General features: G+C 37.5%; 1 protein-coding gene across 1 annotated transcript; it reads left to right on the top strand.

The window, feature by feature from the left end:
• Positions 1 to 7,500: 7,500 nt before the first annotated feature.
• On the top strand, positions 7,501 to 55,733 carry PIK3CG (phosphatidylinositol-4,5-bisphosphate 3-kinase catalytic subunit gamma). Its single transcript, XM_007504110.3, has 11 exons — positions 7,501 to 7,651; positions 9,984 to 11,982; positions 17,449 to 17,514; positions 17,892 to 18,117; positions 19,920 to 20,023; positions 25,682 to 25,828; positions 27,650 to 27,740; positions 31,253 to 31,383; positions 32,805 to 32,916; positions 37,148 to 37,305; positions 52,650 to 55,733. Exons 2-11 carry the CDS (start codon positions 9,997 to 9,999, stop codon positions 52,926 to 52,928), a joined length of 3,300 nt encoding a protein of 1,099 aa, XP_007504172.1. The 5' UTR covers positions 7,501 to 7,651; positions 9,984 to 9,996; the 3' UTR covers positions 52,929 to 55,733.
• The last annotated feature ends 16,356 nt before the right edge of the window (positions 55,734 to 72,089 follow it).

Genomic DNA, 72,089 nt, shown 5'->3' on the forward strand with positions numbered 1-72,089 from the left:
AGGCATGAAGACCAAGGATGGAGTGTCTGACAGATGACTAGTACCTTAACTGTTACCTACAGCAAGTAAGCCAGTGAATCTGGATTGTAGAGTTTATGGACTAGAATAAGGTTTAAAAAAATAGAAAGGTACCAAGGGGGTGGGTAAGTTATGCAGAGCTGTAAATTATGAAAGTAATAGGTCACCATTGGAGTTTACATTGGAGTAGAGGGAAAGCTTCAGACCTAACCTTTGGGAAAATCACTTTAGCAGCTGAGAAGAGGGTAGTTTGGAGAGGGAAATGACTTCAGGCAAGGACTAATATAGGAGGCTACTGTCATAGTCCAGTACAAGGTAATAAGAGCCTAAACTAGGGTGATGGCTGCGTGAGGGGAGGAAAGGGGACATATACATGAAATAAGACAGAATCCTCCATGAAGACTTGATATATCTTGCTTTTCTTATAGACGTCCATGGAAACAATGTACAGAGCATGGGGTGGCACCTTGTTTTACAAGATCACTACATTCCAACCCTTTGAGTAAATTGGAAATTGGACATAATAACAAACCCCATTATTTCTTATTTCTCATATGAACATAGCAAGGCACTTTAACTTTTCTTAGGCTTATCAGAGCTACCAGCATCATACTCTTATACTTTGTACCCATTATTAAGAACTAAATATCATTAATGAAACAAAGAGAAGTGACAAACATGATTTCTTAAAAGTAAGAACTCGGGACAAAGACTGATGCAAGAGTTAATGTTTGACTCAAAACATTATAATGACTTACACCAACACTTCTCAGAATGAGAATGAGTGTGATTGGGCCAATTGCTGCAAGACTTTCTGCCTCTTGTGAAAATGGGAAAGATTTAACACACAATTAAAAATTTTATTTTATGTATTTTTCTACATTTATTTTTTTATTGCCAATTGCATATACCTGAATTTGCATATGTTGAGTTCACCTAAAACAAGGTCCTACTGAATAATAATAATAATTACAATTAAAAAATGATAGCTAACATTTATAAAGTACCTACTATGTGGCAGGCATTATGCTAAAGCCTTTACAATTACTGGCTCATTTGATCCTCACAATCCTCTGAGGTAGATGCTATTATTAACCCCATTTCACAGAAGAGGAAACCAGCTTCACTAAAATAATTATTACAAGAATTGCTTTGTCTTAGAAACATCCTCTTTCTCTTTCTGGAACCCATTCGTTGCTTTTAATAGATAGCTTTTATATAGTGCTTGAAGACTTTCAAGAGACTTTGCAAGTTCTCTCACTTGCCTTTGCAGATTGCAGCCTATTTTTAATTTAGCCCATATGTCTAGGAAGCACAGTCATATAAGGCTCAGAGGGGTTAAGGGGCTTTCCTGTGGTTACAAAAGGTCAGAGAGCAAAGACTTGAGCCTAAGTCTTGCTAAGTCCAAATCCAAAACTATATATATATATATATATATATATATATATATATATATCATCATTCTTTTCAACTTTTAATGCAGCCACATTAATAATATAGTTATTAATAATTAGTAACATTAATTATTATTATTAATAATATAGTGGGAAGGACCTCAGAATTCATCTAGTCCTATCCCTCCCCAAATCATGTTTCCCTTTAATAAGTAGTCATCCAGTTTCTGCTTGAAATTGAGGAACTCAATTCTCAATAACACTCTTCTACTCCCCGACTCCCAGGAATCCTATTCCATTTTTATAGATTCTTAAAATCAGTAGGGAATTCAACAAACCATACCCGAAAGGATTCCTTACGACAACAAACATGACAAATGATGGTTCCACCTTTGCTGGAAGACCTCCAATTAAAAGGAACCAACCCATCACCTTGGGAGGCATTCTGTTGTAACTGTGAGAATCTTTCTTGACTTTGAGCTGTGTAATTAGAAAAAAATCTTGTACCTTTGGACTCCATCTCCCAGAATTCTTTTTCATCTCCCAGCATCCCTTTCCCTTCTCCACCACATTGTGTGTTCACGTTTGTATATAAGTTTTTGGTAACTCCTCTCTTTCTCTCTCTTTTTTTGTCATGTGCAAGGCTGGGTGAGCTAGATCCTAGTCTTTTAGTTTCCTTTTGCTTCAAGTTTATTATTAATAAATCTTATAGATATAATACTTGGAATATTGGATAGTAAAACCTACATGACACCTTGTTTTTGTGCTCCTTGAGGACTACCCATAGATCATGGTTGTCTGTATCTATAATAGCATCTAGTTGGCATTCAACAAATATGTATTGATTATCGATTTTTCCTTGGCACTATCTGCACCACCTGCTTTATACCTTATTATAGTTCCTTTGAATTGTCACCTACTCTTGTAATAGTTTGAAAGGAACATCTTTTCAAAGGAATAGGGTGATCCTTGTGTTGGTGTCTTCTAGCCACCTGTCAAGATGGTAACATATTTGTATGATACTTCAACTTTTACAAAGCATTTTTTACACACAAATTTCATGTGGAATGGGTGCTGGCTTGGGAGGCAGAGAGCTAGGGTTTAAAAGTGTAACCTTGGGTGAGCTCCTTAGCCTTTCTCAATTCTTCATCTTAAAAATGAGGGCACTAGACTAGATGGTCTCTAATGTCTGTTCCAGTTCTGAATCCAGTGGCCTATTCACCTTAAGAAGTAAGTGGCAAAAGCACAGCCAAAGAAACTCCCAGGGGTTAAGGGACTTGTCTGTGATCACACAGTTTATAAGTATCAGAGCACTAAGGTAGATCTGGGTCTCCAAATTTAGTGCTTGTCTTGATGTACTCTGTTGATTCCAGGAAGAAAAAGCACCTCACAGGTGGCATACCTCTGAAAGAAGGATATCTAAGGCAGAAGTGTACCTATTTTATTCTTTTGCTTAGGGGAACTCTTACTGTTTAAGAGTCTTCTTTTAGAGTTTAGAGAAAAGAGCAGCATTTTTCATCCCAAACAACAAATGATGGTTGAAAACTGGGTAACAAAACTGTCAGAAATCTACAGATTCTGGTAAGTTTTGTTCCTATCACTCAGTATCATCAGGCATTAAAGTAGCAGCCTTTAGAGCTGGAAGAGTCACACACTCTCATTTTACTGATGAGGAAAATCAGGCATGGGGAGATGAAGTAACTTGCCCAATATCACACTGATAATAAATGACAGAGGAAGAATTTGAACCCAAATCTGCTGGCTCCAGGATACTTAGGTGGCATAATGGATAGAGTTCCAGACTTGGTGTCAGGAAGACTCATCTTCCTGAGTTCAAATCTGGCCTCCAACGCTTATACAGCTGTGTCACCCTGGGCAAATCACTTAATCCTGTTGGCCTCAGTTTCCTCACCTGTAAAATGAAGTAGAGAAGAAAATGATAAACCACTCTAGTATCTTTACCAAGAATACCTCGAATAGAGTCATATAGAGTTGGACTCAACTGAAAAATGAGTGAATGACAACTGCCGACTCCAAAACCAGTCCTCTTTCTTTTTAGCATTTTTCTAGATTATATGTGTGTTTACACACATATGTGTGTGAATGTATGTATATATATATATGTTTATATAAATACATATTCAACCCATCAATCCCTTCTCCCATTGGATTATATGGTCATTAAGGTTAGGGACTATCTTTTGCCTCTTTTTGTATCTCTAGCAATTAGCACAGTGCCTGACACATAGTAGCACTTGGTAAATGTTTATTTATTCATGTTTTTTGACTGACTGAATTTCCTCTGCCACTCTATCCACCTCCTTTCAATTGTTAATATGTGCCTCTCAGAGGGCATATGACAGCTCTTCCTCTTCCTTACCATTACCCTTTTAGAATAAGTATACTAAGGAAGATAAGGGAGCTTTCCAACAACCTAAAGAATGGTATATAGTAGACACTTGATAAATGGTTATTGACTGATGGATTCATCTAGAGAAGCAAAGTTTGTTAGGTTCGCAACTCCTCCTTGTTCACACATCCCTCTACACACTCGCCCTAGCTCTCCCCCAAGTACTTTTGTTCCTAGCAGGAGTGCTGGCTGGTGTGGGCAAACTCTTATGGCTCTTTGCCTTTCTGCCCAAGCTTTGCAGACTTACATTCACATAAATTCAAATGCTAGCCTTGGATTTGGCTGAAGGGAGACATTCTTCTAAGACAGGCAATCATGAACACTGATAAACTTCCTCTGAATGACTGATAGTCAGATGATTTCTGTACTGGTGGAGAGAGGTTGTCTTAATACTGGGTTATGCTTCATACTGGTACCACTGAGGAAGTCCATGACCCAAGAGAGAGAAGAGAAATGGAAAGGATGGACTCCAAACAGTGATTTACACAGAGAACAGGCACAGGACCTCTCTAATGCTACAAGTTGAAGACTGGCCAAAGAAAGGCAGATAAATACTTCATACTCCTTAGTCCCTGGAATTCAGTTTGATTTCTGAATTATATTCAATTCTAAGAACATCTAAGTGTCTATTGTGTGGAGAATATTGTCCTAGGTCCTAGAAGAAATACAAAGTTTAATTGAGACACAATCCCTGTGTTCATCTAGCAGATATATTACTGGATGGATTTTTGCCAAGAGGAGGAATCCTGAGAAACACCACCTGTTCTTGGATCTAAAAAGTGTTTTATGCATTGGAAAAAGCAATACATTATAGAGTGAAAAGACTTAGATTCAGACACAGGCTCAGTTATTTACCAGTCATGTGGCTATAAGTAAGCCTCACTTTCCCTTCATACAAAATGGGAATAATAATACTTAGAGTAGCTTTTCCCACTTGAGTTTTGGGGAATGCCAAATGAGATAATGTTTATGAAAGCAATAAGTAAACATATAAATATATAATCATAGTAGATAATATATTAAAAATAATAATTTAAATATTCAAATAAATAATGTAAATGTAAGCACTTATAAGACATTGTGGAAGAGTAGAAGGAACAATGAACTGAATTTGAATCATAGCCTCAGTGAGAAACTATGAACAAATAGCTCCCTCTGGCTCAGTTTCCTCATCTGTACAATGGTTACAATAATACTTGAATTCCTGCTCTCATGAGGATATGTGGAAAGCACTTTTACATTGGAAAGCACTCTATAAATATGACCTATGATAATAGGATAGAGTTAGCCTATGAGTCCTAAGACTTGTGTAAGGTACTGTCTTCTTTGAGTGTGCGTCGTGAGACCCAGAGCCCTCAGGGTTCCAGACTTATGCCCCATGAGTCATTCTGACTTGGAATTATAAATGACCTGCTTACTGTTTACCAAGGTATTTGCCAGTTGCTGTTCAGCTTCTAAAGGGCTACCCATGCTGATTTGTCACCTCCTTTTAAAATTGCTGCCACTCACCACTTTTTGCCACAGCCTGGGTCGCTTTTACTTTGAACCAATGACATTTCAGAAGCTTACCTCTCAAAACAATGAGGGAGATCTTTGCTCTGCTAAGTAACTGAGAACTTGAACTTTTTCATCAATAAATGCATGCCGTAATTGTCCTTGTTTGCTTAGGTTAGTACTCTCAGCGAGGGAATAGATGAAAACATTATAAAAGAAAGGTAGATTCATGTTTACAGGCAAGTGCGAAACCAGCACAGGATACCAGGATACGGGTACTGTGCTCCAGAGGCTGATATTTGGGGCGATGAGGTATCATTCTTCCCTCGTGGGGGGTATTTCTTGTTTCTTTCTTCCAGCCTGCCACCATGGTCCTCTCAGTGGCTCACAAGATCACACCTTCCCCCGTCAGTGCCTTCTAACCAGGGTAGAGGCAGTCCATATAGACTCCCTGGTCTGGAAACTTACCACAAATTCCCCCAGCATCAGTGCAAAACCACAGGGAACCTCCACAGATCAGCCAAAAATACTATTCGTTGGTACCTACGCAGGTTGTTGTTGCCCAGTTCCTTCACACGCTCACTCATTGTTCCTGTTGTCCACTACATCCTCTGTTTTGTGTAATCGAAAGGTCACTGAATTTGGAGTTAGGGGTCTTGAGTGCAAATCCTTCAGCTGCCACTTGGGTGATAATTGGGTGAAATAGCTCATTTATCAGCTTCAATTTCCTCATTTACAAAGGAAGGTCTGACTGGATGACCTCCAAGGTTTTGTCCGTGTTCCTATGGACTTTGATCATTTCCTCTCATATTCCTTTCATTGTGTATTGCTTGCTGAAACCTAGCTTTCACAACATGGTATTTTGGAAAAATTAATAGATTTGTCATCAAAGGACCTGAATTTAAATTTCAGCTCTGCCACCAAACTACCCAACTGACCTTGAGCAAGTCATTTAACTTACCTGGGTGTCAGTTTCTTCATCTGTAAAATGAGAGAGTTGGGCTATATGTGCCTAGAATCTATGAGTCTATGATCCTTAAGAAAATCTATCTTTTAGCACCTTCTCCAAGGCTAACAACTCCTCTCATATATCCTAATAAATAGAGGCAGGAGGAAGAATTGACTTATTCCTTACTCTTGATTGTTATTTTCAGAATCCACCTCTACCACCATCATTCAGTAACCAATTCTCCCCCTTGAAAGTTCACTTCATCTCATCCATATCCTTGTTGTTGTCATCTGTGAGTATCTGAATCATGGGTGAGACTAATCCAATAAGTTGCAAGTCTGGTCTTCCCTACCCCAATCAATGCCTCCTTCAAATATCCTGGCATCCTAATCCCTCAACATTAGCCCCCATGCCCCCTATCTACAGTACACTTCAGCCATGCCTAGTAGGAGTCATACCTTAGAACCACACCATCCACAGTGAATTTTTGCCTCAGGTGCTTGAATTTCTACTTATGGCTATGATTAAGGGTAGGAATTACAAACTCACAGTTCTAATAATTCAGTGCTGAACTTCAGGTCTAAAAGTTTTAATAATAGTAGGCTATCACCTTTACAAAGATGATTATTGTACTTTTCTAGTTTGGGAAATTTACACATTAGTTCTATTTAGGTATAAATAATTCTAATTACAATATAAATAATTACAATACATCTTTCACTATTAAAAATTAAATAGAGGGGCAGCTTGATGCTTCAGTGGTTAGAGCCAGGCCTAGAAATAAGACCAAATCTGGATTCATATATTTCCTACCTGTGTGGTCCTGGAAAAGTCACTTAACTTCAATTGCCTAGCCCTTACTGCTCTTCTGCCTTGGAAACAATGCTTAGTATTGATTCTAAGATGGAAGGAATGGTTTTTAAAAAGAAAAAAATAAAGCAGTTTCAAACACCTCCCTCCTCCTTCACCACCACCTCCTTCTCTCTCTCTCTCTCTCTCTCTCTCTCTCTCTCTCTCTCTCTCTCTCTCTCTCTCTCTCTCTCTCTCTCTCTCTCTCCCCCCCCACCCTCCTCTCTCCACCTCTTTTTGCTTTTTTCTTGCTCCTTCCTTCCTCCCTCTCTCATCCTCTCTTTCTCTACCTCTTAATTTGCCATGACAGGAAATGCATTTCTGACACTTTTAAAATGAGCAATCATATGTATAATCAACTTGGTCAAAACTTCCTTCCTGGTAACTGCAGCACTTCCTCTGCATCTGGATTTGAAAAGAGACCTACAAAAACAGAAGAGAGAGACACCAAAATTGTTACTGAAGGAAAAAATGCCCTGGCTTTAAAAAACAAACAAGGGGACTCTTCAGTATCGTAGCCACAGCCCTTTTAGTCAGGTAACATTTCCTTCAGTTTCTTGTCTTTTGTGTGTCTAGTTTAATTTTCATAGTCCTCATCTAAAGTATTTTTAGAAAGAAATATTGCCAGCATGTGAGATAAATGTTTCTTTTGAGTTTCATTCTGTGTTTCACTATATATTTTGTCCTCTCTTTTTTGAACATCTGTAAGGTTCTGACAGTAGTTTAGCAGGTGCATTAAGATGGTCCTAGTGGGGAGAGAGAGAGAAATGTTTCAATGGGACCAGAGCTGCTGAGACATAGGTAGCGTAAGCTTTCATTCACAAAACATTAATGACTTCGTCCCCTCAAAATTGACAGCAATGCATGAGCTCATTTTTAAGAATGACTAAAGGAAGGCTTGTGAGTATGTAGACCTGTTTTCTTTGGAAGCTAATTTCTTATTTAAATTGATGCATTGAAATCAAAGAGAATTTGTTATTCTTTTTTCCCCTTGCTTAAAGTTAGGAGAATTTTTTTGGTGTGCTTTTTTTTCCCTCTGAATTGTCTTCCACTTTTATTATGCCAGCAGCAGGTTACATAGAAAAAAAAGTAACAAACTTGTTTGGCTTTGTACATTTGAAGTTGGTGTGTGTGCTTTTTAAAAAAAAAATTCTCTATCAATGTGAGTATTAGTTTAGTACTGTTTTGCTTGCTTTGATATGCCAAAGGGCTGCATGATTTAAGATGCATGTATTTTTATGGGGCTATTTATCCCAACACAATTGTGAAGAAGAACAACTTGGGTTTGTTGCAGTGAAGTGCCCCTTGATAATACTTAAAGGGGACATGTCAAAACTATCAGTCAAATATTTGAAAATTATCATGTTACAATGGGATATGGTGTCATGATATTCAAGATTTACTTTCTGATTAATGATGAAATACTTTATTATATCTACAGGGAAGAATAAGTCGTGCTTACTTCTTTTGGTGGAATTGGCAATATCAATCCTTTAAGGATAGTAACAAATCATTCTTCAATTTTTATTTCAACAACTAAAATGTGTAATTGCCCAGAATTATACTGTCAGTCAGTTAATGACAGTATTAGTCATATTGCATTATTAATACAAAGTGGTTTGCAATTTCTAATTAAATAATTGAATTCAATGAACATTTATTAAGCACCTACTATGTTCTAGTGACTAGAGATAGAAAGATAAAAAAAATACTGTCCCTACCTTCAAAATACTTTCCTGCTCGATGAGGTGGGAGAGAGAGGTAAGACCTATGCATTCAATAATTCTGATATGATTAGAAAGTAAATACAAAGGAGAAATTAGAGGAAATGTTATAAGAAATGACAAGTATTTAATTTGTAGTATTATCTCTTTCAACTAGAGGAAGCAGGAAAAGCTTAACAAAGGAGTTTTAGTACCTGAGTTTGTCTTTCCTAGAACATGTTTACTGTTACAGAGATTGATTAGATGAATTAGCTCCCAAATTAAGGTATTTTTGTTTAATTTTAATGTTGTGCAAAGAGGAATCACATAACAAATATTGGCAGATTGAAAGAAAGGATGAAATATTTTATAAATTATTTTCATATTAACATTCTTATTGGAGTGACATTTCAGTTAAATATAACTGGAGTATTTAGAAATAGCAAGGTTATAGGTTAATAGGCATGGAGATGGAAGGAATCACAGAGAACATCTAGTTTAAACTCTTCATTTTAAAGACAAGGAAAATGAAGCTTAAAGAGGTTAAGTGATTCACCCAAGGTCATACAAGTATGAACTATTGAGAAAAGTGGGTTTTGAACCCAGGTCTTCCAACTCCAGAGCCAAGGCTCTTTCCACTATGACATAAATATTTAATTTGTTTATCTGCTAAATCTAGGATTTGTTTTTCTTAACCAGTTCATTTATCTCTTGGATTTATAGTGATTTTTTTTACTGGTTTTATTAACCAGAACAGAAGGGCAGAAAGATCATGCCCAAAATATAAAAGAAACTTCAGCAATAAGTGAATTAAGCTGCATGGCTAAGTTGAGGTGTGGAAGGTTTGGAAGCAGAGAACATACTAACACGATTACATAGGGGGTCTAAGTCCCAAGGAGAAGTACAACAATGAGAAAGGGGAAATAAGTTGATAGCCTTACCTCAAAGCAGAGAATTTTAACTTCTTCTATTTTGGAGAATTATAGGACATAATCCTTGAATTGGACATTTTGCTAATCTTGAAATATGTCTGTTGCCTTTCAGTGGGCATTTTTTTTCCTTCCAAGCACAAGATTTTCTGGATTTTGGTTGCTTCCAATTCATAGATATTTGGCAAGGGGAAAAGTACTCTTTTTGATTAAAATCTCTGCTTTCTTCTGCTTAAGATTCACCTAGGGCATGGATTTGGAGGACCATGAGCCCGTGGTTCTGAGAGAAGACCACAGGGGAAGGAGGCGGAGAATGAAGCCACAAAGTGCTGGCATCAGCTCATCTTCAATGGAGCGCATTCCCATAGAATTTATCCTGCCCACCAGCCACCAGAACACCAAAGCCACCGAAACAGTGATCCTAGAAGCAGCTGGAAATTGTAATGTGGAACAGGTGAAAGCACAGGTGTGGATGCAGGCCATGGAGACTAGCACAACCATGCAGTTCTATCACCAGTCCTCCCCAGAGCAATTTCTCCTGCTGTACCAGAAAAAGGGACAGTGGTATGAGATCTATGACAAGTACCAATTGATACAGACATTGGACTGTGTGAAGTACTGGAAAGCTCTCCAGAAGAACATGGGCCAGATCCATGTAGTCCAGAGGCAGCCACCCACAGAGGAAACTCGGGAGTTCCAACAGCAGCTAAATGACCTGATTGGCTATGACGTTACTAACATGAGCAACGTCCATGACGATGAGCTAGAATTCACCCGGCGCCGGCTTGTCACTCCACGGATGATGGAGGTCGCAAGACGAGACCCCAAACTCTATGCCATGCATCCTTGGGTGACTTCCAAACCACTCCCCACATACCTACTGAAAAAGATTGTCAACAATTGCATTTTCATCGTCATCCACCGAAGTACCACAAGCCAGACCATCAAGGTCTCTGCAGATGATACCCCAGGCACGATCTTACAGAGCTTCTTCACCAAGATGGCTAAGAAGAAGTCACTAATGGACATCCCTGAGAGTCAGAGTGAGCTGGACTTTGTGCTTCGGGTCTGTGGCCGGGATGAGTATATCGTGGGTGAGACACCGATCAAGAATTTCCAGTGGATTAGGCACTGTCTCAAGAATGGCGAAGAGATTCACCTTGTGCTAGATGCTCCTCCTGACCCAGGACAGGATGAGGTGAGGAAGGAGGAGTGGCCACTCGTAGATGACTGCACAGGAGTCACAGGCTACCATGAGCAGCTGACAATAAATGGGAAGAATCATGAGAGAGTGTTCACTCTTTCCCTGTGGGACTGTGACCAAAGGTTCAGGGTGAAGATCAGGGGCATTGACATCCCTGTGCTCCCACGGAACACTGAGCTCACAGTCTTTGTGGAAGCAAACATCCAGCATGGACAGCAGGTCCTTTGTCAAAGACGAACCACCTCTAAACCTTTCACAGAGGAGGTGCTCTGGAATGTGTGGCTTGAGTTTGGTATCAAAATCAAGGACTTGCCCAAAGGGGCTATACTGAACCTTCAGATTTACTGTGGGAAAGCAACAGCTCAGTCTTCCAAAGCTGAGATTTCTAGCTTCGAGACCAAAGGCAAAACTCAGCTCCTCTATTATGTGAACCTACTGCTGATTGACCACCGATTTCTCCTGAGGCACGGAGAATATGTCCTGCACATGTGGAAGATATCAGGGAAAGGAGAGGACCAAGGGAGCATCAATGCAGACAAGCTTACATCAGCAACCAACCCAGATACGGAGAATTCCATGTCAATCTCCATCCTTCTGGACAATTATTGTCACCCAATAGCCTTGCCCAAGCACAGGCCCACGCCTGACCCTGAAGGGGACAGGGTTAGGGGAGAAATGCCCAATCAGCTACGTAAACAGCTGGAAGAGATCATAGCCACTGACCCACTTAACCCACTCACAGCAAAGGACAAGGAATTACTATGGCATTTTAGGTATGAAAGCCTGAAGCACCCCAAAGCATATCCTAAACTGTTTAGCTCAGTGAAATGGGGACAGCAAGAAATTGTGGCCAAAACATACCAGTTGTTAGCCAGAAGAGAAGCTTGGGACCAAAGCGATTTGGATGTTGGGTTAACAATGCAACTCTTAGACTGCAACTTTTCAGATGAAAATGTAAGAGCTATTGCAGTGCAAAAGCTAGAAAGCTTGGAGGATGATGATGTCTTGCATTACCTGCTGCAACTAGTTCAGGTAAAATATGTTTGATTTACAAAAGGAAACAGTCTCAAGAACTGTATTTGCATAAACACAAGCACCTCATTCATTGGTTATGAAAATACCTGTTGTTCAGTGCTTCAGAATTAGGAGGGAGGCAGTGTGGTGTTATGGAAAGGAGAGATTCAAATTCTGGTTCTGCAAAGAACTTGTTGTATCACCTAGATCCAGACTCTTTACTTCTCTGGACCCTAATTTATTCATTTGCAAAATGAGGAGGTTGCACTAGATCAGGAATTCTTAACCTGGATCCTTTTGACAGCCCAGGGAGCCTATGGACACCCTCTCTGAGAATAATGCTTTAAAATTTATTAAATAAATTTATTAAATAAAATAAAATTATTAAATAAAATAAATAACATTAAAAAGACAGCCAATCAGATTGAAATACAATTGTCAATATTAAAAAGAAAACTTGGATCCCTTGAAATCTAAATATGGATGCCCAAAAGACCCATGGGTCCCAGGTTAAGGAATTCCTGGATGAGACGATCCTCAAGTTTCTGTCTTGTTCTAATAATCTAAGAACCTAGTAATCAAAGTAATTCTAGATAGACAATGTGGTTCAATGGAAAGGGAAATTGCCTTAGAGTCAGAGGACTTTGGTTCAATCGTATCTCTGATACTTAGCTACCTATATAACCTTAAGTAAGTCACTCTGTGAGCCTCAGGTAACTCATGTATAAAATGAAGAGTTGGACTGGATGACTTCTGCAGTCCCATCTAATTCTGTGTCATAGGATCACAGATTTAGAACTAAAAGTGACCTCAGAGTCCATCTAGTTCACTCCCTTACCCCTCCACCATTCTGTAGATGAAGAACCAAGTCCTAAAGAGGTTAAATTATTTTTCCATTGTGACACAGACCAGAATTCCAACCCAAATCTTTGGCTCCACATCTATTATTTTTTGTCCATGGTATAGACTGTGATCATAATTAAGCTGACTCACCAAATAATAAATTATTCTATTTGTTTCTTGTTACCCAAGACAATATGGAGTGAATTTATGTGAGGATTAAGAGATGATGAGTTTATAAACTGTAAATTGCTATATAAATGTGAGTTATTATTATAGTCTATTTGAAGTCATTACCTTCTAGGAGAATTAGATTGATAGTATTCTTAGTCTTTAATTCATTCAGAATATCAGTGTAACGTAGAGAAAGAATACAGGAGCAGCTCTCCTCCTGGTAGTCCACCCTAGCTATTTCATTTGATCTCTGTTTTCTTATCTGCAAAATCCACAGTAAATGTTTGTCCATTATGTAACATCAATGATGTCTTAAACTTTAAGAGGGAATGAGATCCTTCCCAGGTGTTTTAGGTACCTGTTACGATCTGGGGGATTTTGCAGGCTAGTGGAAAAGACTATTAGGCTGAGAACCAGAATGCTTGCATTCAAGCCCCAACTCTAGCATTTGCCCACTGCTAGATGGTGGGCAAGTCCCATGGCCTCTTGGTTCCTCAGTTTCCTTATATATAAAATGAAGAAGTGATTTCTAAAGTCCCCTTCAATTCCGACAGTTCATGTCTATAAGTAAATGAATACTGTATTTGGGTCAGTGGTGATAAGTATTCAGGGCTAGAGAAGTAAGCGGAAGGCATGTTACTTAGAAAGTAAGAACAAGAGGTTTTGTTTGTTTGTTTGTTTTTTAAATTTGCCATTTGATGGCATTTATCACAAGTATAAATTGCCTCACCCAGTGTTTGAGGTTCATCATATCATATTTTAGAACTAGAAGGGATTCATAAGCATACAAAATTTTAAAGGTGAGGCAGTTCTTTAGAGACCCTCTAGTCCAGATCCCTTACTTTACAGAGGAGATAACTAAGACCTGGAGAGGTGAAGTTGAATTTCCCAAGCTCAGGCTTCTGGAGTTTGTCTGAGCTAGCCCTCTGGTCACCTGCAAGTATGCTGTTGTCATCCCCATTTCAAAGATGCAGCTGAGGCCCAGAGAGGTAAAGAGAGCTTCCCTAGTTGATCATACCTTGGTCAGTGGTAGAGGCAAAAAACTTGAACTCGGCTCTTTCCCCTTCCTAATGCATTAATCTTTGTGCTATGCTATACTAATTAGACAAAGTACTTATTAGGGAAGAAATGGAGAGGCTACTGAAGCAATTATGTTCTATATTGTATAGATGTGTTAGGCAATGAGTTACCAAGTCAGCCATTTGTGTAAATTGTCCCTAAAGTTTACAGACAAGCATGATAAGAACTCACATTTGTATTGTACATTAGGATTTACAAAGCTTTCCTTCTTCGACAGCACTGTGCTTCTTGTTGTTCAATTGGATCTAACCCTTTATGGCCCCATTTGTTTTGTTTTAGCAAAGATTATAGAGTGGGGAGGGGGCAGCTAGGTAGCACAGTGGGTAGAGTTCCAGACCTGGAGTTGGGAGGAACTGAGTTTAAATCTGGCCTCAGACAATGCCTCACTATGTGATCCTGGGCAAGTCACTTAACCCCAATTGCTTAGCCCTTGCCTCTCTTCTGTCTTAGAACTGATACTAAGATAGAAGGTAAGGCTTAAAAAAGAGATAATGCAATGGCTTTCCAGGTAGGTAGTATCAGTATTGTTATTTCAAATTAACAGGTAAGAGATTAAGTGGCTTGCCAAGGATCACACCTGTAGTAAGTGTCAGAGGCAAGTCTTCTAACTCTAAGTTAATTTTTTTCCCCATCATATCACCCTACCAATAATCAAGGCATTCTCATCCTTAACTGTTAAGTTTCTACCTTTGCCATTTGACTCTCAAAACCTATTTCTATAGAGCTTCTTTACATGTCATCTAAAAGCGTCCAATGTTATTTTTTTGTTTCCTTCCATCCAAATGTTTATTTAATTGCCAGAGTATTAAAGAAGTTAGAGAAGAAAAAAAACATAAAGTATCTCCTTATTTTGTTGTCCATACAGAATTGTCTGGGACTCTAAATTTGTATCAATTCTGATCTTCATCAAGGACCCATCTACATTGCTTTCCTTGTCTCTTCTGTGGATAAACTCTGCAGAATGAGGCATTTTTCTGTTATTTCAATTTTGCCTGCTTAGAACAGAAGAAGTCAAGAAATTAGCAGACATAACTTAAACACCACTTTGACCATTTGTTAAAGTTTCTGTGCTATTTTTTCAGAGGTTTTAAAATTCCTGCTGCCTGAATAAAACCCTGTCTGAGTTGAGGTTAAATTTTGACTTTACAAAATTAGTGTACCGACTCTCAAATTCAACAAAGATTTTTTTAAAGTACTGGAATGAATATACTCATTTACCATTGGATGAGTAGTTTTATAGATACGTTCCCAAAGCCAGAAACTTCATTGCAGTTTAAATTTGAATGCTCTTGATCACACCCATGAAAAGGTTGAGTTTTTGTTGTTCTGTTTCGTTTTGAAGCAGCTTTAAGGTAATAGAAACACAATTAATAAACCACTCGTAATCATTTACAATGTGGGAGGGAAAAATTGCAGCAGAATCCAAACCAAAATTTTGGTGCCTTCTTATGGATTCCCTCTGCCCACAAAAGATGGACAGAGGATGGAGATTTGGCTTGATGTAGATGTTTTCTATTCTCTCCTTTGAAAAGAAAGATTGAATAATCTAAGAATATTTATAGGGAAACAGTTCAGGAGATAACAAATTAGGAACATATTGATGCAACAAAGTTGCATTGGATATGGAGTCATGGATTGAATGATATCAGGTCCCCCTTGCCTCTAAAGTTCTTTGATTCTATTCTCTCTAGAGAATCTGTGAAACAAAATATAATTTCTCCATTTTTTCTATTGCTTTCTTCTTTGGAATATATACCTAGTTTAAACTTAAATAGTCTTTTAAGAGGTACAGAATTCTTTCTCACAATAACCATATGAAATGGTTGTGCCAAGACATCTGAAACTTAAAGGAGTTAAATGACTCCACTCTCTTCCTCTCCTCCTCTCCTTTTTTGTTTCATAATCTTCTACAGGATAACCTTGATTCTTTCCAGAGAACATGCTAAGGACTCAGAGAAGCCCAGGAACAATGAACAAAACATAGAATACTCATAATAGTCCATAAGTAATCAATATATTTCTCCTTTAACTCTGGTGAGCTGAAGTCATAACACCAATGTCTGGAATTTGGACTCCCTTTGAAAGGGGAGACATCTTTAACCATCTTCTCTCCCACATGCCTCCCTCTTATCCAATCTGTTGCCAAATCCTCGTAATTCTAGTATCCTTTCCATTACATTAAAAACTCCATGAGGGCAGCTTTCTGAGGCCCCTGTCCCCATGGAGCTGCCATGTTAGTAAGATTATGCAATCTATATATAAAAGAGAGAGAGAGAGAGAGAGAGAGAGAGAGAGAGAGAGAGAGAGAGAGAGAGAGAGAGAGAGAGAGAGAGAGAGAGAGAGATGTACAAAATTCTAAACGAGATCTAAGGAGCAAAAGGTCATTATTGACTGAGAATCTGTGAAGGTTTTATGGGAGAAGTAGAATTTGACCTGACTTTTAAAGGATGAATAGAATTCTGGGTATATAGATTGGAATGAGCAAAGACGTAGAAGGTCAAGAAAGCAATAAACTTTGGTCTCTTCTCATATCTTTATTAATCTATCAACACACATTTATTGAAGCCTTTCTCTGTCCCTGTGGATATGGTAGATACTAAGGATGAAAGTACAAAAGTGAAAAAGTCCTTGCCCTCAGTAAATCCAGACTCAGTCTCTATTAGGGCCTGAGATAGAAGAGAAATGATCAAAAAAAAATTAGCTCCTTGCCTATCCTCCCTGAACCAGCCTGTGGCTATGTACTGTTCACAGGCATACCCCACATCCCCAAAAAGGAAGTGTACTTTGAAGACTAGATGGAGAATGGACTGAGATAACAGTTAAAAGTAGAGGAACAGTTTAGCTTTCCTCCTGCCTGAAGTCCATGAACTTAGCTAAATGGTAGTCCTTGATTCCTTACCCACCTGCAATGGAGAGTAAGATCAGATAGATTTGGTAAAGGGCAGAGAAAGACCTGAGGGGTACAGTCCCCTTTTCCCCCAGGTTTATAATTCCCATATTTGTGTAATACCACTAACAGGCAGTATCTTCCCAGTTCCAACCCCCACTCTTCTCACCTTTCCATTCCTCTTGCAAAGTAGAGGCTTATGGTGAAGCCAACAATCATCCAAGTTCTGCCTCCATCATTCAGCCACCTAGAATCCTACTTGAGCAAAGTGAAGTGATCCTAGAAGAAAAAGAAAAATGACCACTTTTTCTGTTGCTGGGGACACTAACACATAGCAGAGATCCATGATAAAGCCTTTACTGCTGGTCCTGGCTTATAGAAGTCCAGGCCTCCCTTTGGTTTAGTTATTCCTTATCAAGAGATGAAATGAATCTGTATAGTTGGACACATTGATATATATCTTTATATTTGTGCATAAATACATAAATATGTTTTATCTTTAGGCTGTGAAATTTGAACCTTACCATGACAGTGCTCTTGCCAGATTTCTGCTGAAACGTGGTTTGAGAGTAAGTATTCTCATTCTGATGACATCAGGGACTTTTTAAAAACTGGGTTTAATCAAGGCAGCATGGGATAGTAATACTGCTACTCTAGTAGTACCTACTAAAGCTTTCCTTGAAGTCAGAGGGACCTAGATTCAGGTCACAGAGACTAATTTTTGACCTTGGACAAGTCATTTCTCCTCACTTCTCCTAGGTAATTAATACTCTAAGATTATAAATTGCTGAGAACATGATAACCTATGGAGCTTGAGGGAATTTCCTCACCCAAGAGCCCCCTATACCAATGAGATCCCACATCTAACCCTTCTCTTTCATTTACTGACAGACCCTAAATGTCATTCATATTAATCGTCTTCAACCTTTTTTTTTTTCATTCTCAGAACAAGAGAATTGGTCACTTCTTGTTCTGGTTTCTGAGAAGTGAGATTGCTCAGTCCAGACACTACCAACAACGGTTTGCAGTGATCCTTGAAGCCTATCTGAGGGGCTGTGGCATGGCTATGTTAGAGGATTTCACAAAACAGGTTCAAGTCATCAGGATGCTACAAAAAGTCACTATTGATATTAAGTCACTTTCTGCAGAAAAGTATGATGTCACCTCCCAAGGTACAGTTTCCATACTTTTGAGTCACTTCTTAAGTATCCCAAGATGTGTCGTGTCCTCTGTCATCTCCCCCTTTTCTGGAAAGTATAGTTCTTCTCAAAAAAGCCCAAAACATAAAAAAGGTTTTCCTAGCTTCTTTCTGCATAGTGGGGGAAGGGAGGGAAAAAAACAAAATTATTTCAGATTTTTGAGTAAATTAATATCTATGAAATGGCTTTCAAAAATGTTCTACATAGATAATTAAAACATCCTTTAAAAAGCAACCGGATGCAAAGGGGTCTCATATTTTTTCTTAGCTTTTCACATTTGTTTTCCTATACTGAATTAAATATTCATTCTACCCTACCCTAGACAATTTTCAGTCTTTTTTTTTTAAATAAAGGCGGCTTAAGAAGTTTTATTAGCTCCATGGGCTAGTTCTTTGTATTCAGAATTTCTAGATTTGTTTTTTGATTCTTACTGGATACATATAAAATACTCTCTCCTCCCTAAAAGAACATTCTCCTTATTTTTGTCAAAAATTGCTTATGATGGAATCAGTCCAATTTTCAATGACTTCTCAACTATCGGATATGCAGACAATGACCTTGGATTAATTTCCTTAAGTACTAAAACCAAACAAAAACAACTTGAACAGTTTGAAACTATCTCAAGTTCTCTAACCCCTGCCCCCACCTACCACAAGTTCCTCTTTTTTAAGTGTTTATAGCACCCAAACAAGTTTGCATTTGATGTAGCCCTATCTGTTTTCCTATCAGTTCTTACTCCTGCCCACTACCTTACCCCCTCCCTCCCTCCTACCCCTACCTCTCAGCCACAAAGCATCACTAGATGGAAGAAAAGCTACAGTAATCACCTTTTAGCCTTTGACAAAAATCTTCCTTTACTGTGATTTAATCTGTATGTAAACCAATGTGGCTAGGAGCAGGGAGGTGGAGCAGAGAGCTGGCTTTGGAGCCATGAAGACTTGGTTCAAACATACCATCTGGGCAACCCTGGGCAATTCTGACTCTGGCATTCAACCTCTCAATGCCTTAGAAAAGAATTCTCAGAAAGTAAGCATTGCAGAGAAAGAACAGCCTGAATGGGTAAAGGGAATTCCCTTTTCATCTGGAAGTTCCTTCTGCCAATGAAATGTGGTAGAGACTCATTAGAATGTGACTTCCTTGAGGGTAGAGACCATATTTTTGTCTTTCTTGCATGCAGTGTTTACACTGTCTGGCACAGATTAAGTCCTCAACAGATACTTGTCACTTGACTTGTTGAAATGGCAGATTCAGTCCTTTATCCCAACAGATCTATAAACATGCTTACCTGGAAGTGGGCTCTAACTGTTAAATTATTTGGAGCTTTTCCCTCAGGCCCATCTAAAGCATAAATTCCTTCAGTGCTCTTTCTCTTCTTCCTGTGCCCTTCAAGATTAGAAGAGATCTTTTTTTTTCTGTTTTTCAACCAAGTGTCCACCACCTTGTATTTTTGAAGTTGACTTTTTTTTAACTAAAGGAACTAACTTTTAAACTAATTTTTCACTTATCCCTATTGAATTTCATATGAATGGATTTCTCTCAATGCTGGCTCTGGCCTGTCAAGATCTTTGTGAATCCCTTCCTTTCTAAGTGTGTTAGATGTCCACCTTCCAGTCTTCCCAACTTTGAGTCATCTGCAAATTTGATAATCACATGTTCTATGCCTTTACCCAGATCATTGATGAAAGTGCACAAATTAAGCTTAGTAAATGTGTGTGTGATATTGTGCAATGGTAATCTTAATGAATTCCTGTTGATTTCTAATGTGTCAACTGCAGTTATCGCACAACTTAAGCAAAAGCTTGAAAACCTTCAGAATTCTAATCTTCCAAAAAATTTTAGAGTTCCCTATGATCCCGGCCTGAGAGCAGGAACACTCGTGGTAAGTGTTATGGCAATCTTTCATTCTGAATCCTTGTTATGTCCTGATAAGGTTCAACAGTTGAGATAACTGATAAGTATCAGGGGAGAGGGATGTTTGAGAATTGCCTTCCTTTAATCTATACTTTAATCACTGGCCCAAGAAGGATTGTTCTCAGGGTAGCTAGGTAGCGAAGTGGATAGAGAGCTAAGCCTACAGTCAGAAAGACCTGAGTTCAAATTTGTTCTCAGATATTTCCTTGCTATGTGACCCTGGACAAGTCACTTAGCCCCAATTGCCTAGCCTTTGCCACTCTTCTATCTTAGAACTGATACTAAGACAGAAGTTAAGGGTTTAAAAAAAAAAAGAAGTGGCATTGGTCTCCATGCCTACTATAGATGGAGCACCATATAATAGCTTTTTACACACCATTTTAAATTGTATGCAAGATGAAAGTCCTTCCCTGAAATCTTACTCTAAAATCTCATCCTGGTATACAGGTGACTCTGAAAGACCCAGCAAGTGGAATGTAAGGGCTCTAACCAGTCTAGTGTATAAATGGAGATTTTGAGCCTTTGAACTTCATCTCCCAGAAGTCCCTTAGAATTTCCCAAAATTCCACTTTTCCTGCATCCCCACATTTCTTGTGATTGTATTTAAGTGGCTGTAACCCGTCCTTCGTCTTCTTTTGAACCTGCAACAGGGTTGAAGTCAGGCAGTTCTTTTGTTTTAGTTATTATTAATAAAACTTTATACAATATAATACTTGGTTATTGATTATTAATTTAAAAACCCACACTAGGAAGGCTTGAAAAAATGTTCTAAATTGTCTGTCACCTAAGGACCAGCCTAACTAAAGAGGTAGAGCCTTGCCCCTAGAAAGTTGGCCATTGGGCGCTAAATTCTTTGAGCCACAGAAACTCATGAAGACCTCCTGAGAGGGTAGAAACACAGAGATAAGTATTGGAAGGGGAAGTATCTACACAGATGAAATCACAAATCTTTGAAATACTGTTTACATTAATAGGGCACAACTGTTTCTATAACAAAAGCTATACCCTTAATTTTCATTTTGAGAGAATGATGATTCTGATAATAGGTCCCTTCTTCTTCAAGAAGCATAGGTAGTGTGCAGATAAGTATGGTCACTTTAAGGGTCTAAGTTTTAGCTTTTCTACTTAATATGTGTGATAACAGAAGTCCCTTAATTCCTTTTGGAATAATAATTATTGCATAAACTACCTTCTGTGGTTTTCATGGAGTTCACAGGTATGAGTGCTTCAAGACTCTGTACAAATTATCTAGCCTACTGCCTTCCCTTTAAGGATAAGACTATCAAAGCTCAAGAAGGTGAAGTCACTGGCCACGATTCACTGTTATGTTTCTTTAAATGAAACCCAAGATCGATATTGTCCCATGGCTGACTCATGTTGAACTTTGGGGCCACTAAAGTTCCCAGATCTTTTTTCAGTCAAAATGTTGTCTAAACATACCTCTCTCATCGTGTACTAATGAAATTGGCTTTTTGAATGCCACAGGACTTTTGAAACTTGATTGCAAAAGATGAATAAGAGAGTAAACAAAAGAAGCAAAGAAATGAATGTAAATTATCTCCTCAAGGACTTTAGCCATGAAAGGAGAGTGAGAAATGATAGAAAGGACAATTGGCTGGAGAATGTGAGATTGAATGAGATAACTTGTGTAGGGGTTTATCTTGGCAAGAAGGGCCACCTCTTCGTGTGAGACAAAGGTAAAAGAGAAGGTAGATGGTGAGGGAAAAGCATCTGAGTAATGTTAGATGAAGAGAGGAGAAGAAAGAGTTCTTGGCAAATGGCCTCGGTTTATTTCAGTATTCATCAAAGTTCTCAGCTGAGAGGATGGAATAATGGGGAGCCATGGGAGATTTGAGGAGGGAGAGAAATGTTCAAAAAAGCTAGTGTGTTTAGTGAGATAATGAATTAATTAGAGATGTCTAAAAGGATTGCTTGGCTACAATGACGGGCCAGTCAAGGTTGCATAACATTAAATTTTTACTGGGCCCAATCAGAACAATTCTATCATTTTCTCCACTTCCATTTTGTAGTACATAAAGAATGAGGATAGAGGTGGGGAATACTTTCATTATTCCCTCCCAGTTTTGTTGTCATAAAAAATGTTGTAAATCTTAACATATAGAACCCAGAAATATCTGACTTGAAATTCTGATTGACATATAGATGGTGTAACAAGTCACTTGACCTCTCAGCACCCCAGACAACATTCTAAGACTATAAATTGCTAAACAGGTGTTGAGCTGCATTGACAGAGGGTGTTTCCTCACTGGGAGTTCCCTAAAAACCAATGAAATCACATATCTGATTTCTCCCTCCTTCCCCCACCAAAGAAAAATATTTTTCACAAACTGCTGCTGATATGGGTCCCTTCTGTGAAAAAATTGGAGCATGTTTTCCCCTTTCCCACATCAAACACAGTAAAAGTTCATTTAAAATTTCCTATCTCAGTCCTATCAGTGGTTAGGGTGGCAGCTGAATGTGGTACAGCATGAACATGAAAAATAGATTAAAAACAAAAATGTTAAATTTCCTTTGAAATTATTATCTCTCCCTCTGCTCAGACCCAATCTTTTGAAGATCACAAGAATTGTAGAGTCAGAAGGTATCTCGATGGCCATCTGGTCCAATCCATATTCCATAAGAAATCTCTACAGTAAAGTGGCTGGCAAATAACCATTCAAGTTTTGCCTAAAGTCTTTCAAGGAGAAGGAACTCATCACCTCTCAGAGCAACCATTTCAATTTCAGATAGCTCTAATTATTATCAGAATTTTCCTAACATCAAACCCATATTTATTTCTATAACTTTCACCTATTGATCCTAGTACTGGCCATGTAGGGCCAAGTGAAGAGTTATCATGTGTCCCCCACCTACCCAGTCTGCCCTTCTCCAGACTAAACATTCCATTTCCTTCTACCAATCTGCAGACATGCCATATAAATATGGCACAGACCCTTCTCCTGACACTCGCATCCTCTTAAACTGGCACGACAAGAGCTGAAAATAATACACCAAATATGACCATGGTGGACTTCCTCCTTATTCCTGGAAACTATGCTTGTCTTAATGAAGCCAAGATCATATTGACTTCTTTGTATGCCAAAACATACTGCCGACGTATTGAACTTAGAGTTCATTAAAACCCCCAGGTTATTTCCAGACAAATGACTATGTAACACTGTCTCATCTATCTTGGACTTAAGATATTAATTTTCAAACTTATATAAGAAGTGCATCTTAATAGATTCACCCCTGTGATGTAGCCTGTCAAAATCTTTTTTGGATCTTGACTCTGCTATGCAGAAATTTAGCTATCATTCGATAACCATTCCACCTATGCCTTCATCCAAGTTGTCCATAGACAGGCTAAATAGTATCAAGCCCCATACAAGAATATTTATTATTTTGTTATCATTACCATGTTTATTGGTAGGAATGATCATTTAATAATAGATCTTTATTAAGGATGAGTCAAGACCAATCAACATTGAGTAGCAATTTGAATGCCAGAAGGAAGAGATAAGAAATCATAGCTAACTGAGGAACTCTTGCATAGGAGGCAGGAAATATGTGTAGGATATCTAACAGTAAAAGCTGTGTGGCAAGGAGTTGGTCAAGAATAAGGAACTGCTTTTTTGATGGATAAATGTAGCGTCTTTGGGAGTCATTTTCATGGTGAAGTAGATTCCCCAAAAATATGAAATGTCTTTATGTTCTGTCTGAGCCCTAGTCTTGCAAAGTGAAGAACTCTGCACTCACACCCATGGAACTAGGGTGCCTAGAGACTCTCCATGGAATCTACAAGAATCCCAGTCATCCCTACCAGCTTTAAGCAGAAGGATAATTTTCACTATCATTAGAATCCCTTAGAAAAGCACAGCCATATATTTAGACAAAACATCTGTGGAAAATTCAATGGTAGGAATCATCAGATAAAGATGCAGAAAAAGAATGCAATAACAGCCTGTGACATCCTTCAGCAAAAGTATGTGAATGAAGAACAAAAAGCAATTGGGCTAATCTAAAGCCCTAAAGAAAGTCCATGGTCCTTTGGAGGGAGGAGGAAGAGAGGATATATTAGGAAACGTATAAAAGAGAATGGAGGAATTATTAGAGAAATTGGAAATAAGCATCCTGTTTTTAAAATTCCATCACATTATTTCACAAACAATCAAATTGTTTTCCACTCTGTGCTAATATACCAAGCTAATTGAGGCACAATAAAAATCATATAGTCAATTCAGTGTATGATTAGTTGTATCAGTAGAGATAAATGATTTGAAGGAGGTAAAAATGGAAATTAGATGTGTGCATTCTTTTTCCTCTTATGCAAGAAATAGGAAATTAAGAGCCTACCAAAGTGGTTTTGTTTGGCACTTGAAAACAATTTCATTGTTGAAGTGGACCTAATTATTCATTTGCCTAGTAAGTCCCCCTTTATTTCAATTGCTAATGAAAAAAGAAAATCTCAGGTCAGAGGCTCTACTAATTATCACAGATTCTGAATGCTTAAAGAGTCCAAATTAGTACAATTTAATGTAAAATTTCAATGTTAAGAAGGTCAAGTTTCTCTTGACTTATCTATTTGCTGTCCTTATTAATCTGTTAATAAGACAGTGCGGTGCACTCTCAGGAATCCACTAGAGTCCAGAGAGACTCACCTCTGAATCCTACCCCTGGCACTTGTTGGCTATAGAAGCAAGGGCAAATAGAGTAATCAAGCAAGTAACAGGCATTTATTAAGGACTCACTATATGCCAGGGATGGAGTTGACTACTAAAAATACAAAGAAAAATCAAAAATAGTCCTTACCCTCAAGGAGCTTACATTCAAAATATAGGAGACACCAGGTGCATAAATAGCTACATCCACAATATATACAAAACAGATGAAAGGTAAGCTTAGAGAGGAAGGCAATATTAACAAGGGGCAATAGGAAAAGAAATCTGGTGTTTGAACTGAGTCTTACTGAAAGCTAAGAATACCAAACTATAAGCCTCAGTTTCTTCATCATTAGATCTCAGGGTTGTTGTTAGGATCTAATGACCCTAACTAGTTAGATGGCACAGTGGATGGAGTAATGTGTTTGGAATCAGAAAGACATGAGTTCAAATCTGTCCTCAGACACTGATTAACTTGCGTGACCTTGGGTGACTCATTTAACCCCCATTTGCCTCAGTTTCTTCACTTGTAAAATGGGTATCATAATAGCACCTATTATGTAGTTTTTAGTATTTAGTATTTAGTAGTTTAGTTTTGAGGATCAAAGGAGATAATAGTTATAAAGTGTTTAACACAATGCTTGACATATAGTAAGTGCTTCAGATAATAGTTATAAAGTGTTTAACACAATGCTTGACATATAGTAAGTGCTTCATAAGTGTTTCCTTTTTTCTTACCTACATTCAACTTAAAAGTACTATTTAGCTGTCAGTTATCATTGGTTATCTTTTCAAATGGGTCTTTACTGCAGGGGTTCTATTTGAAAGTGCAAATATAGCATAGATATTTCTAGGAATTACCTTGAAAAAGACAAAAAAGAACTGAAGGTATAGTGAAACCACACATTGTGTCTGATTCCATGTATCCATCTCTGTATAGAAAACATGTGAACTCTTCCTTACAGATTGAAAAATGTAAAGTAATGGCATCCAAAAAGAAGCCCTTATGGCTTGAATTTAAATGTGCTGATCCCACAGCCCTGTCCAATGAAACCATAGGAATTATCTTCAAACACGGGGATGATTTGCGTCAAGACATGCTCATTTTGCAAGTAAGTTAATATCTGGATTATTGGTGTGTTTTGTTTTGATTTTTACATTTATTGTTGGGGGAAAAACAGCTCTAAGATTAGCAGAGTTCAAGCACAGATTACCACTCAGTAACTTTGTAGTGGTGGATGTTCCCATTGGTTTTGCCTTGTATACTATGCCATTAGTTCATAGCCTTCTCTCAATACAGTACAGTAAGAGACTTATTTTTATTCATACCAGCAGTTCATTTCTCAACCAATTCCTGAATAATGAACCATACCAAGCTCTCTGCACCCTTGTTCCAATTTTTTATAACCTAGTTTAAAAAGAATGGAGATATAGTTTAAACATATATGCATCACTCCTAATGCCCACTTGTAACCGACAGCTACTCCACATTTATCTGTGTGCATGTATGCATACATTTACAGCTTCTCCCCCACTACTAAGATTCCTCTTACACACATGCACACACATGCATGCACACACACACACACACTCATAGAGTAGAGGTAGAGATGAGAAGCTTTTAAAAAGTCAGCGGGCTAATAAATGAAAGAAAAAATGGGCTTAATTTGGGGATGATTAAGTAGGCAGGTGAGAGGAAATGAAAGGATAAGAAGTAAGATGATTAGTTGGTGAAGAGGTCACAAGATGTCATTTATTTTTGAAGGATATTATGATAGTTATCCTAAACATTTCTCTTTCAGTGAACGCTCCCTCAAACTTTTGAAGATTTATTCAATCATGGAATCTTTTGAGCCCTTTGAAGACTGATGCATAACACCCATGATTGTTATTATTATTTATTATTTTTAATTAAGATAAAAAATAAAGTATAAATTTATCTAATATATACTAATGAAATACAGATGCGGTTTAGTAAATTGGAGATGGAGACAGACTCAAAGATGAGTCTGGGTTCAAGTCCCACCCACCTCATTAGGGAAATCCTCAATAATTTTTTAAAAGTGTAAAGACCAAAAGGTCTGAGAACCACTGCCCCAGACCAATGAAATCTCCATCTCCAATTTACTAAACCGCATCTGTATTTCATTAGTATATATTAGATAAATTTATACTTTATTTTTTATCTTAATTAAAAATAATAAATAATAATAACAATCATGGGTGTTATGCATCAGTCTTCAAAGGGCTCAAAAGATTCCATGATTGAATAAATCTTCAAAAGTTTGAGGGAGCGTTCACTGAAAGAGAAATGTTTAGGATAACTATCATAATATCCTTCAAAAATAAATGACATCTTGTGACCTCTTCACCAACTAATCATCTTACTTCTTATCCTTTCATTTCCTCTCACCTGCCTACTTAATCATCCCCAAATTAAGCCCATTTTTTCTTTCATTTATTAGCCCGCTGACTTTTTAAAAGCTTCTCATCTCTACCTCTACTCTATGAGTGTGTGTGTGTGTGTGCATGCATGTGTCTATGCCACAAAAATCTCTAACAGATTCAAAAGTCTGACTGCTGGAAAAACAATTGAATAACAACTGCAACTTCATAAGGATTGGATTGGATAGAACTAGGAGGGAATATTTTACATGGAAAAAATGGATAAGTTCCAAAACTTTCAAAAACAGCATACAGGAGTTCAACCATCCACCCCCAAGGCCTTTTTCAAATTATATACCAAATTCCAGACTTGGTGGTGAACAATTAAGGAAGATTAGACCTTAGGTACAATGCAGAAGTTACCTGTTCTGTTTTTTCCTGTTGTACCTCAAGTTGTGCATCAAGTTTAACAATGTGATTTTTTTAAAGGAAAGGCAAACAACACAAATAAGCATATATTGCATAACATTTGGTGTTTTCATGTCTAGATTCTTCGAATTATGGGATCTATTTGGGAAGCAGAGTCATTGGACTTGTGCCTGCAGCCATATGGTTGCATTTCAACTGGAGACAAAATAGGTATGCAAAGCCTTTGGGAGCTATGCCCAGCTTTCAATTTGTGGGGAACAAGTGAAATTTTCAACTTATGGCTTAGAAACTTAATAATAGGGCTGGAGGAGAGGGATAAGATACTATTTATTCATGAGACCAAGAAGAAAATGTAGCACGTTTAATTGATATGACTTCATTTAATATGGATGTTTTGAACATGTTTGAAGACAAAAACAAAATGCTCCAGAACCTTGTGACCATACATGGAAACAATTTAATAGAATTTGCTCCCTCTTTCTTTTATCTCTATCCCACTCCCAAGCTTCCACTTAACTTCCACTGCTAATTAAAAGTCTTTCTGTTTTTGCATTTAAAAACAACAAAAAAGATCAACCCCTTTTTTCAGTTACCTCAAGTTCAGATTATCAGAGCTACTTTTGCTTATTTTTATTTTATTTATGTGCTATTATGTCACTAAGAAACCTTTTCAGGGCCAACATAATGTGTTTTTATTTTAGCTTCATGGTGCCAGTTTTGAACTAACCATTTTTACGTGCCTGATGTCAATAAAGTTTTGAGAAAGAGACAACTGTTTGAAGTGCTCTCTCTGCTGCCCATGGTAGTAAAGCTGAATAATGAAGCTGATAATCAGTGGAGAAAGCAGCATTGGAAGCTTGCCTTTGGGGTATTTTTGACAGAGGTCATCTTGAGTCACAGGTTAACAGTCAAGATGTCCAGAGGGTATGAATCGGATCCCAGAGGTAGGAGACTCAGACACAGATCACTGAGAAGCCAGAGAGTCCATATGGAGCCTTGGGGCATGGATCCCTGATGAGTTTGGAAACTTGAAGAGAGTCCTGGGGTGAAGTAAGGGAAGGCTAAACTGCCGCTATGAACCCTGAAATTGAATGCATATTGGAACTTAGCACCAGTCCCCATGGAGCTTAGCAGAAAATTGTGATGACAAAACCCTATCAGATAGGAAACTTAATTAATTATGGGATCCATAAATTTAGAGCCAGAAGGGACCTTGGAAGCCAAGCCAATGAGGCTACCCTTTTCAGTTTACAAATAAGGAAAATAAGGCTTTAGAGGGTTTAAGCAATTTGCCCATTGTCACACAGCCAGTAAGTATCTGTTAGAAAACTTGAACCCAGGGCTTCCTGACTCCAAGTCCAGTATCCTATCTATTGTGCCACTCTGCCTCCTCAGTGCAGTAATAGATTACACCACTTCTGAGAGCTCTGGGAAGACATTAGCATGTTTTGAACTGAAGCATGAGAGAATTTGTGAAGAAGTTCATGTTTAGAGTACTGTGCTAAGTTGGAAAGGAGGGGAGTATGGCACAAAGTCCAGATGAAAGAGGAATTCCATGTGAACTGGAATGACCTCTAGGAATTGATGCACAGTGAGAGGAGCAGAGCCAGGAGAACATTGTACACAGAGACTGATACACTCTGGTACAATCGAATGTAATGAACTTCTCTACTAGCAGCAATGCAATGATCCAGGACAATTCTGAGGAACTTATGAGAAAGAATGTTCTCCACTCATGAGGCTAATATCTACTGGGGAATGTGACACACTCAAATGCAATATACAATAAGCTCTTAAAAAAAAGCAAATTATTATGTGAGATCTAAAAATTGGTAGGGGGTGGGGTGGAAGAAGATGAATACTCAGTAGGAAAAAAAACAAGAAGTCTTCTTGGAAGAGGTGACATTTGAATCAAGCTTTAAAGTCTGGCTAGGAATTCAGCTAGAAGGAGGAGGGAGAGGAAAAGCAAATAGAAACCCAGAATCAGGGAAACCTGAGGTGGTCAGAGTATAAGAAGTCATCCTGTTGGAAGGGAGACTTTATAAATAGCAATAGTATGGTCATATGGAATAGTAGGGTCATATCAGATTGTGGCACAGAAGGTAAAAGGATTGCATCTATGCATGAGGAGCATAAATCTGGCAGCAACATGAAGAACGGTTTAGGGAGGAAAGAGACTAGGAGCAACAAAACCTATCTGAAAACTATCAAAGTTCTCTCTTAGTGCTATGGTGCTGGTAATACAGAGGAAGGGGTAGACAACAACAACAATCATAATAAATATCAACACTTTTACAGTGCTTTACCTTTCCCAAAGTACATTCATCATTTCATTTGAGTTTCCCAATAACCCTACAAAATAGATAGTACCATTATTTTACAGATGAGGAAATTAAGGCTCAGAGAGATTAAGAGATTAGCCTCTGATCACATAGAGAGGAAGCATCAGTTCTTCTTGGCCAGAAATCTAGAAGCACTCCACCCTTTTGTCCATTTTACAATGGTAGAATTGACAAAGGTTAAATTAACAGGATTTTCTAACTACCTGAATATGAGAAATGAGAGAGAGGCAAGAGTCAAGGCACTACTGAGGTTTGAATATGGCACACAGGGTAAATGGTGATGTCCCTGATTGAAATAGTGAAATCAGAAGGAAGAGCAACTTTATCAGAAAAGACAGATCTGACACTGAACCTAAACATGAAGTTTGGTGGGTCCACACGGTAGATGTCCTATAGACAGTTGGAGGGTTTGGAACCTGGACAATCTGGAAAAGTAATTCCATCTTCAACGAAGTTTCAAAGTCATCTCAATAGAGATGCCGTAATATTTGAAGCAATGGGAGGGAAGGAGATGGGCTGAGGGAAGAGTGGGAAGTCTTGGGTTTCTGATTTGAATATGGTACAAAATGATCTTCCCTTTAATTGTGTAATTTTAAATAAAAGAGAAGGAAAATGTCCGTTGGCCAAAAGCAGAAGGATGTTCTCACCAGGCCAGAACAGATGAATTCTACTTCTCACCATTCATAAATAGAATGTTATATTCAGTGTGTACTTTTCATTCAGAGATCTTGAAAATAAAATCCTTCACAACTTCCTTCCTATCCTCCTAAAAAAAGGAAAGAAAATAAAACCACAAAACACTGTGAACCTGATGACTTGGCAAATAACCCTGAAGTAAAGAATCATTGATGGTGTTCACTGGACTTGACAATGGAAGGCTGAGTTTGAGTCTTGGTTCTGTCATTTAGTATTTGTGTGATCGGTAAATCACTTAACCTTTCTGAACCTTAGTGTCCACATTTATAGAATGAGGACAATATTTGTGCTACTTATCTCTTTGGGTAGTTGTGAAGATAAAGAGAAAGGAAGTAATCATATAGTGAATGTCTTCTATGTGTGAGGCACTGTGCTGAGCACTTTATGAAGGTCTCATTAGATCTTCGGAACAACTCTAGGAGACAGATACTACCATTATCCTCATTTGAGAGAGGAGGAAACTGAGGCAAATAAAGATAAAATTGCCCAGGCTTACATAGATATTAAGTGTCTGAAGTTGGTTTTAAACTTAAGTGTTCAGACTTGAGACTGGTGCTCTATTCACTGAGCCACCTAGTTCCCTCTACAAGAAACAATATGTATATGGAATGAGTTTGTAACCTTAAAACAATGTATAAACCCAAGTCATGATTATTCCTCTCAAACTGTGTTCCTGTCACCCAGGAATGATTGAAATTGTGAAGGATGCTACAACGATTGCCAAAATTCAGCAGAGCACAGTGGGTAATACTGGAGCATTTAAGGATGAAGTGCTAAATCATTGGCTCAAAGAAAAATGCCCAATTGAAGAAAAGGTGAGCTAATTTCTCTTTTCCCCTAGACAGATACATACTTTTTTTATAGGAATCTCACCTTTTTCAGTGCGATCTGTAATCATCCTGGTATTCAGTATCTCTCAGATAAGTTACATATATGGCAGTTGATATATGAAGATCTTTGGCATTGTGACTCAGCAACTCTGAATAAAAGGCAGCCGATGAGCTCAGTTCTTTAGCATTTGCCTCTCATTTAACTACCAGGCCATGCTTTGTATAAAATTAGACCATGCAAAACATTTGGTTAACCATTACACATATATGTATATACAGATAACTTTTGATGTCCACCAGAAATATTCATTCATCTCTGCAAATTATGTTCTACTTGACAAAATACCAAGGATTCTATAAGATGATTTATAATCTACAACTCTGCTCTCATCTAAACAATAAATTATGGATACTGAAAATGTCAGTTCCAGCATGCTTTTGAAGTGCATATGCTGAGTCCTTTGCAAGCTGTGTAGTGAGGTTGTTTGGCTGTCATTTAAAGTTCTGCTGCTCAAGATTAGTTAGCCTCATTTGCATGGTTACCAGCCCTTTGTTGGGGGGAAATGTAATTAGTGGCATTTATTAGTCCTGTTCTACATGATGACTTTGTGAAAGCTCACATCCTATTAGTGATCAAAAGCCAAGAAAGGGTTATACAGCAAAGGAGAAAATTACTTTGAGTTCCTTTGGGGGGGGGTTGGGCATCCATGCGTGATGAAGGGTAGTGACCCCTTTTGATTTAATTACAACTGCCTTTGACATTTGTTCCTCAATCAAGCCATAAAGATCCCTTGTAGTAGCTCAAAACCTACCAGCCTCTAACCTACCTTTCTCAGCTTACTCCACACTGCTCATCTTCACGTACTCCACATTCCAGTCAAACTCAATTGGTCATTCCTCACATGCCACATTCATTATTCTATCTCAAATTTCTATGGCAGGAAATTTTCCTCACTTCTGCCTTTTATAGTCTCTAGTTTCCTTCAGAGTTCAACTCAAGTGTTATCTCCCTTCATCCCTCCTGCTGCTAGTGTCTCTAGTCCAAATTATTTTGTATTTCTTTTCTATGTATATTTTTATATACTTAGATTTGTATATGTTGATTTCCCTGATGAAATTTAAGCTTCTTGAGGGCATCATCTTTGTTTCCCCAAAACCTAGCATAGTATCTGGCAATCTAGTGATTCCTTCACAAATGTTTGCCAATTAATTGATTGACTAAAAGCAAAATACAGCAGGGAGAAAGTCAGTTATAGCTAATATCTGTAGCTTAAATGAAAACCCTTACAATTTGCCTTTTGAAAGCAGCTTTCAGAACAGGAATTTGAGGAGAAACCTTTATTAGGCAGAATCTGTTAGAGGGAGGGGGGATAACAAATAACCTTTGGGTGCTTTGTTGTTACTAGTTCCAGGCAGCAGTGGAGAAATTTGTATATTCATGTGCTGGCTACTGTGTGGCAACCTTTGTTCTTGGTATTGGAGACAGACACAATGACAACATTATGATCACAGAAACAGGTGAATATCTTCCTATTCTGTTTATCTTTATATGAAATTGAAATATGCTAGAGTTTATGGACATGAGTATTCTATCTTTCCCAATCTCCAACTCAAATTTCCGCCTTCACGCATTGGCCCAAGTGTCATACTATGTGAAACAGAAAAACATTCCCACCCACCCCCAACACATGCACAATTTTTCATACCTCAAAAACCTAGACATATATCTAAGTTTACATGTGTGTGTTAAGTGCTTACACACATATGTAAAGCCCGTGTAGAGGTACACAATAAAGCAAAAGACTAAGTGGTTCAGATCCAGAGTCAGAGAACTTTCTAGTCCTTTAAGCCTCTACCTATTTGATTTTAACCTTGACAGAATTAGCAAAAATTATGCAACTCCTTTTCTTCTCTTAAAGCCTATGGAACTTAACTTCTCAAAGCCTCTTGGTCTCATAAAGGCATTCTAAGGGTTTATTGTTTTGTTTGTTCTGTTTATATTGAGCTGAAAGTGACCTTTGGCACTGTGCCTGAATTTTCTTGTATTTATCACATTCTCCAAAATATCAGAATTATTTCTATGGTCACTATCCATGTAAATACCTCGAGGGCAGGGATTAAATTAATTTTCGTTGTACTCTTCAGCACCCAGGACAGTGCCTAGCACTTCAGTGTTTGATAACTCATTTTTTGTCTATGCTTTCTGCATCCCCTGCCCTCTACACTGGAATATATGTCATATATATCTTTTAATTTGGAGGGGGTATGCCTAGTACCCTGCCCAAGGCCTTCCATAAAGTATTTCATGGAATAAAAACCACTTGGCTGAACTGGTGGAGTAGGGGTGTGGATAGAAATCACTTTATTAAGTGAACAGTGCTGGGGGGAAAAGTTATCTTCTAAGAGTAGAGTATTTGTTTGGTCCATACTTTTCCAGGATGTCTAAACTAAAGCACACTACAAATGAAACTGATGCAGCAGATAAAGTATCTGGCCCAAATCAGGAAAACTCTTCTTCCTGAGTTCAAATTTGGCCTCTGACACTTACTAGCTCTGGGTCCCCTGGGAAGTTAGTTAATCTTCTTTGCCTCAGTTTCCTCATCTATAAAATGATCTTGAGAAGGAAATGGCAAACTGTTCCATTATCTCTGCCAAGAAAATCCCAAATGGCATCACAGAGGTGAATTAAATAACTGAACCACAAACAAATGAAAAAAATGCAAGAAATTATTGAGGCAATGATATGAACTTAAAGATTATATACATCATTTTGATCAGGTAGGCTTAAACAGATGGACATCCTCTGGAGCATTAGAGGGTAGAACCTGAGGTTACAGAAGGGAGGGGGTGAGAGGTGGTTAGAATATGTGCTTCCTTACTTCAAATCTCATAAAAATGACACTTTTCAAAATGGAAATATTCAAGTTAAGTTCGTTTCTATAAGAGACACTTAATTTAAGGAATTGAGTTGAAAGGTACCTTTATCTGGGTTAAATCTATGCTTCTGGTGGAAGGTCTCAGCCTTAAAATTATCACCACCTATGAGGTCAATTGAATCAATTTTTAAACCATCATTGTACTTTGTTATTGTTGTTGTTCAGTTATTTTCACTCATGTCCAACTCTTTGTGACCCCATTTGGAGTTTTCTTAGCAAAGACACTAGAGTGGTTTGCTACTTCCTTCTCCAGATTATTTTACAGATGAGGAAGTGAGGCAAACAAAGTTAAGTGACTTGCCCAAAGTAACACAGGTAGACAGTATCTGAGGTCAGATTTGAACTCAGGAAGATGAGTTACTGACCCCAGGTCCAGTGCTTTATCCTTGGCACCGCCTAGCTGTCTCCCCCACAGGACTAGCTTAATTTAGATCAGACAAGTCACAGATCAAGGCACAGGTTTTTTTTTTTTTCAGTTCATATATCATTCATGTACCATAGGATCATAAAATGAAAAGACCCACATAAGTCCCCCCTAGTGTCTGAAACCTAGGAATGACAGGCAGTAAACACTTTTCATCCCCCCCTTCAAAGTTATTATCTTACAATAGCCCACTAATCAAAAATACATTTAGAAAAATATGTCAAATAATATTAAGAATGTTTGTATTCAAATAAAATTCCAGCAGAAGGCATAACTGCATACAAAGCAGTATTTAGCGTCTGCCTTGGAACCAGGAACCTGATTTGTACAACACACACATTTGTTATTGATTGCAAATGTAGTGTAAGCCAAACATTTGCTTTATGTAAAACAATAAAACCAATCAACAAAACTGTGTGGGCTTCTGTGTATGGTGTAGTAATAGGCTTTCATCTTAATGAGTTTTAGATGCAACAGCAATTTTTATATCCTGTCAAACTGGTTGAAATGATACTCCCACAAGTCAACAAAATTGTCAATAATCTTTTATTTTCGTAAAACGATTAGCCCTGTGTTTATCTTTCCTTTTAACCACAACCCCACTTCTGCCTACAGACGAGCAGGGCTTATCCTCAGCTACTGATCATCTCTTTTCTCTGTAAAGCCATCTGAAAGCAGAGCTACAGTGCATTGGCCTTAGGCACTTGCATAATTTTCACCAAAATACCCATTTTTTAAGTGAGGACTTCACACTGCTGCAGTTAGAGCGAATATAAAATGTATGTTTTCCTGATGACATTTCAGATGAAAAATCACTATAGCTCATTCTTGCCTGTGTGTTTTAAATGTTATGATCATGGAGCTGTGTTCTGCCTTATCATCCCAAATCTGCCCATTGGGATTGGGGTGGGAAGGAAGAGGAAGAGAAGGAGAGTAAAGAGGAGAAGAAGCTTAGCAAGACTAATGAACACATCACCAAGTTGGTCAGCAAATTGGGGGGTTGATGTGTATGTTTTCTCACCTCCCTCGGTGGAAGGAAGTGAATTTTCTCATCTCTTCTTCAGGAATAGCTTGGTTAGTGTAACTGGGCAGTACTTGGTTTCACTTCTTTTCAATACAGAAATTGTTTATGAACCTAGAGCATTGGTTTAAGAGGTGAGCACTTGTAAATCTGATGCAATGACAAAAGAACTGTCCTATCACACATAGAATCCCATAGGGAGCTTCTTAAGCCTTAGCAAGACCACATATCCCACCACCACAATTTTCACAGGCCAGATTGCCACTTGGCATATCCTCCTCACAGTTCTGCCCCCTGATTAACACTGGCAATAAACCCTCCTTCACGTTTTCTGCGAAATTTGAAAGTACCTCTAAGAGTTGGCTTTAGAGGAAATCAATACCTCAGCTACTAACTGGAAAACTCAAACCCATTTCTGTAGCACATAGAACCTAAAATAGCCCATGGCCTCATGCAAACTTTCCTACGTTAGCCAGAGTTCTGACAGAAATTGCTAATGATAATTCCATGACAAACTAGAATTTGGTAATCCCATTTGGTTGTGACTTCAAGAATAGCAGAATAATGTCAGAAATAACTTGATTTCCAATGTTTTACATCTTATAAAAGAATTGTAGAAACCCTAACTTCCTTCAAAATTCTGCTCAAGCACCCCCCCTACCCCCAGTAGCTAATGACCTCCTCCCAGAAATGACTTTGTATATGCAAATACTTGGCGTGTAGAATATAAGCTTCTCAAGGGCTGGGGCAGTTTTAATTTCCCAGCACCTAGCATAGTGCCTGGCATATATAGATCAATACATAGATAAAACATTTATTAAGATGTATGCATTGGCAATGCAAATAAGCCCAAACAAGACACCCCCTGCTCTCAAGGAGCTTACATTCACATGGGAAAAGACTATATATAAAGGAGAACTGGAAGATAGAAAGAGAAGGAGTAGCAGAAAGGAATCCAGCATTTCCTGGGGGTGGGGTTGAAGATTTTTAGGGAGAAGAGCTGAAGCTGATGGTCAAAGTATGGGCAGTACATATATAAGTAAGTGTGTAATAAATATTCATTGATTTATTTTGTATTTACTTGATGCATTTATGTTTTGTCACAAAAAGAAAGATCTGAGGCAAGAGATTGCTTTGTTTTTGTCTTTGTACCCATGATGCCTGGCATATACCAAATGTTTAATAATGCTTCTGTTAGTTAATTGAACTGAAGATGATGAAAATCATCTAAAAAAAAAAAGCATGCTCCTGCCTGGGTAGCTGGCTTTAAGGCAACTTTAAAACTTTCCAAGAAATCAATATTAACCCATGGGGCTGTTATAAGCTAGTGATTCCTCACAATGATCACTGATGCCTCTTTCTTCTAAGGAAATCTGTTTCATATTGACTTTGGCCACATTCTTGGGAATTATAAAAGTTTCCTGGGCATCAACAAAGAGAGAGTTCCATTCGTGCTAACTCCTGACTTCCTCTTCGTGATGGGAACTTCTGGAAAGAAAAGCAGCCTACACTTCCAAAAATTTCAGGTAATGTGCATCACCCTTAGGTGATAGATAACAGGTATCGAGATAAGTAACCACAAAAACCCTACTCATTGTGTGGAGGGGACTTGAGTTTCTTCAGGATATGAAAACAAATTCCAAGTTCTAGCTGGTTGGATCAAGGTAGAAAGGCTTCAAAATGAGTTGAGTAATAGATCATACATAATATATCTCCTTTGGACCAGCGTAACTAAATGGGAAGATGCACAAAGAGTGCTGGATCGTGAGCCAAAGAACCTAGGTTCAAATCCTGACTTGATCTCTGCAAGTTAATTAAACTTATCTGAGTATCAGTTTTTCAACTGAAAAATGAGAAAATTGAACTAGATAATTCCTAGGTTCCCTACAGTGGTGTTCTGATAAGTGCTTGATAATTGGCTTCTCCACCATATTCCTTCCCCATCCCCCCAGCAAATGTATCCATGGAACCTTTTTAAGTTTAATCTGCATTTTTTACATTTTCTGAATCATTTTCCTAAGTCTAGATCATCAATAAAACAATAAAATCAAGCTCTTATTTGAAGCATTTGATGACTTCCAAAGTATAAATGCTCACGCTAAAAATGTAACAATCATCTCTCATGAGACAGTTCAACCTGGTGCCAGAACCACTGGGTCCCTTACACTTCAAGATCTACATTCCTAGGTGTAGCTAGTTAATAGATATTTAGCTTTTAGCCAAGGACAGTTGGGTAGTACAAGATAGAGTGTCAGACCTAGAGTCAGAATGACTCACCTTCCTGAGTTCAAATCTGACCTCAGATACTAAACTAGCTGTGTGACCCTGGGCAAGTCATTTACTCCTATTGGCCTCAGTTTTCTTATCTGTAAAATGACCTGAAGAAGAAATGGCAAACCACTGCAGTCTCTTTACCAAGAAAACCCCAAATAGGGTTATACAAAGTCAGACGTGACTGAACAACAACACTAACCTCTGATAGCCCAAGTAGAAATCTGGCCATTTGATATGGCATAGCAATGAGTGGTAGGAAGCTCTGAAAAATATTCCAGTGCTCCTGCAGATGAAAAAGGAATAATTCTAAATCATCTATTAAAATAAAATTAAAAAAGAAAAGAATGTAATTGCAGATTTCTGTGAAGATTGCAGCCTTAATAATTTGTTCTTCAGAGTGGTCTTTGAACTTCTTTTATTAAATCCTCACCTTCAGTTTTAGAATCAATATTAAGTACTGGTTCCAAGAAAAAAGAACGAGGCGAATGGGAGTAAGTGACTTGCCCAGATAGCACAACTAGGAAGCATCTGAAGTCAAATTTGAGCCCAGGGCTTTTTGCTCCCAGAACTAATTCTCTTTATACTGAGCTATGTAGCTGCCTGCAGTCCTCATGCTTATACATAGAGCTAATTAATTTTCTCTTCCATTAAAAAGGGATAAGAAAGGAAGAGAATTGAAGGGGAGAGGTGTTTATATAGTGTCTTCTATGTGCTAAGTATTTTTACAAATATTATCCCATTTGTTCCTCACAATAATGGCAGGAAGTGGTGGCTATTCTTTTCCTCATTTTACATTTGAGTAAACTGAGGCAGACAGCTAAGTGGTTTGTTTGGGTCACACATCTAGTAAATGTCTGAGACTGGATTTGAACTCAGGTGTTCTCTCCATAGAAAATATGCCTCCATGTAATCTATCCAGCATTCTACTTCCCTGATTCCATCTCTCAATAAACACCAACTCCTGTGTAAAAACAAGAGTCAGAATGTCATATTTACAAAATGTTCAATGTTTTGCTGAGCCCCCCCCCCATCACGATGCTATGAAGAAAGTAGAATAAGTAGGGATCCCATGAAGAAATTGAGGTTCAAGATGTGAAACAAAACTCCCAGGGCCAGAGAGCTATTAAGGACCAAAATTAAGATTTAGCCATAGGTCTAATGACTCCAAGACCACCATTCTTTCCATTCTGCCTCACTGCCTCTCTAAGAAACACCACCATTCTTTCCATTCTGCCTCACTGCCTCTCTAAGAAACCACAGAGGCAGAATGTACTCCGCACTGGCTTTTTTCAATCCTTTCTAGTTTTGACTACCAAATATCTCCAACCTGGACATTAGAATTTCACACTTGCAAATTTTAAAATTGTGACTAAGCAAAACAGCCTTTAAAAAGTCATATAGGCAAGAACAGGTGTGTGGCTTGTTGCTGCTGTTGCTGTTTTAAGTAAAGCTTGCTTTACAAAAAATCCCAAGGAACAGGATGTGGGAATTAGAGGCTGATTGTTTCCGTTATATTCACCAAAGGTTTCCTTTCAAGAGCCAGCTCCTTTTGTGTATTTATAATTTTATTTATTTTAAAATGTATTTATACATAGATTTCTTTTAGAATCATACCTTTTGTGCGTCATTCTTTGTGGCCTAAAACAATGCCTCTCAAAGTGTGGTCCAGGGACCCAAGGGTGCTCCAAATCCTTTCAGGGGGACTGTGTGGCTTAAATCACTTTAATACTAAGACATTTTTTTTACTTCTACTATAACAAATATAGCTATAACCTCCTAGACAAAAGTTCTTTTGGGTGGAGACCATCATTTATTTTTAAGACTATGAAAGGATCCTGAAACCCCCAAAATGGAGAAATTCTAGTCTAGAAACCTTCAAGGAGGTAATGCAGACTTTGTATATAAATCATAATCTAAGATCACATATTTAGAACTAGGAGGCCATCTAGTCCAATTCTCTCATTTTATAGATGAGGAAACTGAGCCCCAAAGAGGTCGTGACTTATTTAAGGTCATACAAGTAGTCAGTAACATTTAGTCTGCTAATGCTCATTACTGTCTCTTTCTTTAAAAAAAAAAAAAGCAAAGAGGTGATCAGCTTCAACCCCTACCCAAATCTTGAATCCCATACACTTCATTTTTAAACTTTGTCATTTTTTGTTTATTCCTGCTTGGCTCTGCCTGATGTTCACTTCAGTGGTTACAAGTCTTACTTCTCTCAGACCTCAAAGTAGTGGTCAGTGAGACAGAGACTTCCCCGTGGCCAGAAAGTCTTAGAGTTGTTTGGGTTTTTTTTTTCCATTTGTATTTCTCTGCATTGTCTCAGCTGGGACCCAGACCTTTACTTGGTGACTTTTTTCAAAGGTGTGGAATTTTTTTTGGTTGCTTTTTAAGGGTTTTGACATGTTTCAGTCCTGTTTTTCTTCCAAGTTAAAATCACACATTTTGACAATTTCCTGGAGGGGGGGAAAGTGGAAAAAAAAGTTGGCCAAAATTCATCTTTTTAAGGAAACAAAAACCACTCCATCAGTTCTTTTCTATTACATAAATGGGATTTATCTAAATGGATTTTTCCAAACACAGCAAAAACACTGACATTTAAGGAAATAGATAAATGCAGAGAATTTGACTGTAGTCAGATCTCTTCATTAATAGTCTGAGTTGCTGGGAGGAAAGCAATTGGTAAAAATTATAGATTGCTATATAAATATACCTTATTGTTGCTAAAGGTTTTATTTTTTGGTGAGCCTTTGAAAAAATGAATATGTTTTTTATCATTTTTTCTCTCATTACTATTAACTATACCCTTAAAATGATGATTCTCAGTTGCTCTGCATCCATTATAGCCAATACCGTCTTTCTAGGTACTCCACCCAAAAACTGGGCACCATCTTGGATTCTTGATCTTTCATAGTCGAATGTGAATATGCTTCTAGATTGCACCATCTCCATAAGTTTCCACTCTATCCCCTTAAATATCAGCCATTATTCTCACTCATTTCTTACCATTTGTCCTCCTTCCTACTAGGTGTAATCTTCTGTTGCTTGTTAGCAGTAAGACTGGCACAAGAACCCAGGTATCCTGATATCTGGTCCAATTTGCTGCTATTTTATATGTCTATATATCATAAGCATTTGTTGTTGCTCAGTCATGTCTGACTCTCTGTCCTCCACTATCTCCTGAAGTCTGTCCAAGTTTACTTTTATGGGTTTTCTTAGCAAAGATACTAGAGTGGTTCACCATTTCCTTCTCCAAAATGTATTCTACATACCAGTAGATTATATACATAGGCAAAAAAATAGAATTATTGGCCAGCTTGCAAATAATGAGTGTATACTGAGATTCAAGCACAGTAATGTGGAGCAGAACCAGAATGTACCTCAGCTCTATGGACCGGTCAAGAAGTATTTGTTGCTATCCTAGAAGCCAGCTAAAATTTAGCACATATTATTGACTTCTTATTCTTCCATCATCTAATTAGGACTTCTGATCAAGTTTGAGATTACAAGGAGCCTAAAAAAGCAATGATCAATAGATTCACATGAACAGTGCTAAGTATTCCAGGAAAAGTTGAGCATTGTGCCAGTATATGCAGTTCCTTCCTATTTTTGTTAGTCCGAGTTTATATTTATCTCTCTTGGCTTTCCCTTTGGATGTTAAGTCCCTTGGAAGAAGGGATCATGTCTTCCCCAAATATTGTCAAGTACTTAGTACCAAAAGTTATCGGTATTTTAGTGAATCCGGCAATATTCTGGTTCTTCTATATATTTGTACATTACATTAAGAATCACTAGTTCTGTGTAAATCACTAGTTCTGGAAAAAAATTCTATAACAAACTTATTAATGTATTGAGTCAACTGCAAGGGAAACATATAGGAAGAGTGGGAGGATTGGCTACCAATTGGTAGTTTTGTTTCTTTCAATCAAAAGGACAGGATAGAATTAAAGGTATATATTACTACCTACTAACCCATGGCTGTTTGTTGATGATTATTAAGGTGACATAGAAAAAGAAAAAAATTAAAAGAATAAATGATGAGCCTCTTTACAGAATGAAAATACTAACCCAGGAGAAGTCAGGTGTCAGAATGAATAGAGTTTAGGACTTGGCATCCAGAAGAATTGAACTTAAAATCTATCTAACTTGAATACTTCCTGACTGTATGACCCTGGGAAAATAACTTAACCCCTCTCAGCCTCAGTTTCTTCATATGTAAAATGGGAATAGTAATAGTACCTACCTTATAAGATTGTGGTGAAAATCGAATGAAATAGCATGTGTAAAGCATTTTGCAAGCCTTAAAGCATTTTAGAAATGTCATCTATTACTATTAATATTGGTCCCTGGAGGTAGGGGACAAGAATGGAATGCCCTACTCTGTTCTTCCCCTCCCTCCTTCTAGAGATGATTGATTCAGCATAGAGCTGAGTTCTTGGGACCATTCCCTAAAAATAGAGACTTAAGAGATAAACTGCAGTGGGGAAAGAAGACAAAACTTTCTGAAACCTATGACAAGTGGCCACCTTATGGTACAGTGCCATGCATACAGTGGATGCTCAATAAAGGTTTTTGATGATGATCATCATAATGAATTAATTCTCCTTAATGAAATATGTTCCTAAAACATAAAAAGGATTGTTTTGTTTACTGATAATTAATCTAAGATCACTTTATTTTAAATCTAAAGAATTTACTTCACATATTTAGCTTGCAACATTCAGAGTTTCAGGTAGGTCTTTGACAGTTGAAATGCTCTACCTTTAGAAACACAGTATCAGCATTCAGAGAAATCCTCAATTGTAGAGGGAGGAACAGCGTTTTATCCCTAAGAAGAGTTTGTGTGTGCCTCTACTTCATTTTAAAAATTAATTTGAGTAACCTCTCTATTGGAGAGTAAAAAAAAGTAATGAAACTGATTAAAAAGTTAAAAGAAATCAGTGTTGTAGAAAAGATTCCTGCTTTGAGTAAAATCCCAATTAGACTAGATGCCCCCTAAGTTTCCTCCCAATGCTAAGATTTTCTGAGTCTATGACATAGTAAATACTGCCACCTGATGATAAAATGAAATAGATTATGGATTATCCAGTTTATAGGTTCAATCTTATTTCTTTTGACAAATGATGAAACTTAAACATGAAATGAAAATAGTAAAAGATTTTTAGGATTGTAAGGGTCCTTCTAAATTATCTAAGCTAACATGGTGCCTACTTGATTAAGCTTAATATATAACTAAATGACACATTCAGTCATTGTAATGAGCATATAGATAGATAGATTTTTGTAGGGTTTATTTTTTTTGTTCATGAACATTAGAGATAATTCTTCCAATTAAAAAAGGAGTATGTACTGACTGAATAATGTGATCTATATATGAATACTAGTTATTAACAAAGTTAATATGGGATAGTCATCAAGGAAGAAAAATACAGGATGTCCCAAAGATGTTAGCTTGAAACTGAACTAACATCTTTGGGATACCTTTTATTTAGAACTGACAACCATGCCTAATCCAAGCAACCTTAGCAAGACCATCTTTGACCATTGTAGGATGTTCAATAAATGCTTAAATAATGAACAACTTTAGAAATAGGAGGGAATATTTCCAAACCCATTTAAGGCTTTGCAAATATACAAACATTGTTCTCAGTTAAAGAGTGGACTTAAAAGGCAATCACCCCTAGATGTCACTCTAAAGAAGCAGTTTTGCAGTGGAGAAGTCAGATGCCTGTTTCATGAATTTATGGTTAGTGCTTCCTGGGTTTCTCTTTCCTAAGACCTTTATTGGCTCAGACAGTAATTCCTCATATTTTGCTGCCACTTCCCCCCTTTATCCCCCAAATGGGAGGCCATTTAGTTTCACTTGAATTTAAAGTAGATTCTTTCAACCACATGACAAGAATGAATTTTCATCAATAGGACTAATGGGAAATTCAGCTTTCAGGGGTGAAGATTTTTACTTTAAACCCAAGCAAAAGTGCAGAAGTTGGGTTTTTGCCTTCTAGCTCCCTCCCCAAACACACACTCTTTTAAATTTCCTTAACCCAAGCTATTAACACGCTCTAGTTAATAATAAACTAGATCTATTCCACAATCCATTACATACGAGAAGCTTTGTTCATAGTAGATTAAAAAAAAGCTATCCTCAAAGTCAGATGGACATGAGTTCAAATCCCACCTCTGATACAACCTGGCTATGTGGCCAAGTCCCTTTATTTCTCTGTGTTCTGCATCAGAGAAGTCAAAAACAGCAGAACCAGATTAAAATGCAGTTAGGAAATAGTTAACAAAATAGATAAAAATACAATAGAACATAGACAATGTTAATATATGGCCACAGGGATCCTTATGTACCATTTAGTGACCCTAGTCTCTATTTGAATTTGGCATTGCTGGAGGCAATTCTCTAAGAATATTTTTTGCAGAGGCAGGTAATTTGTACAGTGGACAGAGAGCCAGAGCTCTCAGGAGCACATGGTTCAAATGTTGTCTCATGGCTGGATGACCCTGGGCAAGTCTCTTAACCCTGATTGACTAGCCCTTACCACTCTTCTGTCTTAGAACTGATATTAAGAAAGTAGGAGGTTTTTTTAAGACCATATTTTAAAAAGATAGTTTCCACATTTGGGAATTTCCTTTACAAATAAAATCACAGTTAATTGAAATCAGATCTAGAGAAGGGAGGTCCTAGATTCAAATCTGACCTCAGACACTTCCTAGCTGTGTGACCCTGGGCAAGTCACTTAACCCATATTCTCTAGCCCTTACCTTACTGCTCTTCTGCCTTGGAACCAACACACATTATTGATTCCAAAATGGAAGGTAAAGATTTGAAGTAGGTATGAAAGAAAGGAAGGTAAGAGTGTAAAAATAAATAAATAAATAAAATCAAGAGTCTAGACCTTATCCCAATTCTATAGAGCTTAAGCCTTTAATAGAGAAAGAACTGTTCTTGGAGCCAGGGAAACCTGGGTTCAAGTCCCTGACTGATAAAAAGGGACTCTGTCTCAGGATGTTTCACTCCTCATTGCTCTAGACAATCATTTAAGAAGATCAAATTCATACTAGCTGTGTGACCTTGGGCAAGTCATTAAACTCCATTGCCTTGCCCTTGCCATTCATCTTAGAATTGATACCAAAAAAAGACTTTATGTTTCAGAATTGGTTCCTATCGACATTGGTGGAAGAATTTTACTCAGTAGGCATTCTCAACTAGAATGAAATCACAGGTCTATTCTAAACAAAACAAATCATCCTTTACATACAGTACCTCTGATCCTCACAACTTCCCACCAATGCAAGTGATATTGTTATCCCCATTTTTTTCAGAGGAAGAAACTAACAATGAAAAAGACTAGGTTAGTATAGAGACTGAAATAGGAGCTGAGCCCAAGTCCATGTTGATCACTCTGTAATCAAAACTGGAACTCAAAAATTTTCTGGGATGCCATTTATCCCTAGTATGAATTTGTTAGTCTGATACTTTCCCCCAGAATCTCCTTCCTAGATTCAGGAGGAAAAACAAAAGCCCTGTACAAGAAATTTCTGGCATCCGTGGTATAGTAAGTGATAAGAGACTCAGAGGTCAAGTCAGATCATGAGTACAAATCCAAACTCTGACACTTTCTGCTTGGGTGATGTTGGACAAATTATTTAACTCTTCTGGGTTTCAGTTTCCTCATTGGTAAAATGAGAGAGTTGGACTACAAGATCTCTAAGTTTCCTTCACTTCCATGGTTTCTGAAAACAAAGCAAATACCCAGCCTCCCTTTTTTCCTAAATGTAAATCAGGATTTGTCACTAATTTTCAAAATCTCCATTCTTTAATAATTGTTCTTGAATCAGTGCTTTTTTAAAAAAGGGATTCTTAAATTAGTGTCCGTGACTTTAGAAAGATCTTGATAATTGTATTTCAAAAAGCTGATTTCCTTTGTAAACCTATGTGTTTGATTTTACATGTTTAAAACCTTGTTCAAGGGGCTTCCCAGGACTGCCAGAGTCCATGACACATAAATAAAGTATAAGAGCCTCCATTTTAAAAGGACTCAGGAGCAATTACTAAGCTTATTCATATACTTGGGGGAGATGTGAACCCAGCTCTGCAAATCTGAAATTAGATTCATTCATTAGTCCATCCATGGAGGGGAGGAGGACCCCCAGGGTAGGGGAAAATGGATTATTATGGCTCCCATGTCCTAAGCTAAGATAACTTTTCTCCTGGAATTCTCTCACTATTGCTTACTATAAGAAAATCCAAGCTGAATGTATACTAGCTTAATTGTAGCCTTTGAGCTTCTAATGACTAAATATTTGAGAAGAGTAAGCGTAGGTTTTCTACTAACAGATGGAACCAGCTGGAGAATCATTTTTTAAAAAAGCAATCAAGGTAAGAAGTGCTAATTCAGAGGTTGTAAACAAAAGGAGTTTTTAGAATGTTCAATATTCTTTTCTGATTAGCCATACTTTGCCTCCTTCTAGAAGAAATTTTATATCATCTATCACTTCCATTGTCTGGTCAAAGGATTCTTTAGAAACAATGCCAATTTCTGGTTCAGATTTAAAGTCTGTGTCCCTTTATCTAACTTTTTCTTTCTTCAGAGAGGCACAAGAAAAAGGATGACAGTGGACCAGAGTCAAGATAAACTTGAGTTCTACTCTGGTCTCAATTTTTAGCTGTGTGGTAGGGCAAGTAATTTAACTTCTGTTGGCCTCAGTTTCCTCATCTGTAAAATAAGGATCGATGTAAGGTTATAAAGGATGTTGCAAAGCTTAAAGTGTTGTGTAATTACTACTTATTATTGGTATTACTACGATTATTCTAAGTTAAACATATGAATATGGTTTTCACTTGTTGTAACTTTTCATTTATAAGTACATTTTGAATGTTTCTTCATCTCTCTCCTTGTAGCCTCAGCCAAATTCCCCTCCTTCTCCTTCTGCTCCTCCTCTTCCTCATCTCTTACTATGTCTGGCTCATACTGTACTGAGATGACTGCTTCACTTTTTTGAGGACAGGGTCAACAGAATTTTACTTCCTCTTAATTCCTGGGTAAGCAAGAGAAAAGGAAGTAGAGAGTTCTGGTTTGGAGGGAAAAGAGAACTAATCATTGGGATCCAGGGCAATTTGTTATTCATCAGCTATTAGCCCATTAGAAAGGTGTGCCTAACATCTTTATTTTTACCCTTGCCTCTTTATTTTGCTGATAACTACTCCCAGAGTGAGGCACTAGAGAAATGATGATTTACACTCATGTTTACTCATCCCGACGACTTGGGGTTGACTCTTATTTTAAATGTCTTTTCAGCAGGCTCTGAGACCCTAATAAAGGCAATCAGAGAAACTAGAAGATCAAGAACAGAAATGTCAATAAGAGAAATATCAGTTAACTTGATGATTATGGAAGAATATTCATTTCAGATCTATCTGAATTTCAGGACCAGCTAAACACTTCAGAGCAAGGAAATAGTTTCTAGACCATCTCTCCAAGGAAGGCTCTGTAGTAGGTGGTTCCCCTGAAGGGTAGGACTGGCTTTACTTGTGGGAGTTGCTAGAGATAAGATTCTTGTTAGGTTATGAGTTGGACTAAATAATACCCACAATCCTAAGACCTGAGATGGGGTTCTGGAACAGTGTAATAGAGTAGATCATAAAATCTAGAGTAGAATGGAGTCTGACCTCAGTTTGTAGATGAAGAAACTCAAGTGCAGAAAAATTAAATTACTTGTTCAATGTTTAATACGGTGTTAGCATATATATATATATACATGTATATATTCACACATTTATACATACGTATCTCCATATGTAATTATGCATGTGTATACGTAGGGTTCTTATTGTTCAGTAGTGTCCAACTCTTCATGACAACGCTTGGGATTTCCCTGGCAAAGATACTGGAGTGGTTTGTCATTTCCTTCTCCAGCTCATTTGACAGATGAGAAAATTGTAGGGTAAAAGGGACTTGCCCAGGGTCATACAGCAAGTAAGGATCTGAGGTGAGATTTGAACACAGAAAAATGAGTCTCACTGACTCAGAACAAATAGCCATTAGGAGGCAGAGTAATACATGGGAAAGAAGCACTGTACATGAGTTCATATCCTGCCTCATACACTTACAACCTTGTATGATTTGGGGCAGCTCATTTAGCCTCTCTGGCCTCAGTTTCTTGATGTATAAAATGAAAGAAGTGGACTCAATGGTCCCCGATATCCCTTCCAGCACTAGATCATAGAACCAGAAGAAAGGCTGGTTCTATGCAAAGAGGCAAAAGAAACTTGGTTCTTCTGCCTCTGAATCCACAGCTCTTCCTACAACTTCACATAGCTTTTCCATTCCACTCTGTAGAATTAGTGTGACTCAGTGGATAGAAGATCCTGGCTAATATGGAAATATATTTTGTATGACTTCACATGTATAATTGATATTAAATTGCTTGCCTTCTCAGGGAAGGGAGCAGGGAGAAGGAGAGGATTTAGAATTCAAAAAAAATTTAGATATCTTATTTTCCCCAATTACATGTAATAACATTTTTCCACATATGTTTTCTGAAGTTATAAGATCCAAATTGTCTCCCTCTCTCCCCTCCCCTCAGAGATGGTAGAAATTTGATCAGGGTTATGCAGGTATTATCATGCAAAACATTTCCTTATTGTTCATTACTGAAAAAGAATATTCATATAAAACCAAAATACAAATAAACTAAAGTGAAAAATAGTATGATAAGTATTTCACACTTGGTCATCATACAATATTGCTGTTTCTGTACACAGTATTCTCCTGGTCCTGCTTATTTCACTCTGCATCAATTCATGTGGGTCTTTCCAGCTTTTTCTGAAATCATCCTGTTCATCATTCCTTACAGCACAATAGTATTTCATCACCATTATATTTCACAATTTGTTCAGCCATTACCCAATTGGTGGACATCCCCTCAATTTCCAATTCTTTGCCACCCCAAAAAGATCTGCTATAAATACTTTTGTACAATTAAATCCTCTCTCCCCTTTTTTATCACTTTGGGATACAAGACCTAGTAATGGTATTCCTGAATCAAAGGACATGCATAGTATTATAGCCTTTTTGGCATAATGGAACTCAAATTTTTTTAAATTATTGTTTAAAAAGTTTATATGTAATTGGGAAATATTTTAAAAATAATTTTTAAACCAAGATATGGATTCATAGCCTACATCTAATAATCATGGACAAACCATTTGACTTCTCTGAGCCTCATCTATAAAAGAGGAAAAAATATTGCTTGTACTAGCTATTTCATAGGGTTATTTTGAGGATCAAATGAAATAATACATGTGAAGTAATTTACAAACTCTAAGCACAATATAAAATATTAGATATCAGTCAATTCATTAGGAAATGTTCTCTGATTAGCATCACAATAATACATTAATTTGTGGGTAGAAATTTTCTGCTAATGTCAGGAGCTTAAGCTTGATTGTATGCCATCAACTCTGAAGTATTCACCTGGCATAGGTCTTTTATCCAAAACCACAGTGACTTAAAATAATTATTAATCAGAACATACAATAATTTTGAATCAAGAGAAAACCACATCCATCATCTTGTGAAAATTATACAAGTTGCCAAATTAATGTGAATATTGCCTTTGGTATGGTTTGTAATTACTAAGGAAAAAATGAAAGGCAGCTCAACAGGGTATATGCATGGACAAAAGAAAATGATTTCTTAATAGAAATGGAGTCATTAAGAATGCAAGAGCTCTAATGCACTGAGGCAGTCTTCCAGAAGGCAAGAGATTCTGCATGGTCATGAGCAGAAAAAGTGAAAGATACCTTAAAGACTAGTTCCATCAGCAAATGGAAAATAGAAGAGCTGAAACTAGAGTGGAACAAACATTTCTGCTCTTTTGAAAGGACACAGAGACAAAAACATCGTGCTAGTTTCTAACCCATCAGTCACTGGTGACTGGTGGGGAACAGTATGGAAGAAAGAGGATGAGGACCCTAAATTAAGCTAAGGGTTAAAAACAAAAAAGGGGGAACTTTGAAGATATTTTAGAAAAGAAAAAAGAATCAAAGAATGGATAAGATTCCTGTTTGTGGTATATGAGAAGATAATAATTGGTGAAAGAAAAAAAAAGCAGAGCTATTCAATTTTTATTTTGTATTTGGTTTTGTTTCTGCCAAGCAGAATTACCTTTGGACCAGAAAGGACCAAGCAAAAATGGATATTAGGGAGTTCATACCCAATATAAGCAGAAAGATAGGAAGACAAAAACTTTACTCCCTTTCCTGAGTTCAAGTTATCCTACTCAGATGCTTTGTACCCTCAGTAGGTGAAAGAATTGGTGGATGTAATTGCTATCACCATCAGTGATATTTGCAAAATCATTGAAAACATGAAAGAGGTGCTACAGGGCTGGAAAGGACAGATATGAAGCATATATTGTGAGACAAGGTCAATGTTTTGGTTTAGTTTTCCCAGTTTTACTTCTTTCATAAAAAGTGGATTTTTGTTGGAGGTTGAGAGATGACATTGGGGAAGTACAATAATATATCTCTTTTTTTTAAAGAAAAAATAAGCCAATCTCAAAAAAAGAGAAAAAAATTATCTGAAAATTATAGGCATATGTGCTGGACTACTTCTTGACAAACTTCTAGAAAGTATTATTAAAAAGATAGCTCAAGAACACCTTAAAAAAAGAGGTTCCCCCAAAGATCCATTATAGTTTCATTAAGAGTACATCATGCCAAGATAACCTAATTTTCCCCTTTGGCAAGATTATGCTGTAGATATGGTTTACATAGGTTTTAAAAGCATGTAATGCTATTCTATTATGGAGGTATGTGTGATGGACAGTTGTACAATTAGATGAATTCAAGACTGTCATGAATTGTTAAAAACTCCAATGGGGTACCGCAAATATCTGTTTTTGACCCTGCTTTGTTTAACATTTTAGTGACTTAGATAAAAGTTTGCATGTGATAAGAAGCTGGAAGGGTTAGCTAACATGTTGGATGGCAGAGTTAAAGTCCAAAAAGATCTTGACAAGTTAGAATGTTGAGCCAAATAAAAGAAGGAATTTAATTGGAACAAATATTTATTATAATGTGGTTCAGAAGATCAGTTTCATAAGAACATTGGATTTAAAAATAGAAGATCTAGATTTGAAACCTTTCAATATTATAAATCACTTTTGTGATCTTGAATAAATCATTTCCTCCCTTAGTTTCTTCATCTATTAAATGAAGTTAGACTAGATGACCTCCAAGATCTCTTCTACCATATGGAAATATGTCTTGATCAATTACACATGTTAAACCCAATGGAAAAGCATATCAGATATAGGAAGAGGGGGTGGGGGGGAGAAGAGGTAAAGAACAAGAGTCTTGTAACCATGGAAAAATCTTCTAAATCATCTAATTAAACAAAATTTAAAAAATAAAAATAAAAGATCTCTTCTACCTGTAGTCCAAAATTCCAAGAACACAATTACAGAATATGTGTCTAGACAGCAATTTTTCTGGAAGAAAATCTGAAAAGAGGGTTTTAGTGGATTGTAATAAATTCCGTATAGGTCAATAAATTACAAGGAAGCCCCCCCAAAAAGGTAAATGTGATGTGTTAACAGTCCAATACTTTCCATTAATTAGGAGGTAATAGTCCCACCCACTCTACATCTGAATTATTACATTAAATTTTGACCACAACAATTTAGGAAGGGCATTAAGAAGCTGAAGACTGAGAAGGAGGGGATTAGAATAGTAATAAGCCTTGAATCCATAACATGTGAAAGGATTGGCTAAAGAAATTGGCATGTTCACCTTGGAGAATAGAGGAATCAGGGCGGAATTTGTTGTTTTCTAGTAGCTGAAGAGTTGTTATATGATAGATTAGATTTGTTCTCTTTAACCTACAGAGGGCAGTTCTAGAAGCAATGGGGGTAGAAATTGCAAAAACAAAAAGGCACATTCTGATTTAATAAGGGAAAAATCTACCTGCCTGGAGACATAATGGGTTCTTACAGTAGAGGATGGTAAGCAAAGGCCTGGTAACCAGGAGTAAAGTATGTTGTTAATTAAATTATTTTTCATTTATAAGCTAAAGATGGCTTCTGAAATCCCTTCCAGCTCTGAAATTCTATGCCTTAGTGATCCCAAATTGAACCAAAATTCAAATACCCAATATCCAATCACTTTTCAAGAATCTATGAGTTCTTACCAAATTCTTACATTTATATAAGATACATTGGTAACTTCAGGATCATCATTATTGTTTCATGCCTCTCCTTGGACTATATAGATCTTCATTATCAATATCTATATGGGAGAAACTGAATTAATCTGTAGGGCAAGAATATCAGATGAAAGATAGCTGATGAGGAATTAATATTCACTAAGCATTGCTAGGATTTACGCAAGCAACTACATTAAGTGTTTTTTTAATTGAAAAGAGTGTTTTTTACATGATTACAATCCAAGAACATGAACCCTGTCTTAGGAGTAATATTTTCTGATCTATTTTCTCCATGTATGCAAGTCAAACCAAAGTCTTGAAATTTGTTCTTTTGAGAACCTTTCACCACTTTAACAACAATGATCTTTCTCTTTATCCAGGACATTTGTGTCAAGGCTTACTTAGCTCTTCGGCAACACACTAACCTGCTGATTATCCTGTTTTCCATGATGCTGATGACTGGAATGCCCCAGTTAACTAGCAAGGAAGATATTGAATATATCCGGGATACCCTGACAGTGGGGAAAAATGAAGAGGACGCCAAAAAGTATTTCCTTGATCAGATAGAAGTTTGTAGAGACAAAGGCTGGACTGTGCAGTTTAATTGGTTCTTACATCTTGTTCTTGGAATCAAACAAGGAGAAAAACATTCTGCCTAATGCCTAGGGCAAGAGTTGAAGGTCAAGGACCATTAGAAGAGTTTGAAATAACACTTCAGCTATCGAACATGAACTAAAAATGGAATTGGGCATTCTGACAGCTGACATTTCAGAAATCTGACCGTTTCCTGCTGATTTTTTGTAAAATAAAAAATTATCACTGCAAACTATTTGAATTGTTAATGCTAAATGCTGAGCAGATTTCCAAGTTTTCCCAATGTACCTCAATAATGCCTGGAGAAGAGAATTTTAAGTTTTAACAGATTAATATCATCATTGTTATGTTAAAAGGTATGATTGACTTATTAGGTGCTTCTGAAAATACTATTTTCAACTGTGTATCAAAGATTGCCCTTAATGGCTTTCCCCTGCTTTTCTTTCCATCCTTTTATCCTTCAAGCTTCTCAAAGGGGAAAAAATGTAGTCATTTTAACCTTCTCATTCCTTAAAAGGTATTTTAAAACATCCTCTCATATCTTTAGGAACCAGTGATATGCCAAGAGCAAAGAAGGCAAGTTAGTCTTTTCACGGTGCTATTTGCAATTATGTACTTTAAAGGGAACAAATGAGCATAGAAAAGCACAAGGAACTTCAAATGGAAAATCTGCACCTTTTTGCCCTCATTTTTTTCTGCTGGTTTCTTTCCAGGACTTTGGATGTGCATAATACAAATGATTGCATCTGTTACTGCTCTCCATGTCAAAAAAAAAAAAGTAATTCAGTGTAATTAAAGGAGCTTTCTAGAGCATGGAAAGAGGAAATCATTGTTATAGGCTCTCATCTCATCTAAAGTTTTCTCCCCCTCTCCCTACCTTCTTTCTCATTTTCCATTCTCCTGACCCATTACAAACACAAACACATGCCCACAGAGCATTGTGAAATCTTTAAGGAACAGCACTTTTGTCCCAGAATTCAGAAAAAAAAAACTGCTTGGAAAGAATTCTCCTTTAGATCTCTTGAAATTTTTAATCTTTATAAGAAACAAAGTTCATAGTTTTGAAATATATTTTAAAGGAAGACTATCCAGAAGATGCAAATTAGTAAGCAAGGAATTTCTTTTAAATTTAGACTTACATGGTTTTTAAAAGAAGACAGCTGTTCCTCCAATAATTTTTCCCATTTAGAATGCCAGTTTCCTTAATTATTTCTAAGCTTAAATTTTTTTCAAATATTTTACACTTCTTTCAAGTTTTCTTACATAAATGCCTACACTTTTAGGCTACTTGATATGTTGCATATTTTGTTATTTATGAAGTAATTGGTAGAGTTCTCTGAAATGGAATTGTTAGGAAATTATTTATAAACCTTGGAAATTATCTAGAGTTAGAATTGTATATTGAGTTAATCTCATTTGAAGGATATGTAAAATAGGCATACAGTCAGACATTAAATGTATTTTTTCAAGAATGATAATTATTCAAGTTAGACTTAATCTTGGGCTTTTTTTATACATAACACAGCAGTAGCCATCCACCTTCCTGAATATAATGAAGAAGGTAGAAATAGTACCACCTCCCCTGCCTAATGATTCTCTCCTTTGACAGATCTGTGCTTGGTTGGTGGAGAAAATCACCATCATTAGCATCACCTTTATGACCCAGAAATTGGGGGGGGGGGGAATGTGTTATCTCCGACCAGAAACCTTTTCCCCCTAGATTAAGGGTGGGGGAAACCTTGCTAAAAAGGCAACTTCACCCTCCTTTGAGAACTGGAAATATTTCACTCTACTGAAGGCCTTGCTGGGTTATGTATGAGAGGAAAACAAATTCTTCCTTGCTAAAAGAATAATGTTAGAGGCTGCAGAGATTCTCAAGATAGCTTATTTGTAATGAGTCCTTTCAGGAAGAAAAGGAAGAATCTGACCAGACAAATGTGCCTTCATTACTTTTATGAGGAATAATTACTTTCAAGTGAAAGGTTCACCAGGATCAGGCACTGTATAAATTTTCTTTCCAATGGAGTTTCTGGTAGAGCCTGTTCTCCTCAATAGTTAAAGAGAACCAAAGAAATAAAATGTTTTATTTCTTGCTTATTTGCAGATGAGCAATTGCTCTCTAAAAACATTTTAAAGAATTTTTACAAGATAAAATAACTTAGCTATTTTTTCCTCCTGTTTTGTGATGTGGAATTGATGTCCTAAAGGACTTAGTTGACCCATATTCTGAAGGCAAGCTAAAATGTCAACTCTGGAGTTGAATGTAAATACGTGAAAAGCATCCCCTGGGTTCCAATCTGACCCTTCTGTTCCCATTGAATCCTATGAAATTGAGCTTCTGTGTCCTTGAAATTGTGGGAGAAACAAGTTCATTGAGCTAGAGGAAAGGAAATACTGGAGTATCATTGTGACATGGAAAGAGCTAAAGTCAAAAGTTCTAGGTTCTATTCCTGGCTTTCTCATTATCTGTTACCCTTTGTGAGTCCCTAAATTTCTCTGTGCCTTGATTTCCTCCCCTGGAAATTGATAGGTTTTGGATTAGGTCTTCAAGGTCTCTTATGACTCTAAAATTTGCGTGGAGTCTGCTAGGGTCATGTTAAAACAAAAAGTCAGAGTACTCAGATTAAACAGAATTCTTCCTGATATATCTTAATAGATGTATATGCATCCACCCCTAGGAAAATGTAAGTTACTTGAGGTTAAGGACTGCTCATTTTCGGTTTTGTGCCCCCAGTGCCTAGCATAGTGCCTGGTGTAAATTTGGTACTTAATTAATGCTTGCAGTTCATTGAAAAATTACTGTAACCGCCGTTTTAAATATCTAGTTTATTTTTACATGAGCATAGCTGAAATAAAAAGGACAAAACATTTTTCTGCTCTATTTGTTATCCTTCATCCATATGGTTATACAGAGAATACTGGTTCCATTGCCTGTTCACTATTAGAAGAGCCCCAAAGGTATGAAATAGATCCAGTGTTTCAAACCAGTCCTTCATGGCTTTATTAGATCTAATTCCTCTAAGTCATTAGCAGGTTTGAATGTACCATTTTGCATCAACTCTGAGACAAAACACCTAGTTTTTAGGATTTTTTCTAGAAGATCCCTTTTATTTAAAAGATGAAATGGTTGTTTTCCAAATATGTAGTTGTGGCATTAAAAAAATTAATTCAGTCTAAAGAAATGGTCCTTCCCGAAAAAGGAATGGATTTCATTTAGAAAGGAAGCTTGTAAAGAATATGCTTTTTCATTTGGTATTTTAGTCTCTCTTCTCTATGTTCATGAGATTAATTGTCTCTCTTGTTATCTTACATGGTAAAATGTATGAAGAAAAATAAGGAAAAATCTTTTGTTGTGTGATGCTTTTGATTGGGGAGTGGCAGATAGGTCTGTTGTCTTATTTTCTGTTATAAGAGAAAGCAGAAAATTAATACAAAATTGCAAAGTCTCATTTTACAGACCATTTTCAAAAATACAGTTTCAGTCTCTCAATACAACAGTCACATATCCTTCCCTTGGCTGCAACCAGAATCCTAATAGTGAGCTAGATTATCCATTTCAGACAAAAGCAGCACAGGTGAGACTAGACCTGAGTGTCTTTGTCTTTTCTTAAAGATAGGAAGGTAAGAAGGAAACAAGCAAGTAAGCACATTCCTCTCGTTCTCTAAACCCTCTGTAATCTAGTTACCTACCTGATCATTAAGCTGAAACTGCTATCTTCAATGCTCTCTTAATTGCCCAATGTAATGACCATTTCTCAGTCCTCATCCTTGTTGCCCTCTCTGCAGCCTTTGGCACTGTTAATCACCTTCAGCTGGATATTTTTCCTCTCTAGGTTTTCATTATACATCTCTCTCCTGGCTCTTCCTACCTGCTTGACCAATCCTTTTCCATTTTCTTTGCTGTGCCTTCATCCAGGTCATACTTAGACCGTTACCTATCCCCCAAAGCTCTGTCATTTGCTTCTTTTCTTTCCCGTCTCTTCTGTTTTACCTGGGGATCTCATAAATTTCTATAGACTATTCAATTATCATTTCCATGCAGATGATTTCCAGATCTGTATCTCCATCCTTGATATCTTCTGAATTCCAATCTGGTTATGCCAACCATTTTTTGAACATCTTAAATTAGATGTTGCATAGAGATCTTAAACTAAATATGTTCAAAGCAGAACTCATTATCTTTTCTCCCAAACCCTCCTCTCTTCCCAACTTTCCAATTACTGTCAAGGACTTCACCATACTTCCAGTTACCAAGGCTAGCAGCTTTCAAGTCATCCTTGACTTCTCACTGGCACTTGCCCTACAAATCCATTCTGTTCTCAATTATTTCCATTCTATCCTGCAGAGAACTTGTTTGTACATAGTTAACATGTCTCCCCCATTAGATTGTGGGCTCCTTGAAAGTAGAGACTGTCTTTTTCCTTCTTCTATTTCTCCATCATCCATCTATGTACATATAATAAATGCTTAACTAATTACTTTAAAAGTTTTAGAAACATGACTTTTGTTGCACTATCTCAGACTCATAGTTGTATTTAAAAGTGCTAAAAACTTCATTTTCAACCACTGATCAAGGTCAAATCCCTGTCCAAACACCAAATCATTCATGTGACTAAGTTCTACTACATGGTGTTTTAGCAACATTTTTTTCTCTGCTTTCCTAGGTGGAAAACTAAGAGCCTTTTGTAATGACCTGATGAGGACCTTTGGATTTCGCCAATTAATCACCAGCATGTATTTTAAGTGTCTTCTATGTGCTAGACACCATTCTAGGCACCAGGGATACAAAGACAATAGCTAAACAGTCTACCCTAGGAGTAGCCCATATTATTATAATTTGATGTTCATTTGCTGTGTGTGGGATTCTGAGTCCAATAAGAAGAAAAATGAAAAAAAAATCCCTCCCAGAAATTGTGTCACCAATAGACATGCCATTGGCTAAATTTCAGTTCAAGATACATCTGATTGATCTCCAAGATTCTAGTTCTGGCTTTAAATAGATGTGTGACTATGGATGAATCCCTTCATCTCTCTTAGCCTTAGTTTTGTCTTTCTTCAAAGAGGGACAATAATTCCAGGAGTATTCTGGCAAATATTTAACAACCAGCCTTGAAGAAACAAAGAGAATGCACAATATAATTTTAAGTTTAATCTGCATTATTAATATTCTCCATTAATTTCTTATGTCTAGACCATCAACAAAATGATAAATCAAACCTTGATAAATATCCTTTGCCATTTGCTGAGTTATACATTCTCATACTGAAAATGTAACTATAGGCTCTTGTGAAGTGGTACAAGATGATGCCCACTCACCTCTGGATGTCCACTCTATTTACTATCTCAGGTTGGAATGGGAAAGAGATGGCAATATATGACTGCAGTTCAAGTCAACGTCAGGTGTCTTATGACACATGGATGCTCCTGAAAACAGCTTTTCCAAGATTGTGTCCCTCCTCTCTGATAAAAACTTACTTGGCATTTGCTATGAAGGAATTCATACTATGTAGAGAGTTTCTGAGAAATTTTGTTTTGTTCTGTTTTTCTTTTTTTTTAAATGTCATTCTACTTTTGTGACTCAACATTACAAAGACCTCTAGTGCATTTCCCTTTTGTCATCTAAAGAACATAACTAACTTTAAGATACTGCCCCAGCTAAGTTCTGTTGCCATAGCATATCTCCAAATGGCATTCCTCAGCCAATTCTTTCTTTCTCACAACACAGAGAACTCAGAAGGTGAAGCCAGTCCCAGGATTTCAAAGACATGTATTAATACAGTAATATTTGAAGTGGGGACACCTTAACCATCTATGAAACGAGGGTATAATCAATCTCTTTTAATGTATAGGCATTTAGACAAGATCATTATTTCTAAAGCATACAAGGGACACAAGAAAGGGAGCAATTCCATGACTACCCTGGGCATGTATTGCTGGGAGTATAGAGCCAGTTAATGTTGGAGGATGAAAGAGGGCTAGTCCCAACTCACTGTAATAGAAGATAAATATTAAGTTGCTTCAGATCCTAATAAATTAACTAATCAAATATTTATTAAATGACTAACATGTTCCAAGTCCTACTCCAATTACTGTATTAAATTATTAATGAAATGCCCAATATGTGCTAAATGCTACTCTTAGAATAGTAGTGGTAGTAAGAAAAAATAGTTAGCATTTACATAATACTTTTAGTTTCTCAAAGTGCTTTACAAATATTAACTCATTTCATCCTTAAAGCAACCCTTAGAGTTAGATGTTATTCTTATTTCCATTTTAAAGATAAAGAAACTGAAACAAATGAAAGTTGTGCAACTTGCCCAGGGCCATGCAACTAATAAGTGTCTAAGGGAGGATATGACCTTAAGTCTTCCTGGTTCAAAGTCCAGTGCTTTTTCAACTGTGCCTCCTAAATCTTAGGGAATAGAAATAATAGCATTTATTGTTGTCCTACAGTTTTAGTTGTTAGACTCTTTGTGACCCAACTTGGGATTTTGTTGACAAAGATACTGGAATGGTTTACCATTTTATTTTCCAGACCACTTTACAGATGAGGAAACAGAGGCAAATAGGGCTAAGAAACTTGCCCAGGGCCACATAGCTATTGTCTGAGGCCAGATTTGAACTCAGGAAGATGAGTTTTCCTGACTCCAGGTCCAATTCTCTAAACACTGTACCACATAACTGTTCATGAAGTAATAAATAATAACAACATGGTAACATATCATCTCTGATGATCTATCTGCTACCAGAGTTATTTGGAAGATGCTTTCATCGAGCCTATATTAGAGAAACTTGCCTCTCAATACTTTTATTCAAGTATAAAAACTAGGTTTTTTTATCTACCTAAGTAATTGTCCACAGAACATCACACATAAAAAACAATATCAGGATAGTGCCTTTTCTGTGAATTATTTCTACCTAAACGTCATCAATAAAGATGAGGATAGAATAAATAAGAATAAGTAACTACTAACATTTATAATGTGCTTTCATGATCACAAGTGGAAAAGAATATCAGTTGCCTGGATTATGACAAGCATTTACAGGGACAACTTATAGAGCTTGCCCATTCATTAGACTTTTTAGGATAGAGATCCCGAATAAACAATGAGTTGAGTCCAAAGTTAAAGAAGGAGAGGAGAGTGGACTGGATCAGAAGGAAATTGCCAAGACCCCTCCTTTTAAAGCCAACATCTTATCAGCAGTGCTCCATAGAAATACAAATCTATGAAGAGCTAAAAATGAGTTTCACACAGCAGAGGGTGAGTATGAGCAGGGTTATTAAAGCTTCTGACCTTTAGAAGACTAACCCCAAAAGTGTTAGGAAAGTCAAGTGACATCCTAACAGGATGCCCATAGTGGGATTCTGTTCTTGGTCAATGGAAGACATACCACATTAATTCCCCTTCTGGTTTATCACATATGCCACTCTAGCCCAATCTCTTGCAAAGATTCATTGCTGTATTGTGTGTAATGGTTCAAAGTATCACAGCCTAACAATAATAACATGTTGCTACTCTCATGGGCATGGGAAATTGAAGTGATTACCTTCTCCTTTCCCACTAGGAAGCCCCTCACTCCTGGGAGAGTCTGACCACCTAAAAGAAGGCAAACTTTTTCTTGAATTCTATGGTTCTTTATCCTTCTTCCCTGGCTTCCTGGGGACATTACTTAATGTTTATATTTTGGTCGATGCATGTCCAGAATGAGAAATAGAAAGATAATCAATGTATATCACTATTTGTTTCCTCTACACAACAAAAACATACACTAGACCCACTGGATCACAACAACAAAAACATTAAATAAGGAGCAATAATGTATAACTACTATTATGCACTCTTTTCTGAGAGACTGACACTTAAAACACCTGAACATGAATGAGCCTGAGGAGCATTTTTCATTTCACCTTGCTTTCATCATCCAAATAATTCACCAACCTTGGCTATGAGTCAAACTCTTCCTCCTATCTGTGATCACCTTCTCCAAAAAGTGCTATAGAGAGGGCATCTTCTAAAGTTTAACTGTCATTGATTGAAGAACCTAGAAATTCCTGAGGCATTGACTCCTAAAAAAGTTTCATCTTAAGATTACTGTCCAGTCAACCTATAATCATAAAAGAACACAAAGCATAAAAGGTAGTTGGATGACTAGGATCAAACTTTCCTAGCAGAATTCCTGCTTTAGCTTCTGCATGGGAATAGCTGTTATGCCTTGGTACCACCTTTAACTTTTTTTTGGCACAGTAACCCACACCTCACCACTCCCTTTATGGAAAAATCCTAGTATTCTATCATGTAACCTAGAGAGCCAAAGAAAGAGAGAACCCAGGATGGAGTCACTATCTTGTCAAGGTTTACTGACTTAGTGGCTCTTCCTACTCTTTGGACAATAAAGGGACTGATTCATCAACTCATAGTATAAGCTTTCCAGCAATGAGTCCCACCAGTCCATGGAAGTCGTGTGAGGCACTCGGATTGAGGCTCCACAAAATAAGTTCCTGATGCACTAGAAATGCCCTTGACTTCTCCTAAATCCCCTATAATATGAGGGGTATTTGTTATTGCCCATTTCCTTAGGAAATAATGCATTTGTTGGCAGGAACTGTCCACTAACTAATTTAGGAGAGGTAGAAAGTGGGACCAGCAATAAAATTCTTAGTGGAGGCTTTCTTTTGAATCTAGTACTGACCCTGGTTTCTGATTATGATACTATCTCCCACTTCTAGCATTGTTCATGCCTCTACAATCTTCTATCATATTACCAGCCACCACTGATGACTTTTATTTAGTAAATCTGAAGCTGCAAGTCTTTCCATTAATATGAAATGCTCACCTTTTTTCACTCCCCAGACTCAGAGGCTATAGGCAGAATGATGGAAGACTCTCAGCCTTAACTCAGGGCAGGTCCTGGACCCAATCTTATGGAGTCAAATTATCTGTTCAAACTTTGATTCTAATATTTTCTAGCCTTGTTACCATAGGCAAGTCATTTTCTATTCTATGCCTTACCTATTTTTAAAAAATACTCATGTATAAGATGAGAGAGTTGGATTTATAAGTAAATCTCTAAATTTACATCATAATTACATCTTAAACCTCTAAATCTACATTTTAACTCTTCTCTCCAGCAATAAGAAAACTAAAAAGTCATGAAGTCAGTTGATAAGAGCCAGAAAACCTTATAGAGCTGGTATAGACAATCAAATGACAAGCATTTTTAAATGTTTACTATGTGCTAGACATCATATGAATTCAGTGTATATTTAATTAATCTTGTACACTATTTGCCAAACCATATACAACTTAGAGGCAGCTCGGTGGCTCAGTGGATCTTCTCCAGACTCTTCTCCACTACATCTAGAGCTTGAAGTAATCTAGTCCAATTTCTTCTTACACATGGGGAAACAGAAGTTCAGGGATGCTAAGGGACTTATCCAGCGCCAACCAAGGATTAAGTATCTGAGATGGGACTTGAACCTAGGTCCTTTCACTCTAGAGTTAGTGTTCTGTCCCATTTTGTTCTCCATCCCTAATTCATTGGACCAATCATATTCACCATAAGATCAAAGTTGGAGAGCTAGAAGAGACCTTAGAAGTCATAGAGTTCAATTCCTTCATTTGAATCCAGGTCCTCCAAACTGCACCTATTCTGAGCCTACACTCTGATTTGGGTCTATGATGGGGAGATATGTGGAAAATGATACTTCAAGGACATCTCAAGTACCTAGCAAAGCCATTCAAGTGATTAAATGGCCATGAGATTTTGTAGTGGCTTGTGAGCCTACTCTTTTAGGTCTTCCAGATTGGGAGTAAGTAGTACACCTCAATGACATTTGAATTTACTCTCACCACCTTAACTAGCATATACCCTGGAGATAGTCTTCTGGTGCCAGAGCCATCTGTTGGTCCAGCTAAAAAGAAATGGCAATTTGGGAAGGGGAAACTAAACTTCCTGGGGATTCTGAAAGGTTGCAAGGGGGAAGGAACAGATAGAGGCACAGCATAGTAACTGATATTTATATAATACTTTTAGGGTTTTTTTAGTGCTTAACATCAATTATCTCATTTTATCTGCAGCAACTATCCCAGATAATATTATCCCCATTTTACACATAAGGAAAGTGAGGTTCAGAAAATTTAAGTAATTTGCCTGTGATCACATAACTGGTGTCTGAGGTAAGATTTGAATGAAGGTATCTCCTGAATCTTGGTTCAATAACTCTATTACTATACTCTGCCTCCAATTTATTAATACTAAGGTTATGCACCTACTATACAAGCAAAAGGAATCCCAATTCCCCACTCTGGATGAGTAGGGAAAGGCATCCTAGGCTGTTTTATCTATTATGCATGATGTATAGCAGACTCTCCTTAGAGACACCAATACTGTAGCAGTGGGGGTATTTAAACACAAGGCTATTCAAGATATTCCATACCATCATGGGAGAATTCCAGTGATCCCATCTCTAGTATAATGTTAACTTTTATATTTGGCCCTGAGACTTCTGGATCTCAGAAATGCAACCTGTGGGACCCCCCCCCCCAATTTTTGCAACTTTTATCAAAATCACATTTGCCATGGACAGCAGTGAGTGTGGATTTCATCAAAGAGCTACCATTACTCCAAAGGCTCTATCCTCATTGTAGCAAACATTTCTACAAAGAAAACTACTTCTTTCCTTGTACCAGTTTTCTTTCTGTACCTCACACCATACACATATATTCCTCAAGTAAGATTTTTGACCACATAAACTCCCATAATACTCCATTTTAGATTAGTGCCACCACTATGTGTCAAATTCTTGGTCTATACTATTTATACTCTCTATAAGTTTCTATAAGGAGGGCACATTAGAGAAGCCTAACTGAATGCCACCTCCTCCATGAAGACTTCCTTGAGCTATCCTACCCCCCCCCATTATTAACAAGACTTCTCCATAAGACCATATGTAATACTTTTTAAAACTCTGATGAGGGGTTGCCCCTTGATTGAGGAATAGCTGAACAAATTGTGGCTATATGATGGCAATGGAATACTATTGTACTGTAAGGAATGATGATCTGGAGGATTTCTAAATGAAATGGGAGAACCTCCATGAACTGATGCAGAATGAAATGAGCAGAACCAGAAGGACATTGTATACAGAAAGTGAAACATTGTGGAACAATCCAATGTAATGGACTTTGCTACTAGTAGCAGTGCAACAAGCCAGGACACACTAAAGGACCTATGGGAAAGAATGCTAACCTCACTGAGAGAAAAAACTGTAGAAATGCAAAAGCAAAACATATGACATCACTTATCACATGTATATATGAGTATGTGATTTGGGGTTTAGGCCTTTAAAAAATCGCTCTACAGCAAAAATGAATCATTTGGAAATACATATCAAGTGATAACATTTGTACAACTCAATGGAATTGTTTGTGGGCTTTGGGAGGTGGGAGGGAAGAGGAGAGAGAAAGAAAATGAAGGATGTAAACATGGAAAAATATTTTAAAATAAATTAAATTGAAAAAATAAAACTCTGATGAATTTACCATGTTATATTATCCTAAGTACAGCTATCTATAGTAGAGTCTTATTCTCCAACTAGTTTGTAAGCTCCTTTAGGGAAGATCAAGGCTTGTTTAATCTGTATGTTTCTCTTGGAACACTTTTCATATGCTCAGCACATAGTAAAAACATAGTGGCATTTTATGGCTCTTATGCTTTTGTTTGAATTTAGCAAGCTAAACCCTAGGACCTATGGTCCAGATAATCGGGCTTGGTAAGCTACGAATGTCAACTTCCTTCTAAAACAAGTCAGGTTTCCAGGGACCCAGCCAAAAACAGCTTGTCTGCTTAGCCATTTTGATTTGCCCAATTAGCCCTGCTTGGCTTTTACTTACTTGCTGGCCCTCCCTCCCACCCTACATATTTTTCTAGGCATAATTTCATAGTTGCATGGACTTTTGTAACGTAGACTTACTTAGCATTTTGTTGCCAATTATATATAATATGTAGATGAAGGCTTATAAAATAGACCAGGTCATTAGTATGAGCTTGAAAAAAAGTTTGGGTTTTGTATTTTTTTTTGTATTAATGTCTTCTTTGTTTTTTGGTAGGTTTGGGGTTTTTTACATTAGAGTCATTTCCTGACATACCTCCCACCTCTCCCCATTGAACCTTCCCCCGAAACAAAAACAACCAACCAAAACCATAACCACATTTGACATCTCATGCAACATTCTGTACCAAAAGTCCTTTACTTCTCTACAGAGAGGAGAAATGTATACTACAGACACACACACACACACACACCCAGAGTATATACACTATATATACATTTCCCAGAACCAGAACTATTCATTGCAATTAATTCAAATGTAACTACTCTTTTTTACTTATGTTATCAAAATTAGTATACATCTCTTCTCCTTGGGTCTATTTTCTTTGGATTTCATACAAGAAGTGCTTCGTTTTTCATATACATCATTTTCTATGTCACAATAATATTCCATTAATTCCTTACCACAATTTTTTCAGTCATTCTCCAATGATTAGGCAACATCTTTGCCCCTAGTTCTTTGCTGCTTCAATGGGTACTGCTAGTAATGTTTTGGTCTGTGTGAGACTTTTCCTTCTGACTCCAAGTTTATGCTCAGTAATGGAATATTTAGAGTCAAAAAGTATTTTGTTTGGCAGTATAGGGATTCTAGTCCTTTAATTCCAAATATTTTTATCATCAATTCTTCTTCTAACTCAATCTCTCACCCTTCTTTCCCTCAAATATATATGTATATATATACATATATACATATATATTTATATACATACACACAAGATGTATATGTGTTCAAGGAAAACTAGCATCTCTGTCATGAGGACTTGCTGAGCCTTTTTCAGGACTGCTCATGCACCTTTGATGTCCACCTGTGGCTCAACATTCACCTGTTGCTCCAAGAAGCTATAGCATGTCCTTTGTCCACACCCAGATAAAACATCTTGGCAGATGGGCTAAACCATGTTGGCCACAAACCTGTTGATGAGTTAGGGAGATGCCTATACCAAGTATGTGAAGACTCCCCAAGAAGTATGGGTAGATGAGAACAATTTGTTCCAATGGCCAAATGCCAATAAGGGCAATTGAAGCAGACACTGTAGAGCACTTGGAGCTTGATCAGACATGGAAGACACCAAGATCATCTACTGTATCCCAGACCATTGCCCATCATCTTGCTTTTCTCTTACCACTAGACTTTGATGACTCTGGAAGAGAAGGAAGACTAATGACTTTGTGCAAACTTTGCCTCACTTAAATACAATTCATGCATTAGTCAAGATATCACCCCATGATGCCACTGGTCCTCTTAAAAAAATGAAGAACAAATCACAATATGTACACCAAAACTCTCCCTGGGCTTTCTTCTCTTTCTATATTCTCTCTTGGTGATTTTATTAGTGCCTATGGGTTCAACTACCATCTTTATTCAGATGATTCCTCAATCTACATTTCTAAGCTTTACTTCTCTCCTCAGCTATACTCCTCTGCCAACTTTTTTCTTCCTTCCCTTCTCTCCATTCACACAGTCTCTACCTGACTTCTGATACTTGCCATTTCTCCTGAACTATTATAATTAATTTAATTAATCCTCTTGCCTCTAGGCTCTTTTCCTTTTATCTGCCCTCCAATCTACCTTCCACTTACCTGTTAAATTGATATTACTAAAGCATATATATAGCCATATGTATGTTTTCCTTAGCTCAAGAAGCTTAAATGGATTCCTATGGTCTCTAGACTATAACACAAATTCCTGTGTTTGACATTTAATAGACTCCTTTCTATTTTTCTGGAATGATTTCACATTACCTTTATGTTTTAATCAAAGTAGTCTGCTTGCTCTTCCCCATTAACATTAAATTCCTTCCCTCTTGTGTCTTTGTACATAGTACTACATGCCTGGAATTCTCTCTTCTCTCCTCTCTACTTCTTGGAATCTCTAGCTCCCTTCAACAATTAACTACCACCTACAAGAAGTCTTTCCTGGTTCCCTCAGTGCTCTCTTCTCCCACCACAAAATTACTTTGCATTGGTTTTGAGAAACATAGCGTGGTAGATAGAGAGATGACCTAGAACTATGATGGCATACCTATGGCACATGTGCCAAAGGTGGCATGTAATCTCTAAAAGGTTTGCCATCACTGGCCTAGAAGCTAGGGAGTCTGATTCCAATACATACTTTTTAAGTAACTTACTCCTTTAGTGTTCTAACAGCTCTAGATAAGCTTCTGGTCTGCTTTGGAAGAAAAGGGCATTCTCTATTAGAGATATGCCTCTTTTTATTGTACTTCACTTTATTGTGCTTCAAAGATATGTGGGATTTTTACAAATTGAAAGTTTATGGCAAGCCTACATTGTGGTTTTTCTGTCCATCTTTGTAGTCTTTAGGTCTTTTTTCCAACAGTATATGCTCATGTTATGTCTTTTTGCCACATCTGGTAATTTTTATAGTATTTCCAAACTATTTCCCTATTTGTTGTGGTAAACTGTGGTCAGTAATCTTTGATGTTACTATTGTAATTGCTTTGGGCATCACAAAATGCTCCTATAGAAGGCAAGCTCAATGTGTTCTGACTACTCCAAGCCATTCTCTCATATCTCTCTCCCTCTCCTCATCTCCCTATTCCCTGAGACACAACAATATTGAAATTAAGTCAATGAATAACCAATCCTACAAAGGCCTCTAAGTATTCAAGTGAAAGGAAAGGCCAATCATTGTAGCATACTTCATAGCTGTAATATTTTAAGAATCATGGCCACTCCAACCTCCAGCTATCACCGCCCTGATCATTCAACAAATAAGGCAAGATCCTCAGCCAGCAAAAAGATTAGGATTCCCTGGAGGTTCACATGATGGCTCACACTTTTTAGTAAGAAAGTAATTTTTCATTAGGGTATTCACAATATTTTTTTAGACATAATATTATTGCACACTTAGCAGGCTACAATATAGAATAAATATAACTTTTACATATACTGGGAAACCAAAAAAAAAAATACGTGTGCTTCACTTTATTGTGATATCCATTTTATTGCGGAGGTCTGGAACCAAACCTGAACTATCTCCAAGGTATGTTTATACCAACAAAATTACAGGCTCAGTCCTAGCCCTCTTTATTTTGTATATATTTTGTTCTTTCTCTTCCATACAAATATTGCCACCCTACTCCTGACATTAGTCCTTTGAGAATATGGACTGTTTTCTCTTTGTCTTTGTGGCCTTAGTACCTTGCATAGCTATTGGCAAGTGTTGGTTGTTGTTCAGTCATTTCACTTGTGCCCAACTCTTTATGACCCCATTTGGGATTTTCTTGGCAATGACACTGGATTGGTTTGCCATTATGCTTCTCCAGTTCATTTTATAGATGAGGAAACTGAAGAAAATAAAGTTAAGTGACTTCTCTAGGTTTCACAGCTAGTTAGTGTCTGAGGCCAGATTTGAACTCATGAAGATAAGACTTCCTGATTCCAAACCCTGTACTCTAGCTACTGAACTCCCAAACTGCCTCATTGACCCATAGTAGGTGCTTAATAAATACTTGTTGCATTTAAATGATCTGCATTTAAGTGAACAGAATTGAATTATACTGAACAAAAGGTCTAGATGTTAACTAGGTAGTCTTGACCCAAAGTAAATGTTTAACAAAGATGGGGACTGCCTGAATTCTATGTAAACAAGGAAACAACTTAATCCAGGTGCAATGGCACCAGGGACTTCAAGGAAATCACTCTTGGAAGACTCAACACAAATGCAAACCAATTTTGAAGTAAAGGTTTTGGTCTGAAGCCAGCACCAGGGTTCAGTTTTATTTATTTTAGATCATTCCTGTATTGGCTAAATTAGCTTGACCCTGATTCCAGTTAGCACAATTCATTTGATGTCTGAAGACAGAAGTACTTACTCAATCACTCCAGCCCAGGATGATTTAGATTAAAGTTGGGCAAATTCCCTCCACGCTGTTCTCCTGTGTTCTAAAGTTATTCATTCCATTTGCCACTGAGTCATTTTTCTTCAAATTCCTCTAAAGAAAATTCTCATTACCTCTTCTACAATCCAAGACTCCTAAATATAACCACCTTAAGTACTGTGTATAGGAGTGCTTTATTCTGTGTAAGCCAAACTGGTTGTGGGAAAGCAAGATAACAAAGCACACATTCTACTTGGTATGTCCTCTTCCAAAAGCATTCCTGGAAGCCTCCTTAGAAAACCCTTCCATGGGGGCAGCTGGTGGCTCAGTGGATTGAGAGTCAGGCCCAGAAACGAGAGGTCCTGGGTTCAAATATGGCCTCAGACATTTCTCAGCTATGTGACCCTGGGCAAGTCACCTAACCCCCATTACCTAGCCCTTACCACTCTTCTGCCTTGGAACCAATACATAGTATTGAGTCTAAGAAGGAATAAGGGTTTACTTTAAAAAAAGACAAAGAAAAGAAAACCTTTCCAGGCTCCATGTCTGCTTTCCCAGCTGTCCAGCTGTACTTGGTTTCTGTTCTATTAATAGAACAGACATGTTGACATGCCCGCAGGAGCCTGCCATGTGATGGGAATGGGGATGTGCCCTTAACAGGAGATTGAGCCCAGTATCCCATACTGGGCAAAGCATCCAAGAAAAAAAAATCTGACTAGATCATACCTGTAGTCATCTATGAACAAATCAAGGGCAGAGGGGTGAGAAGTGGGGCAACATTTAAATGGCAAGGAGTCAGTGCTCATGCTCACATTAAATGGGGACATCATCATATTAAGGTTAAAGTCAAGAATAGGCAGTTTTGCCTGAGATAGAATAAATTTTTAAGTGCAAGTCAGTTTGGGAATGTGTTAAAAGACCTGCTAGGATAGTGGTGGTGAACCTTTTAGAGACCGAGTGCCCAAACTACAACCTTCATGCCGCCTTAGGGGGGGTGGGGGGGAAGAAGTGCCCCCTTTGGGCTGCTGGGCAGTGGTGCAGGTGATATGAGAGATGTCCTCAGGCACAGTAGAGATGGGGAGGTAAGCAGACCATTCCAGCACATATGCCATAGGTTTGACAATATAGCACTAGGAGATCACCTACACAAGAAATATAGCAGAACCAGCTTCTGAAAGGTTGTTGCTATATATGAAGGTACAGGACAAAGATCAGAACCAAAATTACCATACAGTATTTTCCATTTTTCATTGGTTGTTCTCACTACATCCATACTTGCATTTACCTTCTAAATTGCCCAGAATAGGTAGAAGGTAATCTGAGAGGGAGTGGTACTATCTAGTAGGGACCAAGAAAGGCAGAAAGTTGGCTTTGACCTCAGTCTTGACAGGTCCTGGGCATATCTGAGACCATGTCTACCTCTTTGGAAGTCCCTAATAAATATTAAGAGTGTAGCAAGATAGCACAGTGGATAGAGCACAGGGCATGGAGTCAGGAAGCTCTCTCTGAGTTCAAATCCCTCCCCAGATACTTACTAGCTGTATATAACTCTGGGCAATCCACTTAACCCTTATTTGCCTCAGTTCTTCACCTCTAAAAAGGGAACACACTAGAAAAGGAAATAGCAAACTCCTCCTATATCTTTGCCAAGAAAATCCCATGAACAAAAAGTCCGTGGGGTTGTGCAGTGTTGGACGCCACTAGACAACTGAACAACCACAATAAAGAAATATTAAACAGCATCACTTTATTATAATAACAACATTACTAATAACATTTTCTTCACAGAATGACTCCCCTCAGAATATTGGTTAACTGGATGGCATCTTGTTTACCTGTGTTCCACACTAAGTGACTGCCCATAGGTAAGTGATTTAAACTCTCAGCTCCAAGTATATACTCAAACCCTGCTAAGTCACAAAAGATTGTCAACCTTTGTCTGTGCACTAAGGGAAGTACCGATCCAGAAGGTCAACAACAATAAAGACAAGAGAAAGCAATTCAGCTAACAAGTCACCCACAGTCAGCTAGGGATTGATGTTAGGGAAGTCCTGTATGACAGTTCCCACTCCCTAGACCTCACTCACCCCACCCACAACCCCCAAAACCCCAGCTCTCCCCCCCACCCCCACTGCCTGTGCTACCGGTGCCTTTTAGTGAGGGAAAAACACACAAAGCCATTTCTGGCTTCGAGAGGATATTTCAGGCAAGCACTTTCCTCCAATAGCTCCTGACTTCAAAGAACCCTGGGCAATCATTAGCATTTGGATACTTAATATATTTGAGTAAAAGAATATTTCAAGCACTAGTTTCCTTGGAAACATGTTCCAAAGCAGCTGTATGCACCACATTACCAGGAGTCGGCTCTGGGACACAGAGGTGCCCTGAAACTTGGACCACACCCCTGACTCTGCCAGCTCTCATAACTGAATTTATCACCTTATCTCACGGGCTTCTTGCAGACTCCTTTCCATGTCCAGGCTCAGGATTGTCTCTCCTCATTCCTCTTTCCAGAGCCCTTTAAAGTGTGGCCTGCTCCCACTAGGATGAAAGCTCCTTAAGCAAACTATCTTGATTGTCTGGATTTGTATCCCCAATAATTGGCATAGTGCTTGGCACATTGTAAGTGTTTAATAAATATTCTGTCTGTTGATCTATCTATCTGTCTTTCTATCATCTGTTTATCTGTCTGTCTGTCTACCTATCATCTATCTGACTATGTATCTAGATCTCTATCTGTCTATCGATCGAATGATTGGTCTGTCTGTCTGTCTATCTATCATTTATCTCTATGCCTCTCTGTGCCTGTCTACTTCTATCTCTCTGCCTTTATTTAAAAGTATCCTTGAAAGAAAATGAATGGTGCACTCCAGAGACATCAGATTCCATAAGCAATAACTGGGTTTATTTAGTGTTAAGGTTATTAGTAACACATCTTTATGAATTTGGAAAGAGGAAGAGGATAAGGATCACAGAGGCTTTGGACTCTGACGCTATATCCCCTTTTATTTCTTTTTTATATCATGAGCCTCTTTGGCATTTTGAAGAAGTCCATGAACTCCTCTTCAAAATAATGTTTTTAGATAACTGAAATGCTAACTTTCAGTTATTGTCTAGTGAAAGTAAAAATATATTTTTCCTGCATTTGTCAAACCCCCGACATCTTTCCATAGGTCTGTTGTGGGGGGAGAGGATTCTGTGAATCCCAACTTAGGAACTAATTTTAGAAGATCACAGAGAACCTAGAAGCCTTTCCTAGAGAGGAAAAAGAA

The sequence above is a fragment of the Monodelphis domestica genome, chromosome 5 (assembly GCF_027887165.1).
Source record: "Monodelphis domestica isolate mMonDom1 chromosome 5, mMonDom1.pri, whole genome shotgun sequence".
Lineage (NCBI taxonomy): Eukaryota > Metazoa > Chordata > Mammalia > Didelphimorphia > Didelphidae > Monodelphis > Monodelphis domestica.

What these genes read in the sequence shown, in the direction of transcription:
- PIK3CG (XM_007504110.3), top strand. Translation starts at nt 9,997, where the DNA reads ATGGATTTGGAGGACCATGAGCCCGTGGTTCTGAGAGAAGACCACAGG. An exon ending in GTATGATGTCACCTCCCAAG is followed by an intron (nt 18,118 to 19,919) that starts GTACAGTTTCCA and finishes TGTCAACTGCAG; the next exon opens with TTATCGCACAACTTAAGCAA. An exon ending in AATGCCCAATTGAAGAAAAG is followed by an intron (nt 31,384 to 32,804) that starts GTGAGCTAATTT and finishes TGTTGTTACTAG; the next exon opens with TTCCAGGCAGCAGTGGAGAA.